At 26.1% G+C, this 72,089-nt stretch overlaps 1 protein-coding gene across 1 annotated transcript; it reads right to left on the bottom strand.

Annotated features, from left to right (window-relative positions):
• Nucleotides 1-37,350: 37,350 nt before the first annotated feature.
• LOC145831231 (FACT complex subunit SSRP1-like) lies at nucleotides 37,351-53,228 on the bottom strand. The gene is made up of 19 exons (XM_082938380.1): nucleotides 53,137-53,228; nucleotides 51,988-52,173; nucleotides 51,669-51,774; nucleotides 47,340-47,533; nucleotides 45,244-45,338; nucleotides 44,674-44,806; nucleotides 44,230-44,267; nucleotides 43,868-43,930; nucleotides 43,389-43,511; nucleotides 42,598-42,775; nucleotides 41,995-42,112; nucleotides 40,991-41,136; nucleotides 40,438-40,695; nucleotides 39,972-40,130; nucleotides 39,418-39,520; nucleotides 39,060-39,241; nucleotides 38,591-38,700; nucleotides 37,894-38,074; nucleotides 37,351-37,657 (listed from the first exon to the last, which is right to left on the bottom strand). The coding sequence occupies exons 1-19, from the start codon at nucleotides 53,197-53,199 to the stop codon at nucleotides 37,577-37,579; spliced, it is 2,517 nt and encodes an 838-aa protein (XP_082794506.1). The 5' UTR covers nucleotides 53,200-53,228; the 3' UTR covers nucleotides 37,351-37,576.
• Nucleotides 53,229-72,089: the final 18,861 nt, after the last annotated feature.

Genomic DNA, 72,089 nt, shown 5'->3' with positions numbered 1-72,089 from the left:
GAATACACTTTTGCACGGAGACATTTTTACACGAGTTGAACTTAATTATTGTATTTAAAATTTTTTTTTTTTCTTTTTGGTTTTTAACTATCACTACTACCCCTAACCCTTACCCTTGGTCGGTATCTTTTTTTAAATTTGTTTTTATTTTCAAAAAATTTTATCAGCTTTTTTTTTAATTTTTACTATCACTGTTACCCCTAACCCTTACCCTTGGTCAGTAACTTTCTTTTTATTTTTTATCAATTTATCTTTTAGTTTTTTTTTCTGTTTTTTTATACTCTCGAGCAAAATTGACCCTTGGTGCAAAATTGTCTTCGTGCAATTTTGTCCCCTCGTGCAATTTTGACCCTTTCCCGTTTTAACTACATTTAAGTTATATACTCTTGTCATTGACTTTTAACACAAGTAAGTTTTAGATGATAAACTATAACAAGTGTAATAATCAGATACAAATATTTTCATATTACAGTCCATTAGCTTTTTTGTAAGTCTAGCGCAAGCGTTGTTTAGTTGTTGGCTTATCTTTATCATTTTATAGTCTTTATTTAAAAACTTAAATCTTAAAAACTTGAACAAGTAGTTTTACAACTTGCGAAGAGTTGTTTTGTTGGATAATAGAATCAAAACAAACAGCAAACAATTTAGAACACTTTTGTTTTATTTAGTGGAATATCTTAGTTTTTAGATATAATTACTTAAACAGATTTGTTTATTAATGTTAAAAGTCAGAGGATTATCAAATTTATGCTAGTTAATCTTCTTTTAAACTTTCAATGAAGTTTATATAATATCAAAAATATTTCAATTACGACTTTAGCTAGTACTTAAGTTGATATATATATTTTTTTTAATTACATTTACTTTATAAAATAGAGTTTCAACGATATTTTGCTCGTAATTGTAACTAATTTAACTACAAGTATTTCTATTTTTTCGTTAAATAAAGTATTTTTTCTGTTGTTATTTCGTTTATGCTTACGCTTCTCTAACTCTTTCAAGATAAGTAAATATAAAATGATAAATGTATCAGCATAAGTTTTAATTTAGTTGTACTAAAAACAAATAAAGACGTTTTAAGGTATCCAAATGGAATACGAGTGGATAACCAAAAGATTTTACGTACACCAGGTACCGGACCAAGCTTTTTGAGCGCTTTTTTTTTTGTCGTTCAATAAACTTTATATATAAAGGTAATCAAATGATTATACTTTTCATGTATTTTGTAAACTTAATTGAAAATTTTAAAGAAGATTAACTAGACGAGATTTGATCATCTTTGCACGTGTTGTATTAACAAACAAGTCTGCTTAAGTGTAATTGATTATTTTCGCTCTAGGTAGACATACTTTAATGAAATAGAAGGTAGACGGTCAGTCAACATTACATGCTTTTTCAGTTTGTTAAATGACACAATAATTTTGTAGGTTTTGTTTAGAAGGTTATATCTCAAAATTGTGATTTTTTGATAAATAAAACAAAAATGTTCAGGTTCACCTAACGTTTGTTTTAATTCTAATATCTAAATAGCTCTGTGTAAGTTGTATAACAATTGTGCAAATTCTCAGCTGAAAATGGAAACTAACTGACTATAATGCAGTATTAGATTACTCAAAAACTGTACAACGTTTGCACTAGATTTACAGCATAGCTTAAAGACTGTAGTATGAATATTCTTGTACCTGACTATCACATTTGTAAAGGTTAACTTTTAAAAATATAGCGTTTAACTTTAAAAATGTTCTAGCTACGTAATTGAGAAAAATATTTAACTTAAACAGAGTTATAACAGCCTATTTTAAAAGCCCTACAAAGCAAAACACTTAAGAGTTTATAAACAGTTTATTAAATACGACAATCATTTTAAAATTAGGAAAAATTTAAGACATTTTCTTGACTTAAAAGTTATAACATACAACAGTTTCTTTCTTTTAAAGTATATTTTTAGAAAAAATTAAAAGCTAAGTGATACAGCTAAAACGAATTACTTTTTTTTTCGATTTCGGGTTTATTTGGTGGGTAATGAGCCCATAGAAAAGTGGGACATTTTGGCTTTTTAATCTGCAGAGAATGTCTCAAAAAATACAAATAGCTTTTTAATAGTTTTGTTTTCAATATTTTTATTTCCTAACTAGAATTAACTACAATAGTCAGTGTTTTCGTTTTTACTTAAACTTAATATTTATTGGAATGTGTGCAAGTTAAATTATAAAAACGATAATTTTGTTAAAAACTAAAAAACGGAAATGCTAAATAAAACTTTTTTTAATGTTACTGAAACTAAAAATATCATTCATAGACCCTTTTGTGATTAATAGTTTGCGTAGCAGTAGCACATAAAAAATAATTATATCAAGATTTTCATTAATGATTAAAAAGACTTTTTTTCCGTCTGTGAATTTAAACTAGTATAAAAATTGTCAAGCAAGAAGACTCTAAATTCTCCTTTTTTAGAATGATTGACGTGTAGTAAATCTTATATGTTCAAAAAAAAAAAGGTTTAAGCAGATTGATATAAAAAAAAAGTCAAAATAAGGTAAACAAATTAAAAGTAAAGTAATTTTATCTAAAATTAATATTAAAAGTATATTTTAAATAGAAAAATACAAACACTAGGTTTTGTTTAAGATAGAAAACTTTAATTAAAAAAAATGAACATTTTTGTAAAATTTAGTTTGTTTTAAAAATAAAGTCTGAATAAAGAAATCAAAAAAAAAAACAAAATGTTTATCGGTTGAATAAGAAATAATCGGGTTAGACGTCATCAGGTTAGAAATGATCGGGTTATAAACGATTGGGTTAGAGGTGATCTGGTTAGAAGTGATCGGGGAAGAAATAACCGGGTAAAAATAAACGAAGGTTAGAAATGATCGGCTCCCGGCATACATAGTCCGGTAAACCATTATATAAGTCTAGATAGCGGTAAAGCAGCATATTATGAAACAAAGCTAAATTAAAAAAATTTTTAAAGACTTTTTTTTGCAAACAGAAAGCTAAGTGGGTTTTTATTGTATATTTCTAATCTAATCTTAATATTTACTCTTACCCTCATTGCGAGTAAACTAAGCTGGAACAAACCTGCTGTTTTCTCCCAGAGAAGATGCACGCAGTAGAGGAAGAGGTAATATAAAATCAGCAACAAGTTAACAATGATTCCGTCCACCAACTTTGATCTTCCATCTTGGCCCCACCCTACAAGCAATTACGTTGTTAAATTAACAAGTTCTATATATATTGTAAACAAGTAAAATTTGTACAGCTAGACAGTGGTTTATAAATAGTCGTCACTAGTTTTTAAAACGTCATTCAAGTTTTATTTGAACTTGGTTTTTAGATACATCTTTTTTACATTTTTAAAGTAATTTAAATCAAAACTTTCGACCAATAAAATATTAATTTTAGCCAATATTGCTTTCATTTAAACTTTACTTCTTTTATAAGCTAGTTAAAACTATCAATTTTAATTTTTCATCTTATGCTTGTGTTACGCCATAAAACACACATTATGGTAACATGGTTTCTACTGATTTGAAAATATATTCATTCTAATTGGTAGACAAATACTACCTTTTAAGAATCAAAAATAAGCTTAGCTCTTTTTCCCCGAAAATTGAAAAGTTTATATTTAAAACGTAATACAAATAAATAAATTTTATTAAACAAAAAGACCAACACAAAATAAAAATAGCTATTTCGATACAATTATATTCTTTTACAACACAACAACTAAATATTAATTAATTGTTTCCAAAATATTTAAACTTCTTTTAAGAATTTTTAAAATAAAGCATATTCAGGTTTTTTACACGACAACTATTCTAAAATTAGTGGAATTTGAGTCTTTTTTCTTAACTTAACAACTAATAAACCACAAAAGGGTCTATAGATGTTTTTTAGTTCTCAGACCTAATTATATATGAAAAAAAGTATTTTAAATTATTCTTAAATATTCAAAAAAAAAATCTTCAGTAAATTTAAACTTTAAAATACTTTTTTTTTGACAAAGCAAGAAGACCTTAATAAAAGTCTAAAGCTGAAAAAAAAGGCCGACATTCAAAAAAATATTAAGATTGTATAAAAACAAAAACATTAAGTAGTTAAGTTAATTCACTGAAAAGTACTTAAAAAAGTATTATTGAAAAAATATTTGTATTTTTCGAGAAAAGCTGCGAAGACTAAAAGAGCAAAAATGTCCCATTTCACCTAATAAATTATGAGTTAATAAATTCAGACTCAAACAAAAAGTATTTCCTTTAGCTGTATCATTTAGCAAAAAAAATATGTAAAAAACATACTTTAAGAACAAAGAAATTGTTGTGTTTCGAAATTTTTTAGTCAAGAAAATTGACACAAATTTCCCCTTATTTTAGAATGATTGTCGTGTTTTTTATATTATACCAGTTATTTAGTGTATAGTTAAATATATATTTTTTCAATTGTGCTTGAATTTTTAGTGCATTTGCATTTAAAATCTAAAAACAATAATCTTGTATTTGACTTAATAACAGTGAACACATGAAGAGTCACCTTCTATGGTGATAGCTATAAAAAATAGAGACAGGTCAGTATTGTACAAAATACTTTTGCACGAACATTTTCTTTTGTAGTATATATTTGAAAAAAGCGGTTGTAGATCTCATTAATAAGGTTAAATTAGAAACTAAATTAAATAAAATTACATTAAAAAATATACTTCAGAAAATTATAAAAGTTAATAAATTTTAAAGCGTTTTTGAGCCATAATTGAAAAAATATTTATAAATTTTCAGTATAAAAAATTGTTTGTAGGTGTTAACTAGACCTACGAGCAGACATGTTAAAAAGCTCTGCTTTGTTTACTCGAGCGTGAAATTACTAACTTAAAACAAACCAAAGTTTATACGCTTCATTGCTGAATTACCATAGTAACTATTAGCATTTTACCAACTCTGCCTACGAGCACTTTTTTAACAAAAATTATATATAAACTTTGAGTTGAGGCTCTTTAAACAGCTTTTAAAGTAATTTAAGCTGTTGGAATCTGAATAGTCCGAATTTATATAGTCGTGTTCCCGGATAAAGCATGATTTTCTCAATTTGTGCACACTTCAATGTAATACGGACATAATTTAGTTGAAAATATGTCCGTATTTGAACTGAAAACTTTTTTATAATTACTTTATAATAAAAAAAACTTTATACAAACTAGTGTACACACATGTGTAACAAGTCATGACTAAGTAGATTTTTTATAACAAATGTTTTCACTTGACAATTTTGAGAGCATAAGAAACCAAATTAAGTTTATAATATACTAATTAATGTGTATAAATATTTAACAGTGAGAAAAACACAGGCTTATTTTTATATTCTTTAATTACAAGTAAAATATTAGTTGAATTAAATATATCTTCATCAAATATTATAAATATACTTCGAAACAGTTTTCATGATAACTTTGTAGTTTCTACAATAAAATAATGAAAAGTGTTTGCTACTGTCAAATCTAAATTAAAGCAAGATAGCATTCAATATAATGGGACGCGACATCATAATCTTAAATTAATTTAGTAATATTTCAGCTTAGAACTGTTAACTATTTTGTAATTAAACTCATAAGCTTGTTATTAGTAACCTTTATCACAACACCAATAAATTGTATCATAAATAAATGTATATATAAAACAACATTAGTCTAAAACTAATATAAAAAGTGCATTGTTTTACATTGTCTTTTATATTTTTTTTTTATTTCTTATAGTATTTTCCTATGTTTTTTATAAAATTGCAACTGCCTAGAGTTTTCCAATTTAATTTGAACCCTTTTTTAGGTTATATATATATTTAAAATAAAGTATGCTTATGGATGAAAAAAAGGAAAAATGGTAAGATTAAAAAATAAAACAAAAACATCTTTAGTAAAAAAAAAACAAAGAATAATCAGAGATTTTCAAACTCAAGGATGATTTAAGACTTTTTTTTTGATTCAAAGGACAATAAAAATGTTTTAAAATGTAGAGGCTATTCTATTTATATAAGGTTTCTCAAACATTTTCTAAAAGGCCCCTTGAAAGCAGTTAAAAAAGTTGTTAACCCCTCCAAAAAATATCTAAAAACGCTATTTCTTATCACAATGATAAAATCTACAAGAGCTATTTATAGAATTTTTTTGACGATATATGAACTAAAACCAAAAAAATATTTAATTACCATTAAAAAATCTTCAAGGAACAAAAGAACTAAAGATATGAATTAATTCAGGGGTCGAAAAACTGTTTAACTAAAGTCCAGTAGAAGTTTGTTATTATGAAAGCATAAAAACAAGCTCTTTTATTGTTTTAAGTAAAATATGCATGTTTTATGTTTTTATCAAAGCATATTTGTTTTTTGTTTGTTTTTAATTTTTACCTATTCTTTATTCTAAAGAATATTTTTAGTAAATCTTTCTTGTTTCTCAGAAAGGCTGCTGACGCCAGGAGAATTTTAAATAAATTTAACCAGTTATAAACAAAAAATGGTATAAGTTTTCAAAAAAGTCTGAGTAAGTATTTTATGTTTAATATTAACAAGTATCACAAGGAATATTAGGTTAAAACTCATCTTATTATATTAAACATTTTTCTTTAATATAAATTTAGTTAATGCTTATTTTTCAGAGAAAACTTCATCTGAATTATAAAACAGGATGTTTTTCTGATCATTCTTAAATTAATAACCATTAATTGTCTTGATCCTACCCATTTGTAGATCTCGTAAAATTTAAATAAAAAAATAGATTTTGTAGAATTTTTAAAGTAATAAATATAACCCTTCAAAATTATAATTTTCAGTAAGTAATGACAAAATAAAAATGATTGTTATATTTATTTATTTACATTTACTAAACTCATATGTGCACTGTGCAGCGAAGTTTTTTGATAAAACTTTCACCTTGGTACCATTCCATTTTCCAAAAACCACCCTAGTGCAAATTGTATGGGATTCAAAAAATACTGCCTTGGAGTTTCGAGCCAGATTGTTTTTACATGTAGCAATTACAAGAATACATGTATACAAGAAAAGAAGAGTTAAAAAAAGTTCTATGGAGAAGCTTCTCGATTTTATGTAATTTCTGTCTTTTTTTCCTCTTGTTTTTAAAATTAATAAGCTCCTACATAAAAAAATGGTTTAAAATAAGTCTTAAGCTGTAAATAATGTGTTTTTGTGATAATTGTCACGTGTAAAAAATTTCAAGCATAAAATTTAGGATCGCATTTTTTGGATCCCAAACAGTTGGCATTGGGGTGGTTTTTAGAAAATCGAATGTTACCAAATTGAAAGTTTAATCAAAATATCCAAAGTTTTTAACAGGGTGGTTTTGTGATAATTCCGAAACGTAGAAATTTTTCCAGATAGAAACCCAAAAGTAGCTGTAAAAATAAGCAGTCTTTGAAATGTATTGTTTATGTGTATTTAAACATGTTCAACATGTCATTAAAATTTTTTCAACATTTCATTAGTCACGGCTTTACAATTTTTACTAATAGTTATAATATTGATTTAAAAAAAAATATTTTAAGCCTTTTTTTTCTGTAAAGAATGAGCTTTATTGTAAAAATTGTAGTACAAAGGTTTTAACTGCTTAAAATTAAGTTTAATTAGTTTCAATTTTTGCAGTATACTGTAATACTGTATACACTGTAATAAAGTTTGTAAGAAACAGAGTACTCTATGTGGGTAACCATTCAGTGGATTTAAAGAATTAAAACATTTGACGTAATTAAAATAAAATACAATTAAAAATTAACCAACTCAATACTATAAGGAAAAATGAAGCACGAAATACTTAAGGTATAAAATAAAAAACAAAAGTTTTTTTTTATCTTTTTTAATTGAAATTAGCAGTTTTAAACAGCTTTCTAAACAATTTGTAATTTGCTTTTCTAAGTAATTTTTATAACTTTGTGTAGTAGATACTGTTAAACCAATATATCTTTGAAATCAAGTTGTGTCATAAACTTTAAAGTTTTATTTAATTATGAAACATTTGAACAACGATATGCAATCAGTTAATAGTTACAGGTTAGAGTCTAACTAACAAACTATTTACTAAATATAAATAATTCTATAAGTTACTTACTTATTAATTGCTTACTAGCACTTACTTATTAATCTAAGCTATCAAAAAGTATTATCTATTTAAAATTACCTTTAAACCAATAACATGGATGATACCAATATAGAACTCCTGAAGTACACATTTTGTCCAGTTAAAAAAATAATCCAGAAATAAAAAATCCCTTCAAAATTTTGCAAAACATCTATTTGTTCAAACATTCAATATTTACAACTAAATTAACTTTGTTTAGCGTGAAACCAACTCTAAAAAGTAAAAAATAAACAATGTTTATTTTTCAACACTAAGTATTTAAACAGGGGCAGGTAGCTTTTTATAACTTTCGGGCCAATTATTTTAGCAAAATTTGCCCGCAGGCCGCGCTGCATAAAAAAGGTCTTGCGCTTCCTGCAGTTATTTTCAAGTATTTGTGGGTAATCAATTCTAAAACACTACATTTGCCCGAAATAGCTATAAAATAAGCAATATAAGAGAACTCACTAATAATAAGTAGTTGTCAAATTAAAGGCCTAATTGTAAGCTTTTATTACTTTCTTTATTACTATTTAAAATCCTGTACAAGAAGTTGAAAGGCATCCGTTGTGTTCGACTCGATAACCGAAAGGTTCTTCGTGCACCAGGTCCTACGACAAAGTATTTTGAGCATATTTTTTGTCGTTCAATATGTTATAAAGATCACATTTGCCTTTAACATTAAGGAGCTTACAACTATCACATCACAGTGATGTGGAGCTACAACTATCACATTACAGTAATGAGGAGCTACAACTATCACATCACAGTAGTGAGGAACTACAACTATAACATCACAGTAGTGAGAAGGTACAACTATCACATCACAGTAGTTAGAAGCCACAACTATTACATTACAGTATTGAGGAGCTACAACTATAACAACACAGTAGTGAGAAGTAACAACTATCAAATCACAGTAGTGAGGAGCTTCAACTATCAAATCATAGTAGTTAGGAGCTTCAATAATCATATCAGGCGCGTATTTTGACTGGTTTATAGTTTGTTGTGCACCCTCTATAAAATTAAAAATAAGCTTTATTATAAATCTATCACATCACGGTAGTTAGCTGCTACAAATATGAAAACGCAGTAGTTAGGGGCTAGTACCACTACTACACAGAAGGTATGAGTTACAACTATCACATCACAGTATTGAGTAGCTACAACTATCACATCACAGTAGTGAGGAGCTACAACTATTGCATCACAATAGTGAGAATTACAACTATCACACCACAGTAGTGAAAAACTACAACTATCACATTACAGTAATGAGGAGCTAAAACTATCACATCATAGTTGTGAGGAGCTATAACTATAGCATCACAGTAGTAAAGAAATACAACTATCACATCACAGTAGTGTGGAGCTACAACTATCATATCACAGTAGTGAGTAGCTACAACTATAACATCACAGTAGTGAGGAGCTACAACTATCACATCACAGTAGTGAGAAGGTACAACTATCACATCACAGTAGTTAGAAGCCACAACTATTACATTACAGTATTGAGGAGCTACAACTATAACAACACAGTAGTGAGAAGTAACAACTATCACATCACAGTAGTGAGGAACTACAACTATTACATTACAGTATTGAGGAGCTACAACTATAACAACACAGTAGTGAGAAGTAACAACTATCAAATCACAGTAGTGTGGAGCTACAACTATCATATCACAGTAGTGAGTAGCTACAACTATAACATCACAGTAGTGAGGAGCTACAACTATCACATCACAGTAATGAGGAGCTACAACTATCACATCACAGTAGTGAGGAACTACAACTATAACATCACAGTAGTGAGGAGCTACAACTATCACATCACAGTAGTAAAGAGCTACAACTATCACATCACAGTAGTTAGGAGCTACAACTATAACATCACAGTAGTGAGAAGTAACAACTATCAAATCACAGTAGTGTGGAGCTACAACTATCATATCACAGTAGTGAGTAGCTACAACTATAACATCACAGTAGTGAGGAGCTACAACTATCACATCACAGTAATGAGGAGCTACAACTATCACATCACAGTAGTGAGGAACTACAACTATAACATCACAGTAGTGAGGAGCTACAACTATCACATCACAGTAGTAAAGAGCTACAACTATCACATCACAGTAGTTAGGAGCTACAACTATAACATCACAGTAGTGAGAAGCCACAACTATCACATCACAGTAGTGAGGAATTACAACTGTCACATCACAGTGATGACAAGCTACAACTATCACATTACAGTAGTGAGTAGTTACAACTATCACATCACAGTAGTGAGAAGCTACAACTGTCACATCACAGTAGTGAGAAGTTACAACTACCACATCACAGTAGTTAGGAGCTACAACTATCACATCGGTATACTAACATTTCCAACCCGCGCTCAATTCCAACCCACACGATTCCAACCCGATCAAATCCCACCCGAATCAATTCCAACCCGATCAAATCCCATCCGAATCAATTCCAACCCGATCAATTCCCACCCGATTAATTTCTACCCAAATCAAATCCCACCCGATCATTTCCCACCTGAATCAAATCCCACCTGAATCAATTCCCACCCGATCAAATCCAACCCGAATCAAATCCAACCCGAATCAATTCCAACCCGATCAAATCCCACCCGAATCAATTCCCACCCGATCATTTCCCACCCGATCATTTCCCACCCGAATCAAATCCAACCCGATCAAATCCAACCCGAATCAATTCCAACCCGATGAAATCCCACCCGAATCAAATCCCACCCGATCAAATCCCACCCAAATCAAATCCAACCCGCACAATTCCAACACGAATAAATACCGGCCAAATCAATTCCCACCCAATCAAATACCATCCAGGTAAATTATCACTCGAATGAACTCTCATTCGACTCAATCCAGTTTATAAATATTTCAAATAAAATAATATTAACCTTTATATATATTATACGGTTAGTTTAGATCAATAGTTCTATGCATAAATTCTAATCCGTTTAAATTTTGTACATGTAAAGTTTAGAAGAAAGATTGATTATATGTTTCAATCAAGTTCCGTTCTTTTTAAGTTTAAAATTTTAATTTACCTCATATATTTCGACCAAAAAAAGTTACTTTTATTAATGTTTAACAATCTAAAAAACGTTTTATAATAACTTTTAATGAGAGAAACTATTACTTTAACAAATTTTTATTATTTTCATTTTCAATAACCTGTACCTAATTGCAGGGGCGTGTTTAGACTGGTTACCTGGAGCCTGTGCGACGATGAAAAAAGACGAAAATGAGAAAAAGAAAGTTTCGTTTATTAACCAAAAAAGCTGTTTATTTATAAACTTTTACTTGTTTCGCTTGTGTCTTCTTTCCAAAATTGTAAATGTTAAAACAACGAGCATTAAAAATGCTTTAACAACCAAATGCAATAATAAAATCCAAACATTTTATTTTATCGTAAAAAAGGTTTGTTTTTGTGATATGCGCTAATAAGAAAAAGTTTTATTTTCTTTTTATTGTGTTATAGACGGCTTATAACTTTTGAAACTTTGTTTTTAAAGAAGACTTTTCATTAACTTATGCGTTATTTACAACTATATATTGCAACTTTATTTCTAACTAACTAGCAATATTAATTTCTATAGTCGTTACAAAGGTAGATTTAATTGGACATAAATCAGTTACCGTAGAATACTTTGTTATAAAAAATATTTCGGATATTAAAAAAACTTGAATTTGCTTTGAACCTGATTTGGACTGAATTGTATCAACTGTAAAAGCATTTTACAAAAAATAGGCCAATTTTCTTTGCCGGCCGTAATTACTTAAAAAAGTTTAGTAATCAACGAACAAAATTAATTTAGGTCTAGAGTTTAATAAGATAAGCATTAATATAATTTTCAAATTCCAAAGCTCTTATTAAAGAAAACTATGTTGTAGAGTACTATATTACTTTGTTGTTTTAATTAATTACAAAAACTAAAATATAATTAAGTGTCAATGTCAATTGTTCCAACTCGTACAAAAAAAATTAATTAGGCATAAATTAGTTAACATGATAGAAAATGGTTACAATACTAAAAACTTAGTTATTATTTAAACCTGATCTTGATTAAATTTTAGTAACAATGATAGCATTTTACAAGTAACAGACCAACTTTCTGTTGCTCGAAAGTCGTAATTATTTGATTATCGTAGTTATCAACAAACAAAAATGACATTAAACTAAAAACATGATAATATAAGCAACAGCAACAATTTTAGCTTAAATAAAAAAATCGTTCTTACCTTACTAACTTCATATTTCAAATGATTTTTAGAAATACAAAAACTAAAGTTTTAATGTGAGTTCCAAACGTTTTAAAATTTTTAATTCGTACAAGAATAAATATAATCGGGTTTGATAATATAGTGGGAATTGACCGGGTAGGAATTATGTCGATGGGAAATGATCAAGTAGGAAATTATCAGGTGGGAAATGATCAGGTGGGATTTGATCGGGTTGGATTTGATTTGGGTGGGAATTGATTCGGGTTGGATTTGATCGGGTGGGAAATAATCGGGTGGGATTTGATTCGGGTTGGATTTGATCGGGTGGGAATTGATTTGGGCTGGAATTGATCGGGTGGGAATTGTGCAAGGGTTGGAACTGAACGGTGCCCATCACATCACAGTAGTGAGGATCTTGATCACTAGTTAGGATCTTGTGGCGTAATAGTTGTAAATTCCTTAATGTTGTAGCCAACTCTGATATGATAGTTTTAAATTCAGTTTTATTCTAGAAGTTATGACAAAGCATTCTTTTTAAGCCTAAATGTCCTTATGGTTAGTGATAGGAGTCAGAATTGGACCTTTTCTCAATTACTGTTATGCATCACAGTTGGTTAACATGCTGTCATAAATAATTAAAGTACACGAATCAGTTTTAAATTTATTACTGTATACAATTTTTATAACATTTATGTTAATTAAAATGCGTTTAGTTTTATCACAGATATTAAAGTTTTTCCTTATCATCTTTTTTTGCTTTTTTTTTACTTTGATGTTGTGTTAAGACTTTAGTAACTTTTATACATATATATAAATACAGTCATAAATACAATCTAATAACTTAAACTTGCTAAAATTGACACATTTTTTAAAGATAGTTAATTATGATTTTAAAAGTTCACTTGGTACTGTTTAACAACATTAAAGTTTTTAAAATACAATGTTAACGTAAGGCAATTTAAGAAAGTCCTAAGTTTTATATAGAGTCTGGCTAATGTTGATTTCTAAAATTTTAACAATTGAACATTTAAAACTAGGTTTTTTCGTTTAAAGATCCTAAGCTTTTAGTACTTTTAGAGCTTATACAAAAAAAAAATAGCAAAGAGCAATTTAAATACCTCATGAATTTAAATCTTATTTTGTACACGATTATAAGTGCTCTAATAAAAACAAAAATCAATATGTTAAATTTACTTGTGAGAGCACTAATTAAAATAGTTTAAGATTATTTAAGAGGAAAAACAGCAGTATCAGACCATATTATTAAATTTAAATATTGTAGAAATAAAATATAACTGTCAACAATTTCAATATTTAAAAGAATGTAGAAATAATCTTGAGATTTTGATTAAATGTTATAGTCCAATTTCAAACTACCAATTAAATAAACCGGGTATTAACAAAATATTAAGAATTCATAACAAAGTATTTTTTTTTACTGTTTATAAATACTTATTTACCTAAATTTTATTACTAATCTTGTAATTCTCTTTACTGTATTATTTCAATATTTTTTTACATATTTTGTATTTATCATTTATCTTATATATCTAGTTTTAGTACTAATGAGTTGTGATGGTTGAAGCTCCTCACTACTGTGATGTGTCAGGGTAAGATCGTGTAAGAAATAACCGAGCTAGATATGATCGAGTTTGAAATGATCAGTTAGAAGTTATCGGTCTAGATCTGGTTGAAAATGATCGGGTTAGAAACGATCGAGTTAGAAGTATTCGGCTTAGAAATTATCGGGTTAGAAAAAATCAGGTTAGAAGCGGTCGGAATAGAAATTATTAGTTTAGATATAATCGGGTTAGAATTGATCGCGGGTTAAAAACAATAGTAAACCTAAAAATGCAGCTAGTTTTTATATTACAAATTTTGCGTTTGTATTATTTGTATATACTAATAAAAGTAATGTTTAGTTTTGCATTTTTGTTGTAAATTCTATTCGACTTTATAACTATTTTTTCAGTTGTTTACCACCTAACTATAATTTGTGGTTTACTATCATACCTAATCCGCGATCATTTCTAGCTCGATCATTTCTAATCCGATCAGTTCTAAATTGTTCATTCGCAACTTAATCACTTTTAACACCATCATTTCAAACCCAATTTTTTCTAACCCTATCACTTTAAACTCAATCTAATCCGATCATATCTAACCCGAACACTTCTAACTTTGTAAGTATAAATTTGTTTATTTAAAAAATAGTTTGATGAAAATATTTTATAGAAACAATAACAAAGTTTTTATTTAATTAAAACTTTATTTACTTTGTCTCAAGGGAAAATTAACAATTATAGTATATTAATTAAAATATATTTTTATATTAAATTTAGTTTTACCCTTTATAGTTTCAATTTATATCATTAATCTTTTTTCATCAGTTTGCATAAAAACAACTTTTTTTTATTTCGATTAAGTAAGATTTACTAAACAGTTTTTTAATGTTTTCAAATAGAGCTTATTCTGAATACGTAAAGTAAACTATTAAAATTGTATTTAAGTTACATATTCTTGTAATTTACGTAGTTTGAATCTTTGTAACCTAAGTAAATAAAAAAAATTTAACCATTAGAAATGTACTTTTAAGATACCAAACCTCTAAGTTATAGTTTATAAGCTACTCTGTAAGTTGTTTCACGCAAACTTTGATAGTTTTTATCTAGTTTCCACCAGGGGCGTGTGTAGACTTTTTTCAGTTGGATTACTTTTTTTTTTTTGATCAAAAACAAAGTATTTTAAGTAAAAGCTTTTAATAATACGCATTAGATTATTAGAACATAAATATCTACCATGCAAAAGTTCTCAGGTATATAAAAGTGTTTGAAGCCCTTCGAGTTGAATAATCTTTAAAAAATACTTTTTTGGTTGGTTTGTTTTTAATAAAAAGTTTAGTTTTTCAAGTTGTGCAACTATTGTAGTTATAGAATTTTCGTATAAATCATACACTTTTTCGAGAAAAAAACTTATGAAACTACATCTTTTTGACTAAATTATTAAAGAAATATGAATTAAACTTTACTTAATAACAAAAATAACTATACTGACATGAAATTTTAATCAAATACTTTAAAAGAAAACCATGCTTAATCGCTTATAAATAAAGTTTTTTTTTTAATTTTATAGAGGGTGCACAACAAACTACAACCCAGTCAAAACACGCCCCTGGTATGATAGTTGAAGCTCCTCACTGCTGTGATGTGATAGTTTTAGCTCCTCACTACTGTGATGTTATAGTTTTAGCTCTTTACTATTGTGATGTGACAGTTGTAGCTCCTCACTACTGTGATGTGATAGTTGTAGCTCCTCACTACTGTGATGTGACAGTTGTAGCTCCTCACTACTGTGATGTAGTTGTAGCTCCTCACTACTGTGATGTTATAGTTGTAGCTCTTTACTACTGTGATGTGATAGTTTTAGCTCCTCACTACTACGATGTGATAATTATAGCTCCTCACTATTGTGTTGTGGTAGCTGATGCTATTCACTACTGTGATAGTTCTAGCTTCTAATTACTGTGATGATAGTTGTAGCTCATCACTACTGTGATGTGATTGTTGTAAGCCCCTTAATGTTATAGGCAACTGTGAGCTTTATTACTTATTGAACGACAAAAATAGTATGCTTAAAATATTTTGTCGTAGGACCTGGTGCACGAAGAACCTTTCGTTTATCGAGTCGAACACAACGGATGCCTTTCAACTTCTTGTCCAGGACTTATCTTTGACAAAAACTTGTCAAGGTCTTGTCTAGTCTTTGATCGTCTTGTCCAAGATCTGATGGTTGCAAACTCCGTAATGTTTGGGAAACTATGATTAAGCATCTCTTTTAAAGCGTCAATGCCCATTGTTCTTGACAGGAATTAGAGTTTGACCTTTGTAAAAATTACTAATTTGCTTTACAGCTGGCTATCAGGTTCTTATAAATAATTAAAGGACATGAATCAATTGTTGTTTTGCTACCGCATACGTTGTTTATAAAATTTATCTTAATTAAAATAAATAATGTCTCTTATGTTTCTTTAGGTCTTTTATTTAAAAAGTTCTGAGCAAGTTGTAGAATAATTTGTAAAAGTTTTAAAGTTTAAATTTGAAAATAACTGACTATAAATTAGTGTATATAAGGGGCGTGTTTAGACTGGTTTTTTGTGCACTTACAATAAAATTTGAAAAAAAAAGCGATAAAATTTGGTTTTGTTTTAAAGTATTTTACTAAAAATTCATATAAATATAGTTGATTTTTTATACTGAGTAAAGTTTAATTCATATTTTTGAAAGAGTTACGTCAAAATTACGTAATTTAATGAGTTCTTGTCAAAAAAAAATTTATAAACTATACAAAAATTTTATAAGGACAAAAATTGCAGAATTTGAGAAATTAAACTTTTATAAAAATTAGCCAATCAAAAATGTTTAAAAAAGTATTTTTTAATGATTTTACAACAAGAAAGGTTTCATATCAACTTTTGACGAAACCACTAGTTGTTTTCATTTTTAGAACACTAAAAAAAACCGTAATTTGATTTTTTTTCTACAAGTTGTAAAATAATGGTTCACGTCTGTTGTTAGTTTGTTTTCAAAAATATAGCTTGTTTTTGAAATCAGTTGAGTTTTTAGCTAAATTACTTTAACTGGAACTGTATAATTAAGTTTTTTTTTTTCATATCATTAAAGATATAAATATATAGAATATTTAAAGACAAGTTAATTACTAATTTTGATTAGTACTTTGTTTTAAGTTTCTTAAGTATAAAATATTTTGCTGTTCATGTTAGCATCTCATTTTAAGAAAAAATTTTAAATTGTCAATAAAAACATGAATTAGGTTTAATTTAATTCTTCATTTAATAAGAATTATAGAACTGGATTACATTTTTAGATTTTAAATTCTGTTTTACTGGTATCTTCTAATTGTTTAAATGTTACACATTATTTTGTACATGAGAAATTTTAGACAGTCACCTAGAAGAAAGCTATATTATATTTTAATGTGTATTACTAAATACTCTATTATTGAACAAAAAAGTTGTGGCACCCCACTGAAAAAAGGCTAGACAAGTCCCTCGTTAATTCTTTAACTACTTTTTCTTAAAACAATTAGTTTTTTAGTTGAAAGGGTCGAGTTAACTTTTACTAATTAGTTTAAAGTAATTGTAAGTAAGGTTAAAAAATTGTTATTTTGTTGAACTTATTTACTAAATTTTTCTGTATTAAGGAATTGAGTAAGTTTACTTAAAATGAAAGTTATTGAGTAGAATTGATGACTATTATGTGGAAGTAAATACCATCAAATTTTTGCAAAGCTTTGAGAATGTTAACTAAAAGTGAGGCTTATTTGGTAAAAAACACTATACAAAATCTAACAAAATGTTTGGTAGTTTTTTACGTTTGTTATTTAGAACGACTAAGCATATTTAATACTTTTTAATATTTTACTAAATTGTACAAAAATAGAGTGTACTAAAATAGCTTGTGGTAAGTTTGTTAGAGTGTGCAAAAAATTTTTAAATATCAAAATATTCTTTAACTTTAAAAATTTGTATTAAGTTGTTTTATTACGTTTTTTCTAAATACTAATACTAAATAACTTTGTATACAAAAGAAACTATTTTTTATTGAATAACTACCTACAATCACCTCTCGCGAATCTACGAACGTGACAGGTCACGCACTGGTTTTAGTTATTTTTGTTTGTATTTTGCTTTTAAGTTTTAATATTAATAATATTTTAATTACTTCTTCAAGTTTTAATAAACTTGTGTGTAAAATTATAACATCTTTATCACACATATGTAACGTGATACTAATTCAAATTCAGTCAAAAGTTTTCTCGTTCGGTAGACACTGATAAAAACTTATTGTTTTACTGTGCGCAGAAATTAAATAAGTTTACTAATTTTTAAAAGAGTTTGTATTTTGTTTCAAGTATTGTTTTATTCTTTTGTTAAAATGCCCTTAATAAATATTATTAAACAGTTTAAAAATGTATAAAATTATAAAAGTGTTTCGTAAAATTTTGTTTGTTTATAAGTAATATGATATTATATAACGTAAAAAAACAACAACTATCATTTAAAGAAGTATAAGAATAGTATAAATTGAAGTTAATATTTAATAGATTAATTTTTAGTTACATAAAACTTAAAAAAAAACATTTTGTCAGATGTAAATTTTGAAAACTGCAAAACAAAAATAAAAAAATGCATTGTAAGCACAGTTTGTTGGATTAAATGTGCTAGTTTAAACAGCAGACTAATTTATAATAACGTTTATTTATAAGTATTATATTATATAGTTATTTGCCTTAACTGAATAAAGAATGCTGAACGTACTGGGATGTATAGAGCTTATTTAAATAGAGTTGTGCAAATTGATTATTTTATTCGCGACCGGTCTCGGTGGCTAAAAATTACGACCTTTTCAAGCAAAAATAAAACATTAAACTGCACATTACAATGTTAGTTATCTATAATGTTATTTAAAAACTTATTCATGCGTGAAAAATTTATGACAATTTTAGACAATTCTTAATTCTATTTAGACAAATTTTAAGGTATGAATATCTTTAAATTTTTTTTTAAAGATGCTCTTAATTCAGCTTTTTTCTTTGACTCGTTATAACAATATTAATTCAGCTCGTTTTAAAAACTAGCACCAGTTTTTACCTAATTATACTCTGACATGCTTGAATTTTCGAATATGCAACATTTAAGTTTTTGTTTATATTTTTCACGCATGAATAAGTTTTTAAATAACATTATAGATAACTAACATTGTTATGTGCAGTTTAAAATTTTATTTTTGCTTGAAAAGGTCGTAATTTTTTGCCACCAAAACCGGTAGCGAATAAAATAATCAATTTGCACAACTCTATTTAAGTATTATATTAAAAATACCTCACTTACTTTTTACTATATAATTTCTTACTACATGCTAATTGAATTTATTTAAGTTCGTATAAATAATAGTACTAACCTGTTTAAAAATAAAGCACTGTTTAATTAATGTTTATATTTCCACATGTTTTGAAGCTTTATTCGCCTATAAAAAATTGAACTCAAATTTTAAAATATACCAAGAATCTATTTATGAAATATTCGTTATTATATAAATCTATCCTTTGAATAATATTACTTTAATTGCCAAATGACTATTTAACGTCATCTGCTAGGCAAATAATAAAACCTTTTATAAAATATTATTAACAAAGTGTTATAAACTTAGCATATGAATTAGTTTTAACGGTTTTTTAAGTTTTAAATTAATATAAACTTATTTGGAAAAACAAGCTATTTACAAATAAAAGCTGCTTTATTTTTAAAAAATTTCGAAGCATTTATTTTAATTAAAACCATAATATAAAAAAGTTGTATTTGTAGTTTAAAAAACTAGCAAGAATACTCTAACATAAACATAAACTAAAATAAACAAGTACTGTTTAGCAAAAAAAGTATTTTAGTTTTTTTACGCAGCTTAGATAATTCAAAAAGCTAAACTTCTAGGTAAACCAAATGCTTATAAGCACTATTTGATAATATTTTGAGCTTTTTATGATTATTTTAACCGTTTAAAACTCTTAAGCCTCAGTTTCTTATCATATTGTGTAACTTTTTGTGATAACATATTCAGCACTAAATAAAGTTGTAATATGCTAATACTGGTTTATTGCATACTTAAAATGTTTAAAAGATAGACTAACTAGCTTATCAAAAACTAAACTAGGTATTTTTTGGTTAAGTTGAAGCTTATTTTTGCTAAGATAATTATATATTACTAAGTTATAGTTTTACTACTGAAGATTATTTTCAACTTAGTTAGTTTTTTTGTTAATTAAGGCTTTAAGTAATTAGTAAAGTTTTGTTTACAAATAAAACTAAGAATTAAATTAGGCAAGTTGTACTAATACTTGTTAGAAAAACTATCTAATTTTAAGGAAAAGTTGTATATTATCAGAATTATGTTTGAAATAATACTGCTTGACTTACTTGAGAAACAGCTTCAATATTTGAGTATTTTTTTAAGTTTCGATAAAAACCGCGAATGTCTAGACGTTTTTCAGTTTATTTTATGGTACAAAAGAACTTGCTTTGCGAGTCATTTTGACGTCACAAACAAAAAGTCAGTGTATTTGAAACGTCATCAACTTAGAAGCGTAATTAGAAGAATAAACTACTTGTTGAAAATGCACAAAATTACTGAAAACAAAAGTTTTGATATAAATTCTCAAATTGTTTTCAACATCAACAGCGTTTATTTCAATTTCGAAAACTGTGAGTTTGTGGAAATTAAGAAAATATTTATTGTTCATAAAATGTTGCAAAGATTCATAAAGCTTCAGAATATACAAGAAAAGTTTAAATTAAACCAGCTAAGAAACAAACATAATATGGACATGCAATCGGAATTTAGTAAACTGTCAACTGATATTAACAACTTAATTGATGATCAAAGTTGCATTTCGTTGTGGTGAATTAATGTAAATCTTTTTTTTTTTTGTATATTGAAGTTTCTGCTTTTAAAACAGAGTTTTTTTTTTGAATGAAAAAACTATTTACATCAAAGTAGATAAATATTTCATTTAAAATTTTATGATTTTAAGAAACACAATTACACTGTTTCACCGAGACAAATAGGCAAAGCGGACAATTGTGTTTCTTAAAAACTAAAATAATAATTTTCAATCTGCTTCTTAGATAAATAACTCGGTCAAACTTATTTCTAACTCAATAGTTAAATATTTTATTTACAATAAAGAAAAAATAAGATAATACTATTATTATATATCTAAAAAGAAACACAATTGAGAGTTAAGTAGAGTAATCAAAACAAAGCAAAGAAAATATAGATTACATTAGAAAATGTTAATTCATTAGAATCTCAGGACTTAAACTATCATTTACCTAGTTTATTATGACACTAACTTTTTCGCTTTGTTTAAACTTTATATGACATATGTGTTTGTTTTGAATATAAAAATACCTAAGTATTTAAGTAGAATCAAAGTAACATTAGAACAAAGTTTATTAAGATAACATGATAATAAGCTGTTCGATAAGTTATTTGTTTTTATCAAAGTATCAAGAAAACAACAAACTTTGTATTTAATTAAGCCATATTATTATATAATAAATATATGTCATTTTGTAATATAGTATACCATAAAATGTTAATTATTTTGTCGAGAACACAGTATGTAAAACTTTGCAAAAAAGTTTTATGATTTGACCAAACTTTACTTAGTATGAACAAACACAAACGATAAGCAATGTATTTTAAATCAAACACATAAATTCACAAAGTAAACAATTTAATTGGGGTATTAGCATTAAAAAAGTAATTTTTTAACAAATAATTTTTTTATATGAAAAAATTTAAATTAATAAAAGCTTATGGTTTAAAAAAATTAATAAATTTAACTAACAATAAATTTTACAGCTTTAAATTTTGTCTAGTTTTATAAATTTAAAAGTTAAAATAAAATATATTTATTTTACTGCAAGATGTTTTAAAAGCTGTAACCTAACAACTTTTAAGTATAACATACTGAGGTTTTGTTTAACGTAAATACACTGAGTAAATTAAATTTTTTCAATAAATCTACATTGCTTTTATACACTTATCTTTGCTTTGCAAAGTTAGTTTTTAAGTTTTTATTTGTGTCAATTTTTTAACAAGTTTAAGAACAACTGTGGTATTAAGAAACAAGGACGGTGATCAAACTAATAAACGCAATTATTTTATTTTAAATTTACTCTATTCTGATTGCAACAAAATATTCTTAATTCCGATTTTATAGTTTCGTTTAATTTCTCTGTTGTTAGTCTTTTCAAGTTTTAGCTTTGTGTCCCTAAAAAATTCTAGTTAAGTAGTTTTATAGCTATAATTTAAATATAGAAGTAGAACATGTTAAGGTTAAAAATTCAATAAGTTTTAATTATCTAATTATTATCAAACAAAATAAAAAGTTATTAAAACCTTTGATAGTGAAACTATGTGAAAAATTTAAATAGTCTATATACTTTTTTAAATAAGATTTTTGAAGATAATTCATTCTACAATTGTTTTTTAGCTTTTTATTTCTTATAAATAAATGATTTACTAATTGTTACAGTTTTGTTTATGTTATGTCACACAACTGTTGTGGTTAAGCTTTAAAATTTTCATATTTTCCATAAAGCAGAACTAATTTCTTATAAACGGAACTGTTTTAAGTTAACAAGTATTGCCTTTTGATTGCAGTTTATCAATAGAAAAACAACACTTGATGCTGCAGATGAAAGAGCGCTGAATGGCTGCGCTTCGACGAAGTACAGAACGGCGGTAAATTCTAACGCAGTCCTGGTACAGTGCGGCGTGATGGTGTCTTCGATCGGTGCCTTGGAACGGTGCCCGCCCTGGCCGCAAGTTCTCCCACGGTCCACACGACCAAGTTTTCTTCCACGAAAGGGAATTCCCCTAAAGTTCAGCTGGTGACGCAGTGCGCGGCGGTTAGGGCGAAATAGGCGATAAACTTTCTTTCCCATTATCACTACGTTGCATACGCTTGGAAATCATGACAGAGACATTTTGTTAAACGAAAAGTTTGAGTTAAGAATTGAACTTTTGACATTTGGCTTAATGTTGCGGAAGAAAAACTGTAACTTCATTCACTTTTTTTTTTTTTGTAAAATATTAAACAAATTTCAAATTTCAAATAACGTAGTGTTTTGATACTATATAAAGACAAATAAACTGTTAAAATCAAGTTATTTAACCTTTTTAAAACTAAGAGTACTTTTTCTTTATAACTAACTACAATCTTTAATTGCTTGTTGATTAGATGTAATTTAAGAAAAAAAGTTAGAATGATGTTTACTAGTACATTAAATTAAACATGTTGGTGAAAACTATATTTGTACATTACAAACAAACAAACAAACAAGCATAAATTCAACGTAACATTCTATTTATTTTTTTAAATTTATTTAGTCAGTTTTTTTTTTAAAACTTTTTTATGAACTAATTGCTACTAGACTAAGCATCGGCAGCCTTATTTATTTGTTGGCTAGCTTTCCTATAAAAAGTTGCTCGTTCCTAGAAAATTGTAAAAAATCAAATAGTTTGAAATATTTTTTAACTAGTTTTAACCAAAGGTGTGAAAAATTATTAAATAATAAAGCACTAGGAGTGATAAGAATAAACTAAGAGCTTAGTTTTAAGCTTTTACCACAATTTTTTTTTTGTTTTTAAAAAGAATGCATTCGGCTGATTTTTTGTTTGTTTGATTTTCTTGACCATTAAAAAAGCTTGTGTTTAGACTTAGTTTATCCTAACGTAAGAAAAAATTGGCTAAACTGAAAACACATAAAGGTTTTGAATATTTGTTGTAACTAAAGTACCTTAAATTTAAGCTTGAAGCTTTTGTTTGACTACTAACACGGAATATGATATTTTCTTTCTTAACTTAGAACCTTTTTTTTATCAAATTGGAAGTACTCCTCAACTAAACACAAAAATTTACTTTCTTCACGTTTGACTCATGTTTTTTTTGTCAAGTAACTTTTCAAATCTTAAAACAAAGCAAGTTTTTAGACCGTTTCACACCGGTGCTAAGTATATGATTACTTCTTTTCTTTATTTCTTTTTTACAAGATTCTTGGTTTTTAGGGGGATAAGTTTACTAAACCAGTTTAGTTTTCAATAAAAATAGTTTTTATTTAGAATATGTTTTACATAGATTCATCAATTATTTTTCAATTGTTTATACTCTACAAAAGCCTATTTATATAGTTATAACACAAATACAACCTTAACGTTAGAAACTTAAACCATAAAACGCGCTTTTAGTAAAATAGATAATTTAATGTTTTAAATATTCAATTAAGATATGTTATTCTATGATTTTTGTTATATTCCTGGACAAGACGTTAAAAGGTATCTGTGGTGTGCGAATCGATAACTCAAAGATTCTATGTGCACCAAGTCCAAGGACCAAATATTTTGTCATTTTTTTGTCGTTCAATAAACTATATAATATAGTTTTTTTTTCTTAAGCAAAACTTTAAAACCGACTTACAATAATAACTATTTTTGTATCTGTTAAAATTTATTTAATAAGCAAACAAAGTATTTTCAGCAATTGACAAGCATAGTATAACAACATAATTTTTACAAATTTACAAAGTAATTTCGAAATACAAATTTATGTTAAAACTTTTGTGCAACAAATTCATATCACAGTAAAAATATTTTTATATACTACTGCTAATAGTTTCTTAAAAATAAACTCAAACTTAATACTTTTATAAACGATAAAACGTAACTTCCATAAATACAACAAAGGAAATTGAAAATAGAAAGTTATGTTACGTCTTTATGACGAATTTATACTTCAGTATAATGCAAACTTTCACATATCTAATGTGAATAATTTTTTATTGAAGAAATCTCTCTTTTAACCACTACTTTCCTACAAAATGTTATTAAAACAATTGAAGTAGTGGATAATTTTTTATTTAAGCTTTATTTAATTTCACACAAAAACTTAAGTAGAGTAACAGTAATTTAGTATAACATAAAAACTGAGTCAGATTATATGCTTATAAAAACTTATCCAATAAAAAGATTGTAAAAAACAATGACGGTTTAGGTTTACGTTTACCGATAAAAAATGTTACATTCATAAAAATTAAAAATATTACCTTTTTTTTTGCTACATAAACAGCAACAAGACTTACTTGACAGCGTCGTAGTAAAACTTCAACCAATTAGGTGTCTTCACAAGATCCTCATATGCTATGGTCAAATCGAGCAAATCCCAATAAGACAAGGGAGTGGTTTTAGTGCTCTTTTCAATTATTTCTTCAACAGTACACGCCACATGAAATGCTTCGAAGCCAACACCAAGACACAACAGTTTGTTTTCCTTCCACAGTTTCGAAAAAGTAAGCTTCGTCTTATACTCAAGATTAAATCTGCAAGTTGATAAATTCAAAATCAACGTTAAGTTTGTTGAAAACAAAAATAATGAAATCATGTATTTTTTACTTGTAAACAATTAAAATTGATTTTTTATAACAAAAGTCAACTTAAAACCAACATTTATATGAACTATTGTTGAATCACTTTACATTAAACATGCGCATAAAAGGAATATTAAAATAAATACTAAACAAAGAGCCTTATTTAAGTTTACCAACTTATACTTTTGTTTACTCACTCCGTTTTGCAGATATTACAAGCATATTGGTTGTCATTCTCCGACATATCAATCCATTTAATCAAGCATTCCTGATGCACAAATTTGGTCCCACCTGTTGTATGTTTATTTTTAGAACTCTAGCTAAAACAACTTATCAGAAGTTTTGTAAACACCTTATTATTTTAATTTTCATTGAGTTAAACAAACTTGAAACAAATAGTTTAATAAAAACTGAATAAAATAAAATAAAATACTTGAAAAGTTTAGCTTATCTTTATACTATGCTTAAGCGTTTAAACTTTCAGATAAAAAGTTGTGTTATCAGTATTCAATGAAATTTTACTATTATAGAAAGTTTTATTTATTACTTTTTACTACTACTAACTACAGTTAAAAAAATCATAGACTAATAAAGAGTGCAAATATATTTTAAAGATATATTTTGATGAAACTTTCAGTAGATGTTTTGCAACAACAAGCAATTAAAATAACAAAAGTATATCTATAAAATAGTAAAAAAAAAACTTTCACCTTTGCATTTACATGGAGATATAAAATTATCTTCATTCTCCAACATGCAGATATAGCAAACTGTTAATTTAATTATTTATTTCATTTATTAGTTTAATGAAAACTAAAAAGTCTTTGCTTAGAAACGTAGTTTTAAACTAAAAGTAAATTTTATCATGTCTAATACAAGTACAAAAGAACAAAAAATTTAACATCTTTAAATAGACTATTATATTTTAAACATTACCTTTTGCTGGCTTTGACATATCCTAGCTTTAACTGCAACAACACTTTAAATCAAATTTTAACTAAAAAATAATTTATTGTATTATACATTTATGATACATTGGTTTGCAGGTAAGTGTTTAATAATTCTTTCTTAAATACTTAAAAGCTTTTGTTCTTTTATTCTGAATACAATTTTACTATACTCTTTTTTATCAAAAAAATCTTTTTTGTAAGTAAAGTTAAACATTTGCATACAACAAAAACAACTTAAAATAGAAAAATTAAATCTTTTAAATCATAACATAACTGCTTAGTTCTTATAATATGTAATGTGTATCTAAGATAAAATAATTCAATTCTATTGTGCTAATAAATTAAATTTGTATGTATAAGTGAAGAAGTGCTTTACGTGTGAAAATAAACATTTACTTCAATTAAACCAAGTTTTGTTTGGATTACTACAGTATGTAAGTATCGATAAACCTCGTTTGATTATTAAGTGTGTTTATTAAGTTAATCTTTAGTGATGCACAAAATGCATTTTCTGTCTTGTGTTGAACAGTTTGTTACAAAGAATGTATTTTAAATACTGTTGAGGGTACTTACAAAAATATAAAAAAGCACGTCAAAATGCGTACTACAAATACATAATAATTAAGCTAAAGGTATTAACTAGACGTTCTAACAAAAGATACGATCGAAAGAGTTCATTAGAATATTATGACAACCACTTTCAAAGTACTTAAAGCATCAAAGCTTACAACGTTTTTTTGCGGCATTCTAAGAATAGAGTTTGAAAAATCTAAAAAGAATAAGTACTTCAATAAGTATTTATAACAAGTACGAAGCGGTTTTGTATACATGTGTGTTTTATAAGTACATTGAAATTTACATGAAGAAATTTAACGAACAATGAAAAGTATTAAAGTAGTACTCTTAAAATGTACGTTGATAAAAGTTGTATTGCTTTCGACTGATAGTTTTGTATTGTACTTTTTGTTATAAAACTTAACACATAGTTATTTTATAAACTTTTATGATTTGTCTACTTTCTTTCTCCTTTTCTTAGTGGTCAACTTTTATTTTGGAAATATGTGTTCCAACCACAGAAAACCTTGGTTTTCATGCATATAAAATTGGCAGAGAAGTTATTGTTTTTTAATAAAAAAACTCGGCGTTTTTATCTTTATTTTGTTGGTATCATATTATGCTTAGCACTTTTAGGCCTTTTTAGTTGTTTTAGTAAAAATTATCACAAACATAAACGTATTTAAAAACAATTTCAACTCGTTTAACTTGTTTGGTCAAACATTAGTTTTACGGTAAATGTTATTCAACATTTAAATATCAAACATAAATGTATTACTGTAATAGTACATATACTACTTAAAAGTAGTTATTATTTGTTTTAGAAATCAAACCAAAAAATTAAGTTTTCTCTCAAAGACCTTAATTATTCAGCATATAAAGCAGTTTAGTTTCGTTTTCTTGCGATTTTTTTTGTTTTATTGGTGTAAGTTTTACAGTGTCAGATTTTACAACTAACTGTTCCAATAAAAAGCTAAAATAATCGAAAAACAGAGCTTTATTTATAAACATTTAGTTTAACAGCTTTTTAAGACAGAATAATTTTTTTACAAATTTTGTTATGAATTGAACAGTTAATTTCCCTAAATATAAGTTTTAAAAGTTTTCAATTAATTTTTTAAATGTAAAATTATAAAACAGCATATTATAAACTAAATAAACGTATATTACAACTGAAAAAACACGCAAAATTATTTTTTAAAGAACGAAAACTTTAAAGAAATATGGTTTTTTTAACTATTTAAGACTAAAAACGTTGTCAAGATTTTTTTTGAATTTTTACCAAAAGTATTTAGGTAAAAGTTTAAAAACAAGCCACGCATGGAAGCACAGTTTGCACTTCTCAAAACTTCTAAAACAAACTTTCACATTTCAGCTGTGTTTTCTCTTGCATCGGTATTTAGTGCTTAAATGAAAAACTAAATGTACTCTGTTCAAATATGTTTTCTATTATTTGTAAGCTTCGATAGTTATAGAAGTAAAAACTTTTTTTGAGCTTGTATTTGTTTTTAAGTAATGTTTTTCGTTTTTCAACAAGTTTGTAAATTGCTAAAAATTTTTTGCTTGTTTTTTTTTTTGGTCAACTATTAAATGTTTTTTTTTCAAGCATTTAAGAAAACTTTAAATAAAAAAGTAAAATTAAGTATAAAAATAACGTATAAAAAAGTGTAACAATTCATTTATAAGAAACTAAAAGACTGAAGATAAAAGTGTAAAAGTACAACTGTATAACTGAAGTAAAGTCTAAAGTTAACATTGTTTGAACAAATTTCAGTTTTTATAAGCTGCTATTAGTTTTTAAGCTCTAAGTTTTAAATACTACAATATGGTTATAAAATTAAATAATTTTTAACAATAATCTAAAACAATTTATACTTAGCTAGCATTGAATACTAGTAAACTAGTTTAAAGTAGTGGTTTTATACAAATAAAAAAATTAAGGTTTGCAAAAGTTTATCATATCACAAGATTTTTTTACAACTTACGTTTTATTGATAATATATCACATGTTTTAAAAACAGAGACATATAAGTAATAACTGAATTTTACTTGTTAACACTTTTGTTGTAATAAATACTTACTTCCTTTTTTAATAACTTTAAAAATAGTCTATAAAAGCATTTTGTATGAAGTTAAACCAATATCGTTTATTTAACTTGTATGAATCTAATAAAAATAGCTTTTGATTTTTTTAATTTTAAACTTTTATTAGTGACACTTCTCTGTTTTTAAAATATGTCATATGTTATCAAACTTGTTATAAAACGAAACATGTAAATAGTTCTTATGGTATGTTAGTCTCTATCAAACTTTTGTGGTTTATTTCTTAAGCATCTTTGTAGCGTTTTTAGAACTAAATAATAACGAATAAAAGAAAAATAACAAGTATTAAAATGAAAAAAAATAGTTATTTTAGTTACATTTTAAACTTAACAACTATATATAAAGAAATTTTGCAAACAAAATTATTTGAAAATAAAAAAAATCCAAGTTGTAAAATAAACATTTAATCACTTTTTTATTTCTATGTCATTTTTGTAAATTTTTTGTAACTTTTTAATTTTCAAATACTTATAATGTATTTTTTATTTTTGATGTTGTTGTTTATATGTTAACAAGAAAAAAACTTCAGATATAAACTAAAATTTTAATTACTTTTTGTTTTCAATTGGATTAAAAATTAAAAAAGATGCTGAATGCGATAAAATCCAACAAAACAACACTTCAGAGTATTTTAAATGTTACCTCATACATAGGAAACAAACAAGAAAACAGTGAAAGCAACAATTTACAATCAAGTAATAGTTGGTCAAACAATCAGCCTCTTATTGTTCTTGGTGGTTGCTTGAGTTTTGTAATCATCTGCGTTCTATCTAGTTGGATTATAAACATATATCTGCCAAAACAAAGAAATAAGCACGAAATTTTAACTGATGAAGTAAATTTGTAAGGGAGCAAATTATTTTAATTTTACTTAAAAAAAGTTAAACTTAAAGCATTTATGTATATGACTTTTTCTTTACCTTTTTTTATTTATTTATATTCTAATTACAGCAATTAAAATACTGTTTAATTATAAAAAAAAACCTTCATAATATATAATGATAACTTATGAAACTTTGTGATCTATTTATTATGCATCGTTTTTCTTAAAAACACATTATCAAGTAGTTTAAAGTTTACAAAACTTTACTGATTTACACTTGAGTAATTCTTTTAAAACAAGTTTGAGTATTTATACAGTTTGCAATTGTAAAAATATATTTTTACTTTAAAAGTATCTTAGTAAAATTTTTTAAAATAACAAAATCTGAGAACAATTTAAAGCTTTTTTAATGAGTTATTTTTATATCAGCAAATAAATACAAAACGTACTACCTTAGTACTATAAAAGATTGTAATTTTGTGAACAAGATTATAATTATAAACAATACTGAATACTATTTTTTATTTTTTTAAAAACATTATAACTTTATAGACGTTCAGCTTTAAAACAACAAACTTGCATTTAAAAATAAAAAATAATAAAAGAACATCACTTATACTTGTATTCTAGCTGTTTTATGTGCCTTTTAAACAGTACAATTAAATTTACGAATAATTACAGGACGTTAAACTGTATCCAATTGGTTTACGACTCGATAAACGTAGTGTTTTTTCGTACATCAGTTCCTAGCGACCATACTTTTTGCGATTTTTTTTTGCTTAATAAACAATAAATAAAACTTTTTTTTAATTCATTTGGTACTTTAACAAGTTTGTACTTTAAAGTTTGGAAAGGGTGTATTTAGCAATTAAGTTTTATAAAATTGTACATAAAAAAAAATTCAATTGAAATATGAACTATACTTATGTGTTATATTAATGGTATTACAAAATTTGTTTTATAAAATAAAGTTTCAGTATGAATAATTTTAAGCTTTATGTTATAAAAAATTAGAGCTATAGAAATACAAAACTAAGTTTAAAGATTGTAACTTACCTTTTATTTTTAATTCTGAAAAAAACATATTACTTATTATTATTTTAGAAATAAGTTTACAATATATTGTTTTATATTTATTCATACATAAAATAAAAATATAGAGTGGTTGTTTGCAAACAGCTTATAAAAACATAATTGCTTCCAGTACTTTTTATAGATATCGAAAAACATATGTTAATTAAAGTCTATTTTGCTTTGTTTAATAACCTAAAGTCTTTTATGAAATAGGCGAAAAAAATTAACAACAGTAAAATGGCTGAATATTTATCTAGGAGTGTGTATGCAGTTATGTAATAAAATTTTAAACTCCTTTTTTATCACATTATTAATCTGTTTGTTTAGGTCATAAACTTATAGCTTCATTAACTTATATAATTTTTACTTAGATCACAATAAGAAAATAAAATACAGTTACACCACCTTTGTATGGTTAGTTGCGTCACTAAAAAATAAAATAGTTGTTACTTTTACACAACGGACTGACAACCGATTAATAACTTTTTTAAACTAGAATATTAAATCAAGTTTTTTTACATACTTGTGAGAGCTTCTAGTATTCGAAACTTTTTTATGCATCAAGTATAAAGAAATTAAGTAAGTAATCGTTTATTATATGGAAGTAAATTAAGGTAACATGCGGCCAACTCTTTTTTATAACTTCCACAAAAATTAAGTATCGTTCTACAAATTCGTCAAAATAATGCTACAACTGGTGGTGATTTAAAAACGTAAGTTTTAATTTGGTTGTAGTATAGTTGCTACAACTTTAAATTGATAAACTTTTTACAGCATCAAAGTTATGAAATTCTTCTGTGTTTTTTATACCCGTTAATTGAGACTCAGATGTAACAAAAAGATGTTTAAATGAAAATAATTCAAAGTCTTTCGACACCTAAATTATTCTTTTTTTTAATGTAGATCGTTTGACTTTTGCATACTTTTAAGAGATGTTTTGCCTACAATTCATACATTTTTTCATATATTTAGTACAAGGACCTCTTAACTGCAATACTGAGTTCATAGTTTCCAGACTTCTGGTAAGATAGAATTCTTAATATAAAACAAAAGTCTGTTTGTTTTAAAAAATATCTTTTCAAAGTAAAAATTTGGCGACGTTCTCATATAAATCTGGCAGTTATGCTATGAAGACTTAAATTTTTAGATTTTATAGATTTTTATGTCATAGGTTTTGGAAAATTTCGAATATTAATAAAAGCTTTTTGAATCTATGATAAAGTTTTGTTCTTAACAAACTCAATGACATAAGCTCACCCATAACAAATTGATAAACTTTTTTTTAATTGGTCTTTTATGACTAATAATATGTCTTATAATTGTACGTATAGATCAGGGTTTCCCAAACTCATTTACTAAATCGCCCCCTTTTCAGAAATTTAAAACATAACCCCCCACGATTTTAAAAAGTAGTTTTTCTCTTGAGTACAAACTTTTGAGCTAAAAAAACTGTGTTCGAAATGTAATTTAGTCTGGTATTTCTTATACACGCACTTTTGGGCTGTGTTCAAAGTAGTTTACAGGGCTTGAGAAAATAAGGTACTGTTGTTTTCTTATAAGCCCAGTAAAGTGTATTAAAATACTTAAATATTAAAAAGCCTTGTGTAATCAGTAATCAATCCTGTTTAAATATGAATTGTTTTGAAACTAATGAAACTTTTGTAGTCAGCAATTCATATTTACTAAAAAATCTTTTCTTAATTCAACTCGTTAAAAAAATGTAATTGCGGGTTGCATAATTTAAAAAAATAACATGTAGAAAACTAAAAAACTCGAGCATAATTGTAATAAAATGATTTACTATTATTGTGATCTAGGAAATACTAAAGTAACTGAAAACCAAATTGAAAGTGTATTTCAAAATCATAAGCATCAAAAAAATAAATTTTGTTTATTTTGCACAAGTAGATTCAAGTTACTTGGCGGGTCGAAATTTGATTGGATCTGGACCGTAAGTTACCCATCTGAAATCTTTACTGAAACCTGACATTATAACTATCTCTCATTTAACGATTTTCGGACATTTAGAGTGAATACTAAGTAACTTATTTAAGCCGCACAAAATACTTAAAATATTTTATAAATAGGCATATTCTAAAACTAAATACCAGAGATTAAAAACTATAAAAGAATGAACAGATTTTTTTAAACATAATGAAATAGATATTAAAACATTATTGCTGATCCAGTTTTAGGAAGTTTGAGCGACTAGTTGATTATCTCACATGAAAAGTGATTTCATCAATAGCTTCTGTTAATGCAGTAAAATTATTAATTTCAATGCTGAGATATGTTATATTCAAGTTAGTTGTAAAATTAAAAAAATAATTCTAAACTTTTTAAACTATATGTTTTGTAGTAGAATACCATTAAATAGTATTTGACATAAAATAACCTTTAGGAAACTAAACCTTAACTTTAACATTTTTTTTCTTCATTTAAATTAAAAAAAAAAATCAAATGTTTTACAGTTAATTCTGTGAACAGAAAGTAATCAATTAAAAAATTCTTTTAACTGTGTTAAAACTTTCTTTTGTAACTGTAGCAGTTTTTGTGATTGCTTATTTAATACTGTTTAATTTTATTTCTTCTCTAGTTATTAGCCTATAACAATTTACCAGAAAAAAATAGTGAAAAACTAAAAGCTAGTGTTGAACTATTAAAATAAACAACATATTCTAATTGCTAATGTATCAAAAAATAAGATAAAACAAAAAACAGTTGTATTAATAGTTTAAAATAATTTAAAATATAGATTTTCTAACAGTAATAAATCAAGTTAGAAAATAAATTTGAGTTTAAAAATCTTTTAAATGAAAAATTTGATGTCATTTCAAATAGAGACATCAAATATATACTCTTTTAAAACCAAAAATAATTTTTGAAATAAAAACTTTAATAGTTATCAAGGTTTTTTTGTTTTTACAGACTAAACAAGTAATAACAAAAATATGTCAAATAAATTTCTTTCAAACAAATACTTTAACCACTATGCTGTAAAAACGTTTAGTGTAATGTAAATCGACAAATATAAACTACAAAATTAACCAGGTCAAAACGAAGTTATTAACATATTTAAAACATAAAACATTTTATAAATACAGTAGACTTCCTCTTCAATTCGCACTTTGAACAAAATAAAAAAGTTTAAACTCAAAAATTATTACCATTTTTTTTACAAAATGATAAATTTCAATATGTTATATGCAATAACGTTATGAATAAACATGAAATCAACTAAAACATAAAACAAACATTCATAAAAAAAGATCTAAAAGCTTAAATATTGTGTATTTTTTGTTTTATTAATACTTAGTTAGTAATAGACTTTATTTAAGTTAAATTTAAGAAAGTATAAATTTGCACTTTTTTTGGGTAAAAAGTGCGAACTCAAGAGGAAGTCTACCGTAATTAATATTTATTAGGCATTATGCAAACCTGTTATAGAATAAATAACTTAAAAGAATTTTTTATATAAAAAGACTACTTAAATACAATACAAACCAGGTTAAACAAGAAGTATTTTAAAAGATCAAATAAACAAATAAAACTTTCATAAAATAATGTCTGCTACTGAATTCTAATATAGTACGAAAGATGAGGTTCATGAATGCTTGCAAGTTTTTCTAAACTGATTCTAAATCAGTCAAATAAAGCCTCAAGTCACCTCCTTTACAAATATTTTGCTCAAGATGTTGATAACTAAACTGAAAGCTTTCTCAACAACATAGCTAGAAGGAAAAACTATACACAACAATCTAAATTCCTCTCAAATGATTGGATACTTTTGCCTTAGTTTTTGTTGAGTCCAAAAGCTTTCATTTCGTTCTTTGGAAAAAACTACTTTAAGTTCAAGGTCAGTTTGTAAATCGGAGAAGGTTTCCTGTGAGTCATTTACTTCAAAAAAATCTGCCACGAAGGGATCCATATTTTTATCTATATGATAGCTTTTTTGTGTCAAATCGAAATTTTACTACTTAATAATTGTTAAAAATTCCAGATTAGAAAAAAAAAATTGTCTAAATTGTCAAATTCCAGGTTTTTCTAGGTAAATTGGCAACCCTGTATAGTTTTATATCTTAGTCTAACTTAATGACTTTTCAAAAAACAATTGGAAATATCATGAGGTGTTAGTTAATATAGAAAACATAGATTTTTACAAACCTTTTATGATCCTAAATAACATATATGTAAGGTTAAAAAATAGTGAAAAGAATTCCGATCGTCTATGATCTATGTAAGTGTTAAATAAGAAAATATATAATTGAAAATATGTAATTAACTTGAAAGTAGGAGTCATAAGTACTTGATTTTTTCTCTATATTTTACATAAACACAATAAACTTTTTTGTCAAAGTTTTACCTCAAGGTCAAATATTTAATAGCAAGCTAAAATTAGTAAAATAGCAAAAAAAAAAAGTAAAAATTTTATGACAACCCAAAATTTTAAAATCGCCCCCTTTTCGCCCCTTACTAGTTATCGCCCCCTTACTAATTATCGCCCCCCGAAATACTAAAATCGCCCCCAGGAGGGCGATATCGCCCACTTTGGGAAACCCTGGTATAGATCTTGTTTGATCGTCAACAAGTATTTCATTCTCTTAGATTATTTGAATAATAAAAAAAATATGTAAAACTGTTTCTGCACCTTGCATTATCCTGAAGAGTCTTTTAAAAAAATTATTTGACTATAGTTAATTATAATACGACCATTTCAAAGTTAATTGTATTTCTTCTGCTAAAACAGTTATTGATGCATTTACATACTAAATTCCTTTTAAAATAGTAAATATATCACTATCTTATACTACATAAAACTAGTTTGATTTTACATTTTCTGTCTATTTTTACAGTGTTGTAATTTTGTTGTTGCTATTTTATTCATCTTACTTGTATGTGTTCAAATTTAATTAACTTTTACAAAACACTTAAGATAGACTTCAAGATAACGTTTTAAAATTAAATTTATGCTAGTTTATTAAATTTTCTTGTTTGTCTAGTCAGCACTAATATGAAAATAAAAAATTAATTTTAATATTACCTTTAATATTACTGCTGAAACTAATTAAATTTAGTTTATGAAACCATTTATATTAACAGGATTGCAAATAGTTTTTGGCAAGTTTTCTCAAGGTTTTCAAAATTTCCTCCAGGTTTTTAAAAGTACACGTTTTAGGGTCTACTTGTAGTTTAAAGTTAAGCTTAAGGTAAAAAATTGTGTTCAATAGTATAACAACATCGAAATACTGTAAAGCTACAGTTAACATGTAAAAATTGTTCAAAATTCCAGGTTTTTCAGAATTTATTATTTTTTAAAATTTTCTCAAATTCCAGGTTTTTTAGCCTAAATTGTCCAGTTCCGGGTTTTGAGTCAACCCTGTATTAAGATATAAAATTCTTTAAAGAATATATATTAAGACTAGTAAATGAAATAACTAAATATAGAATCAGATTATTTTGACATACGAATTTTCCAAACGTACAAGTCAGCTTTTTAAACGTACGGAAATGTTATAGTTTACAGTTCAATATCGTGACAGCTGAATATGGTGATTGTAATCATTTTTAAGACAACATCTTAGTATTAAGCTATTCAACACTTAATTAGCTATCAATTTAAGCTGTTAAATTATAAGCAGTTAGTTTTCAAATGGTTTAATACAACCAAACATTTTGTCTATTATAAAAAACGTTTTTTTTTAATAACGTGAAGATTTGTATAGAAGCGTATAACATAAGAAAACTTAAATAAATGTTGTATAAAAAGAGACGTAATGAAAAATCCCAAAAAAACTGCAAGTTTCAAGATAAAAAAGACTTTAATTTTCTTAAACTACTGCCTCTTAACATTTTTTGTTTGAAAATCAACACAATCAAACTTTATTTTCTACTAAAATTACATTTTAATTTGGTTGAGTTTATGACAAAGTTAGTGAAAAAAAGCTAATACGGGCCAAATTCATAAAAAAAACCATTTGGAAAACTTAAATACCTAAACTAAGAAAAACAACTTATTAAAAGTACAATTTGAAAAAAAATTCAAAAATCAAAAAAACTTGTCTGAGATTTATGAAAAAAAATTCAACGAGCCTGTGTTTTTCTTACTAGACTAAGTGAGTGGCAAACCAGTACTTGGCAAATAATTTTTCACTGATTTTTGCTTTTAAATAAGACAAGAAACCATAATACATTCAGCTGCGGTTTTTAACAGATATAAGTTTTTGAATTGTATAAAGAATTCTAAAATTTGGGTTATTAGCTTAACGGATACAAAACCATATGAATCTATAACTAAAACATAATAAGAAAATCATTAAACATATAATAAATAATTGTTAGAACATTTTTATTCAGGGTAACACCTAAAATCTTCTATATTTTCACTGCATACAAATTGCAGTTTTTGTAAACTTATCTTTTACAAGACTTAATACATAATAACGGAAATATTTTATCAACTAGAACACAAAGTTTATTACGATACATAAATACAAAGTATAAAAACAGAAAAAAGATAGTAAAGGGAATTTCTATTAAAAACAATTACTTGAACTTAACTTTATAACCTAATTCATCAGTTCACAAACTAAAAAATGTTTATTTTAACTCAAAGTTTTCTATTCAAACATTTCAGACTAAACTCAATTTATAACATTTTTCTAGGTTCAATAATTTACTAACAATAAAAATTTAATCAGAATCTTCTGCGGAAGAAGACGTTGCTTCTGCTTCGGACTCCGTCGCCATTTCTTCGTCGTCGGGAACTTCCACCTATTATAACGTAATAACAAAGCGTTAAACAATAACAATAATCGATGAAAAACAAATAATGATATAAAAATTCAGCAATATAAACAAACAATTTCATTTTTACTCACTGTCGAATTTTTCAATAACGATTGAAAACAATTTATTAGGTGTTTAAATCTTTAATTAAAAAAAACTTCTATTTGGTTTAAGAACGACAACTTTAGACAATTTAAACACATATTTATTAAAATACGAACTTTTTCCCTATTTCTTCCGGAATGGTCCATCTTCTCCCCACCCGCGTCACTATCCAACGACGAATCCGAGTCCTCGATGATCTCCTTGCTCTTGTACACCTGAGACGAGGACTTTGAAATTTGGGAGGAGGACATTTTGGAAGATGAGGGTTTTGACTTCTTCACCGGTTTCGCGGATTTCCTGTTTGAAATTTGAAAATGTATCTTTTCAGGTGGCACTTGAGGAACTCGTGCGATTTTAATACGGTGGACTGTTTTTTTTTTACTTTCTCAAGTAGGTGCTTTTAATAAAGTAGGTCCGTTCTGCTTTGTTAATTAAATTTTCCTGTTTGAAATTATTTAGAGTTTACACTTTTGCTAGAAATTTTGTTCCAGAGTTTGTACAAATGTTTTGTTCTTTGATTTTCCTTTAAAAATTTTTGATCATTCGTTTAATCTTTATACTAATATTTTTGGCAAATTTTTTCCAGGTTTTCAAAATTGCTTCCAGGTTTTTAAAATTACACGTTTTAGGGTCTATTTTTAGTTTAAAATTAAGTTTAAATCGTCAAATCGAAATTTTACTGCTTAACATGTAAAAATTGCTTAAAACTCAAGGTTTTTTTTAGAATTTCTCAAATTCCAGGTTTTTTCATGCTTTTTTAGCCTAAACTGTCAAATTACAGGTTTTTTATACATGCAAATTTGTTCAACAAACTTTGCGTTCTTTTTGTTCTGCTGATGCTGCCTGTACTCGTCAGTCTGCTGGTAATCCGCCAACTTCTCCTTGTACTCCTCCTGGTCTCCCCTGAACTTTTGCTCGTAAACCTGCAATTTGAAAAATTATTGTCACATGTTTTTTAGATGAGATTTAACCACTGACGAGGTCTTTGAGCGAAACTTAGCTTGCATAATAAAATCTTGAAAGAATAAATACATTAAGATGAATTCTGAAACAGCGATTCTAAACCTTAATTAATTTAAAGGTAAATTCCTTTGTTTTAGGGGTGAATCTCATTATGAAACACGTGTGCAGACCAGGTGCACAAAAACTAGTTTGGTATAACGAAATTAAGAAAGGCTCAATGAATATTTCAAACTTTTACAACGAATTTTAAACTTTAAATTTATACAGTAGTTACAAAGTTTGTAAGTTTACTGTTTATAACTCGAAAAAAAGCACAAACAGATTTTTCTTCCTTGTCGAGAGCTTGCCACTCCTGCCCTGCTATCTTCAGCAGCTCCTTGTTCGCCACATCGGGGTTTTCCCCCTTTATCCTCGACCTGTTGTCGCTGAGCCAGAGGAAGTAGGCGGTCTGGGGCCGCTTGGGGGCGTTCGGGTCCTTGACGACCTGCTTCTTTCCCCCACCTGCGGTTAATTAACAACTTGCTAAATCGTCGAAATGTTCATACATTGAAATTATTTGTATTAGTATAACTATTCAAGCAAAAAACAAAGTAAAAAATAACTATTTGTGGTGATGAGTATAGTAATAGACCAAGTGTGTTTACTTATTTGAATTTTTCTTAATTATAACCCCCCACCTTGTGAATTAGACGAGAACTGCATGGCCGAATCGCTCTTCAAGTATTCTTCGTTTTTCACTTTCCAAGCTTTCAGCGCCTCCTTGTACTGCGCTTCGTACTCCTGTGCAAAATTTGTATTATATTTTTTAATATTTCTGTGGTTGGAAAATTATGTACCATTTTTAAAGGGTTCCATTTTTTCTGACAGCGCTCACCAAGCTTTGCTTTAAAAAAATTATGCTAAAGAAATAGATGAACAACAGCTGTGTGTATTTTAGGTCCCATAAGTAGCATCAAAAACACTTACACGAGTCATTACTTTCTATAAAATAATTCAGTTTATAACAATTAACAATTTAATATTGTTATACTTTTAATACCTCTTTAATTATTAGTGTTTAAGAGTCTGATTAACAAACTAATAAACTGTTATTTAGACAAATTAACTAACGGATTTGTTAATAAGAAACATATTATAAATAATCGAGTACATTTTAGCTCCTGTAATATTTGAGTCATAATATTTTTTATACTTCTCTTAATTCTAACTAAAACTTAAAACAACAACTGACGGATTTCTTGCCGGCGTCCAACGCCTGCCACTCTTGTCCGGCCAGCTTCAGCAGGTCCTTGTGGTTGACGCTCGGGTTGTCCGCCTTCAACTGCTCCCTGTTCTCGCTCAACCAGATGAAGTACGGGGTGTTGGGCCGCTTCGGGGCGTTCGGGTCTTTCTGTGAGTGTTTGGTTGTTTCAAAACAACTTATTTTTTTAACAACAACTAAACATATTCACGAGACAATTTTTTTTTTTTTAACTGCTTAATTAAACACAGTTTATAAACTATTATTTGTACGTAAAGTACTTAATCATAAAAAACATTCCAACTTTTTTTTTAGCATTTGTTCGTTTTAAACAATTTTTTAATTTAACTTATATTAAATTTTAACAACAAATATGCATATTCACGTGTTGAATACAATAAGAAGCCAAAAACCTTTTTTTCTTATTTTCAAAAAAACATCTAATCAAAAATCATACTTTCTTCTTTCCCTCCTTTTCCACCTTCTCCTTCTTCACCCTCGCCTCCTTCTTCACCTTCTTCTTCGGCCGCTCCTCCTCTTCTTCCTCCTCGTCGACTTCCTCCTCCTCGCTCTTCTCCTTCTCCCTCTCCGCCAGCTTCTTCTTCCGCTTCTCCTTCTTCCTCCTCTCCTTCTCCCGCCTCCTCACCTGCTCCTCGTCGTTTGAGTCGATCTCCGACTCGGAAGTCGACGCCTCCGAGTCGAACTCTTCCTTCACCTGGAAGGTTTTTTTGGAAAACATGATTTTTAAATATTATATCTTGGCATTAAATTTCCAATAGAACTTGAAAACTTCGTTTTTCCTTTGATTTTAAATTTTTTAATATAAATTCATTTTGTTTATTGTTTATCATTGAACCTTCAAAACATTTTAAACATTGTTTTCCTCTTGATCGGGTGCAATTGTTGCAAAGTAATTTACTTGGAAAATGAAGATCTTTGTTTTGCCAACTATGAGCCATAAAAGTAAAAAAACAATAAACTAAACCAAAACAAATGCAAACAACACTCACGTCGTCTTCCTCCTGATCCGGGGCGAAATCTTCGTCGTCCGACTCGGAGTCGTCCCCTCCCATCTGCGCCTGCCCCTCCTGCTTCATCCTCTCCAGGTAGTGATCGTGCTCCTCGTCGCTGTCCAGCCCGTCTTCGAACGTTTCCTCTGTAATTTATGTTTTTGATAAAAAAAACTGTTTCAAAGATGGATTCTACGTTTTTGCCGTTGGAGGACTTTAACCTAAGAACTTCTACTTAAATTTAATTAAGACTTATTTAATTATTTATTATCTTAAATTTTTTCTAAATAAATAAATAAGTCTTTATTAAATTTGACTAGAAGTTGCTGACTCATTTAAAACTGGATCTAAATTTTGTCACCGTTTAATTCGTCGTCTAAGTTTTTTTTTCTGTTGGTCAAACTGAATGTTGAGTTAACACTTGATGACTTCACTAATTATGTGTTCGATTTGTATACATACATTTAAATGTACATTTAAAAATTATAGGACATATGGTGAGCATACGACGGATTCAATGTTTTTGTTGAATGTATTTTGGTGAGTGAAAATAATTGCTTAGGTCAAAACTTGACATATTTGGTCTATGTCTACATAGAGTGTTTGAGTTGTTAAACTTTAAGATTGAGACAAAATGGGATCAATTTATAAGCTTTTGCTTTTTATGATAAAATTCATTTTAAAAATAATAAATTTTTAAAATATTCGTTTGTACATACAGTTATATATGTTTTGATTTGTAATAAAAGTAAAATTAATTTGAGGTTTATGTCATAAATTAGGGAAAACTTCAGTACAAAGGTATGCTAAAGTTTACTTTTTAAAGCCGAACACACAAACTCGAACAGTTTTTTTGGAAATTAACTCAGTTCAGTCCATAAAAGCACTCAAGCAACACGTTGTTGTTTTTTTGCCACTTTTTAAAACTTTGTCTTGCCGTTTTAGAGTAAAATATGCATTATTAATTACAAGAACTAAAACTATCATGAAAAACTGAAACCGACCAACTTTACCGGCTCCCTTGATTCTCAGCCCCTTCTCCTTGCAAAATCTGAACAGCGAATCGTACTGGCTCTTCTCAATAGTGCTGAACGTGTACAGCTGCTTGTTCTTTGTTTCGACCTTTTGAATTATGTTTAAATAAAAATGCATGTTAAGCAGTACTTACTAACATCACTGTGTTAAATATTTTTTTCAAGTTTGTTTTGTATGAATAATTTGGTGTTTTCATGTGAGCTTTTAAATTGCAATCTGTGCCATCACATTTCAATTTTTCTTGTTACATTAATTTTATTTATTTAAGCTATTAAAGCGTTAAACTTTAATGACATTCAAAAAAAATAAATATTGCTTTTCGTCCTATACAGACAAACAAAACTTTCAAGCAAAAACTAACTAATTACCACTTAAATATTTTCTTTTATTCATTGGTCTGCAGTACCATATATTGAAAATAATTTGAAAACCAGACCAACATTTTTAAGCACTTTTTATTTTAAAAAACAACGAAGTAAAAACACCTTGAAAAAATCAAACCTATTGTTTATTAAAAATCACATAAAAACTATCAATTTTAAGTATTTTCCGAAAACCACGTGAAATCTCACCTCGAAATCGAAGTTCTTGTTGACCGACACGGAGCCCCTGGCGAAGTTGACGTAGGCTATCTCGTCGAACCTGATGTGGATGGGGGGCTTGACCACGTACATGAAAGCGCGGGGCAGGGGGTACAGTATGCCGCTGTTGGCCTTGTACGAGCACGTTATCGAGCTGTTCTGTCCCGCACTGTGTTCAATTTTGTATTGTTTAAAAATGAAAACTTTAACATTATAATTTTGAAAAATATAAAACATGTACATTGAACTTGTATGCCCAGCAGCTATGTTTGTTTAAAACTTGACTTCACAATTTTTAAGCAACAGTTTCAAATTTCATATTTTAATTGGTTATTATTTTTTTTAGACTTGAAAGTGTTGATGGCTTTCAAAGTTTAACGTAAACGTTTTTTTTAGATAAAATAGTGTGGTAGAGGAATAAGCATTATATAAAATTGCTACATTAGTAAAACCTGTATATTAATCTTTTAAAGCTAATCTAAAAAAATAAAACTGAAATCACATATAAGGACATTTTTCAAAAAAACAAAAAAAAAATCTTTCACAAACAAAAACTCGCCCCGAACATAATAAAAAAGATATATTTTACTTAATTTTTAAAATAAGTGAACTTATATTAAACAACTAATAAAAATACCCCTTAATTTGTCAGTTGTGGTGAAAAACGTAATTTACAATTAAATGTGTAAAACAAAACAAACAAACAAAAACTCACCCCTGAACACAATATATACTTAATATATAACACAAATTTACATAAAAAAAAACAAACAAGCTCTCACCCCCTGAACTTGCCGGTGGTGGTGATCTTCTTGCCGCACATGGCCTTCACCACCCTGCTGATCACCTCGTAGCTGTGCCCCTCCGCCTCCACGTCCTCCAGCTTCTCGCGCATCTTGTCGTCGCTGGAATACAGTCTGGTTGTGTGAAAAGAAACAACAGAGAAAAAAAAATATTCAAGCTTGAAGATGTGAATGTTGCAACTTGAAAAGCCAGTCAGTTAAAATTTCTTAAAAACATACCAAAATTTTTGTTTTAAATTAAGGTAAACTGAAAACCTGAAAACCATTTTGAACTTTATCTAAATCCAAGTGAAATTTAATCACAAAAACATTGTTAAGGTTTTTATTTGCGGTAAACTAAAAAATTGCTTAATTTTTCAAGTGCAATTTGGCTACAAAAAATAGCTAAAACATGTTTGTTTGTTAGCTTGCAGTACGCAGTTTGTTAAATTAATATAAAAAGTTTTTTTGCAACAAACTCTAATTGTAGATCGACGGATAGTTCGTCATCCCTGTTGAATCCCATTATGAGGTAGTGGTACCTGGTTTGAAATTAAAATTAAATAAATTAAATATAAATACCGAAGTTGTACCTGGTTTAAAATAAAAACAAAAACTAAATAAATTAAATATAAATAGTAAAAAGGTATCCGGTTTGATGAAAATTATAAAAATTTAATAATCTAAGCATTATGAGGTAGTAGTATCTGGTTTGAATATAAAAACAAAAAACAAAAAAAACTAAATTATATAATATAAATCGTAAAGTGATATTGGTTTGAATATAATAAATATAATAAAAACTTTATATATAAACTAAATATACATAGTAAAGTGTTACCTTGTCTGTCCTTGTTTCAATGGAGGATCCACACTCACCTAATGAAATATTAATTTCATTTTTATAATAACATTAAAAAGATTATTTTTATTTATAAATTATGAATACTTTCGATGGAGGGTAAACACTCACCTTTGGTTTATTATTAAGTTTTTTTATTAACATTAAGAAGAGTTTATAGAAATCTATATACTGTTAATCTTGAATTTTTTCAAATGGTTAATATTAAATGTTATTTGTCTTTTATTAACATTAAGAAGAATATATGAATCTATAAACTTGAAAGCAGTTAAAATAATTTTAACTGTTAGTAAAATGGTATAATACTTTTGTTTCTATTAGAAAATAATTTTAAACAATTTCCTTTTAGTGCTTTTTTATTTAAAATATGTAAAATATTTAAAAAATATTTTAACTTGCCTACAAAAAAAATAATCAACTAACAACAAAGAACAACTGCCTGTCGTCTTTTGGAAGCAGGAACAACCTCAGTATGGAGGAATAAGTAATTTTGTAATCGTAAGTTTTTCCGTGAAGCTGAATGAATTTCGGGTACATTCGAATGTCGTATAAACCTCTGAAATAATTAATATTTATTTTTACCATGAAAGCTTTTTTGTTACATTTTGTTTCAACAAATCTTATATGTATATATTGTTATTGACTTTATTGAAGTTCTCAGCGGGATAATGTTAAAACCAATAATAACTTTTGCTACCAAAAACCTTGCATTTGCTTAATAAACTAAAAACTTTAAAATTTTACTTGAAAAATTGCGTTTTCTTTTATGTTTATCTACTTTGTACTATTTAAGTCAGACGAAAAACTTTTAAGATAAGTTGCAAAAAAATTAAGGCAGATAGAAGTTTCAGAATTACACTGTTTTAAATACATAAACTGCAAATAAAAACACAAAATCAAGTAAAAATATTACAAAAATTTTAAAACTTACTAAGTTGAACTTACTAAGTATAACTTTTAACTCTTATTCTAATAATATTGCATAAAAGTAACCTTGGAGTGAGGAATTTGATATCTTGAAATTGGCAGATTGCATTTCCTTTTACTTGCAGAACATCTGCCTTTTCCATTACTTTTTTATAGAAATCCTGAAAATTAAAGTTATAATAAGCAAACTAACTCTTTGTTTTAATTTTGTTATTTGACTTGAACAAAATAGTTTATAAAACAGTTAATTCTATTTGAGACCAACTAAAGTTTTAAATGATTAATAAGAAACAAGTTGTTAATTTTTAGAATCTTTTTTGAATAACTTCTTAATAATTTTTATTGTAGTTAATTGTTAATTCAAGTAACTTAATAACTTTTTTTATTATGTAGCAAACAACCGCATAACTTACTTGCAAGAAGAACACATTTTTATGAAAATACCTTTATGTTAGACTTTATGAGAGGAAAGTTAGAAAAAATTACTACTCAGTTTCACTGCTAAATGATATATATATATATATATCAGGAATGCCACTCTTTAAGTCAAAAAATCTTCCCTGAGTGACCAGAAACTTGCCTGAGTTTTTTTCAAATCCTTAAAAATGTTATTACTTATTAAAAATTACAATGTTAATTCCAAGTTTATTGAAGAACTAGCCGCAAGGCTAAAAAATTTCTAAATAAGCACTTAAAATAAACAAAATTACTTTTTTGAACAAAATATTGAAACTTGACTAACTAAATCTCATTCTAGATCTAGAAAAAAAAACTCCCCAAGACTTTTAAAAAAATCTTAAAACTTCCCTGAAATTTTTAGAAAAAAACAAAACTGCCCTGAATTTTTCTGAGTTAAAAAAAAGAATCAAAATTCCTTAAGTTTCTCTAAGATTTTCTATAAATTGAAACTTCCCTGACTTTCCATGAACAAACCACAATACTTATTGGGATTTTAGAAATAAGCTTCTATAATTTAAACTTTGAAACAAGGTGTACTAAGCTTACGAAGAAAATATTATAATAACATGTCACCTAATACTCTACTTAAAAATTTTTTGCAATGTTGAAGCTAGTTGGTAAACGCTAAACTTGGTTTGAAAAAAACTTCAAGTTATAAATCTATATCTACTGCAAATATTTAATCTAAAAATAATCTTATGCTCATTGAGCTGATTAATTAGCTGAACTGCTGTTATTTACACCAAATACTTTTAAAAATTTGTTTATATCTTTATCTAACATACACAGATATTTAAAAACAAGAATAGTTCTTTATTTTACATAAATACTAGTAAAAGATTTTGAGAGGAAAAACTTAAGGTTAGAAAAGACCCACATGTTAACTTGATCTGATAAAACTTTAACAATGTTTCTCAACTTTGTACTATAAATCTTTATGGATCAAGGTAAACTAGTCTGTGGAACAATCTATTAGCTATAATATGCACAACATTTAAAAAACGTTTAAACATACATTTTTTTTTCGAAAAATCGACTTAATTATTAAACATAAAAACATTAAATAAGGTTGTAGAGATTACTGGATTAAATTTTACGTTTGTGAATTTCCAATAATACTTTATTGGAGAAAATAGGTTTTGGTGATCGTTATAAATTTCGTTGTAAAATATGATCAAAACAAGACATCCTTAACTGGCAAGAAAAATTATAAACCAATAAAATTGATAAAATAAACTTTAAATTTTATCTGGAAACTACATTTCGCAGAGATAAATAAAGCTGATTTGTTAAAAAGAAACCATGCGAATTTTTTTATTTATAGCAAAAAATAAGAAAAAACTGACTAAGTATGATACCTAAACAATTCTTCGTTTGGTAGTGGTAAAAAAAATATTGTTTTTCATATACAAGTCGCAAGTGTTTTACAAAATCCTTTAAATAATTAGTGTTTATTAAATCAAATACGGTCAGTACTAATATACACGTTATAACAGTAATTGAGCAAAACATACCAAAAAACTTGTCTTATAAAATATACATTATCTTACTTAACTTCTTTTAAAAAGATCTGCAATTTTTGCATCTAAACAAAAGTTTACTTAATGCAAAAATAAAATAAAAACAATTTAGTTTCAAAGTCACAATAAAAAACTCTAATACTATACTACTAAATATTGAATTTATAAAAACTAAATTCAGACCTGAACCCTGTCGGTCTCGTCTTCCTGGTTGGGCGGCACGTAGAACCTCATCTCCATCAGCGCCACGTGCTCCTGATCGTCGTTCTGGTGGAACTCCAGCGTGACCTCGTCCTTCTGCTGCGTGCACTGCGACACGTTGATCAGCGGGATCTCGAAAGCCGTCTTGTCCGCCACGTCGAACGACAGCTCGTCTCCTGCGTTGAAAAAATAACGATTTTATTAGACAAAATTTGAGAGGTTTTCACAATGTAATGCAATTGGCATTTCCTCCTTTTCGAGAGAGCATATTTGTGAAATTAGTTCTTCAACTAAATGTTGAAAACCTTAAAAAAGTATGACTGATCCTGAACTTTCGTATACCTAAGCTCAAGTTAACGTAAAGGTTTGATCGGAGTGGTAATTGAATTTTATTTAATTTATTGAATTTAATAAAATTAATAAAATTTTAATTAAAATTAAAATTTAAATTAAAATTAATTTATTGAATTTAATGAATTAAATGAATTTATTAAATAAAATTTGAAGTTACATTTTAATATGTGCCTCTCAAAAAATATTTAATAAGTAAATTGTAATACAATTGGGGAACAAAACTATATTAGTATACTTAAGTTAAGAAATATATTTTTCTTTAATTCTTTAAAAAAGCTGCTTAAATGTTTAACATGGCAAAAGTATTTAACATAATTTCTTATTACAAAAATAAATTAACGATGGTTTAAAAATCTACCAGTTTATTGCACGTTTTTTTCAAATTAATTTCGGACAACCGTCCTTCATCAGTGAAACTTTAAAACTAGTAGAACTAAACACATTCATGCAACAAAAAAATAAATAAAAGTTAAAAAATATATTATGACGTAGTAGTTCAAAACTGTGTATAAAACTAAAATTTTTAAAGCTAGACGATTTTTACATTGTAATAATATTTTTGTAAGTAAAAGTAAATCCAAATGAAATGAATATAAAAACAAACACTTTACCAATATAAACTTTAAATTAAAACTATCTTAGTAAGGAACTGTTTGATGTTAGTTATTGTTAATAAATAGTTACTGCTATCGGCGAAATATAAATAAAAATAAAAACTTTTCCCAAACAATACTTAAAGTAATTATAAAAACTTTTATTAATAACAAGCTGTATCTTACAAACTTTTTATCTTAAAGAAATAGTTTAATCCCTGAATAAAAATAACTATTTTGAAACGAAACTTAAATCTAAATAAGAAAGTAATACAAAAATTATATAAAGAATTAAATTAACTTGTTTCAGCAGCAAATTATTTTTTCTAATATATTGTTTTTTAAGGTAAACATTTTATCAAATAAACAAACGGTTAAAAACTATTGTGAAACAAAAATATTCTTTGTGAAACTATCTTATTAAAAACCGATTACTGTAAAATTATTGATTTTATAAGTTTGCTATTATCTATAAAAAGGCAGTATTGTTTTATTTATGTTTATACTTGCTTGTAATAAATTAACCCATTTATCAAACCATCTATCAAACTTATTACAAACATATACACATGGTTGCCACTGATCAAGCTGAGAAAAATTTCCTGACTTTTCCTGACTTTTTACCAAAACTTTCCTGACTTTTCAAATTAAAGTTCTTAAATTAAACTTATTCTAATATACATAATCTAACACTTGAAACTATATAAAGCTTTCAATCTAATTTTAATACAGGTTAAAAACAACAGTTTTTCGCAAAATTCTATCATCAAACTTCAAGTACATCACTTAAACCATCTGTGTATGATTGATGTTTGTAATAAACAGCTCTATCAGCAAAATACTTGTATTATTACCTTGTAAACACAGCTTGTCTGAAAAAAGACACAATTTTTTAGCATTTCCTAGAATAAATGTATCTAGATAAACAAACGACATATAAGGAACTTTTAAAAAGTTTTATCAAAGATATTCTACTAATTTATACCAGGTGAAGGCATTGGAAACAAAAATAAATATTTTTGTAAATTTATAGGGAAATTTTGGAATTTTTTTCTGACTTTAAAGGACTTTTAATTAATTTTTACCATTTGAAGGCTTTGGAAAACAAGGAATTTTGTAAATTTAAACTGACAAAATCTAATTTTTTTTTTTTTTTTATCAAATTTCCTGACTTTTCCTGACTTTTGTCAATTTTTTAATTTTCTTCTGACTTTTCCTGATTTCCTGACCGAGTGGCAACCCTGTATAGAGTAAAAATTAATAAATTAATATAAAACCAAGATCATGGTTGCCACTGATCAAGCTGAGAAAAATTTCCTGACTTTTCCTGACTTTTTACCAAAATTTTCCTGACTTTTCTAAATCAAACTCTTAAATTAAACTTAATCTAAAACACATAATCTAACACTTGAAACTATATAAAGCTTTCAATCTAATTTTAATACAGGTTAAAAACAACAGTTTTTTGCAAAATTCTATCATCAAACTTCAAGTACATCACTTAAACCATTTGTGTATGATTGATGTTTGTAATAAACAGCTCTATCAGAAAGATACTTGTATTATTACATTATAAACACAGCTTGTCTGAAAAAATACACAATTTTTTAGCATTTCCTAGCATAAATGTATCGAGATAAACAAACGACATATAAGGAACTTTTACAATTAAAACCTTAAATTAATAACAAACTTTCACAACTAAAATCTTAAAACAATAACAAACTTTTACAGTTGAAACCTTAAAATAATAAAGAACACAGTTTTTTAGAATTTCCTAGCATAAATGTATCTAAATAAACGAAACGACATATAAGGAACATTTACAATTAAAATCTTAAATCAGTAACGAACTTTCACAACTCAAACCTTAATATAAATAACGAACTTTTACATTTTAAAAATTAAAACAATAAAGAATTTAATCAAATACTGTTTATTTTAAATGTATGTACTAAAATTTATTTTCTCCATTTTTTTTTAGCACTTCAACCTCTTCATCTAATGAAGATATGGTTTCCTTCATCTGAACTGCATTCCGCTTCATTTTCTTGGAAATTAAAATAATTTGCCTCATTTTATTTAAATCGCTCTCATCTGCTTCCCCTACACTTGTTGAAGAGAATCTTTTCTCTAAATCATGCTACAATTTGTGGGCTTCATTGCTTTTCTTTTGGCACTCATTTATTTTTACTTTCATTTATAAAATATTTCCTCTTATCATTTAGTATAAAATTTCTAACAAACAACTATACTTTTATTTACTTTAAAAACTTAAGTTAATCTACAAAAAATACAAATAATAAGTAAACTTAATCTTGGCATATACCGCTCTTATAACTTATTTTATAAATTGAAACAACTCTGAAAAAATTATAAAGAGGTAAAGTATACACATTAGCTTGTTACATAAAATACTAAACTAACTGCTTAGTTATAAAGAACTCAATTATTTGCTTAAACACAAAAAACACTTTGATTCTTAAATTATGCTAGATAAACTTTTGTGTATATAATCACAGTTTCACTATGGAAGTGTCCTTGCTACAGATCATCAATACTAAAAAGCTTACAAAATCTGCTTGTTCAAGTAGGGTACTTTTTCAATTTGTTAATAGAAAAATTTTGCAGTTTTGTAGAGGATATTTTACTAATTTATATTAGATGAAGGCATTGGAAATAAAACTAAATATTTATGTAAATCTATAGGAAAATTTTGGAATCTTTTTCTGACTTTAAAGGACTTTTAATTAATTTTTACCATTTGAAGGCTTTGGAAAACAAGAAATTTTGTAAATTTAAACTGACAAAATCTGACTTTTTTTTTAATTTTATCGACTTTTTCCTGACTTTTTTCAAAACCCCCCATTTTTTCCTGATTTTTGTCATTTTTTTAAACTTCCCCTGACTTTTCCTGACCGAGTGGCAACCCTGCAAGATTATTACAAACCATAACAGCTTACAAGTTAGAACTTTTTCTGCATTAAATATTAAATACAGTAAAACCAAACTAAGTAAAATAAAAGTAGATTTTTAATAATGATTATCCAAAGCACTTGAAACTTTTAAAACTTAACCAAAGTTCTAAAATATATTAAAATTAACTTCCTGATATTCTCAAAAAGTTTTGAAAAGTTGCATTTATTATTTTTTTTTAATTTAGTCTCATAAACATGGACACTGTTATGACTATAAAACTTTAGTTTACAAAACGTTAATTAGAAGGCTCACTTCTAAAATCTTCTTCAAAAAATGATTATTAGTAATAAAAATATAAAGGCTAAAACAAAAAACATCGTAACCTTAATTAGTCCAGCAAAACTAGCCATACTTATAGAAAACATTAAAAAAATGAAAATTAAACCTTTGAAATCAGATTTTCCCCAGTTCCAGCCGTAAGTGCTAAACTGTTGGTCTTCCAACTCTACATCGTAGCGTTCTTGCAGAAATTTTTTCAGATTGTGGTATTCCTAATTAAAGTTACATTAGTCACAATAACTTAGCTACAACTTCAGTTTCACAGTGTTTAAAAAATATGAGTTAAAAACTAGAACATCATTATCTCTTAAACTTTGCTACTGACTATATTTGACTTATTGTCATTTATAAGTTCTAATGAACTTTTTTTAGTTAAATAGCGTTAACTTTGTAACACATTGTTGAATAAGTTTTAAATTTCCTACATTTTCTTTGAATCCAGAGAATCTGAGCACGTTGCCGCCTGACGATACAAATTTAATCTGGTAGTCTCTCGCCACTCTCCTCCAGTAAGCTCCCACAACCTCATCGTGTGCCATCGTGTCTGTCTTCCCTGTCTTGCTGTTCTTGAACACCACCTTCTCATTGAACAGCTTCAAGCTGCCCTCGCACTGTGAGAAAATATGAGTCTCTTTCATGCCATTTCAGAATTCAAGATTTTTTACTTAACTAGTTTTTCCTTAATTTTAGAGGTTATGATACTTATATATTAGATTGAAACAGTTTGCAGAGTTATTTTTAATTTTATAAAGTATCAACTAAAATACTTAAGTTTTGTTTAAATATTGGTCTGTTACATGCTTCTTATAACTCAAAATATAAGTTAGAATTTATGGTAACTGTATAAGAGCTTGGAATAGCTAATAAAAGAATTTTATAAATGCATTATTAATTATTATACATAATTTATATAATTTTACATGCTTCTCAATACAATAAGTTTTAAAAATATCATACTTAAATCTTGTTACTAACGGTATAGTATGTATAATATTTGAATAACTGCTTGAAGTAGGTTACTACAACTTGCAAAATTTATCTTTATATATTATTTTTTATTGTTAGCTATATACTTTCAAGAAACTTGTGGAACTTACTTTATCAATAGGAAACTTTTTTCAAAAGATTTTATAAAAGTTTATGACTCTATAACCTTAGTTTTGTTTAATTTTAGTTATAGCAGTTGAAACTGTTGACTAGTGCGTTAACCCAATAATGTCAAAAAGCTTTTTTTTTAGTTTTAATTTACTTTTATAACTGTCATCAAGTATCTTTAAAAAACATAAAGATTATATTCTAACTAAAACAAACACAATTTTTTTAATGTTTGAGCTGATGTTTATTTTAAAACTACTGTAAGTATAAGTATAAACTTTAAAAATAAACACTTACTCAATTTTTTTTAATTAAAAACTTTTCAAATAATCTATTAGCAATTCTTGATGAGGTATATTATAATAGATATATCAATCAAAATTTGTTATTAATAAATAAAAAAACATGTAAACCAAGTAAATACAACAACTTCATTTGCTTGTAAACAAGTCCAGAAAAATAAAAAAATAAAAACTTACAAGAGCACCTCTGTATTCCTGGAAAATTCTCCTGTAATCCAATGTTTCATTGTTCATTGCCATGGTACAGAAAAATTTTATTTAAAAAAGCTAAAATGTGTTAATTAAATGTTTAATTCAAAATTCTACAAACTTTATAATAAAATACAAACCAAATGTCCAAAAAAATAATTATTAATAAGGGATTTTCAGTAATCAAATTATATTGTAATAATATCATAAATATAAAACATTTTTGTCTATCATCAAAACTAGAGTGATCTAAACTTAAAAACTTGATATCTTTCTTTGTGTCAAGTAAACATAGTTGAAAAACATAAGTATATATACTACATATTTTGGGGCTATTTTTAGTTTAAAGTTAAATTTAAGGCAAAAAACTGAGTTAAATAGTATAAAATAATTGAAAAGATACTGTAAAGCTAGTAAAAATGTGTTTTTTACAAAAAAAAAATGATGAAAACAAAAAATTTTTATCTGTATGATATATTTTTGGTGTTAAATCGAAATTTCTCTACCTTACAGGTAAAAATTATTTATAATTCCAGGTTTTTCCAAGTTTTTCTTTTTTTAATTAAAATTCAAGGTTTTTCCAGGATTACAGTTTTTTTTTGCAACCCTGTGTGATACCAAACTTTATTGTTGTTTTGGTGAAAAATTATTTATATAAGAATCTAAAAGATAAATTTAATTTTGTAAAAAAAAAATTGCTGCCAAAAAAACTGATTTCAACCTCAAAAATCACATATTTTTTGATTTTTGGGCAGTAATTTTTTCTATTGTAAAATTTTAATTTCATCTTTAGATTCTTTTAACTAAGCAAAAACACATTCGAATCATATTTACTTATTTGAATTTTACAATATGACCAAAAAAATGTGCTGTACTCCCTGCCCCTACATTTTACCAACAAATTTTGCACATTTAGGGTGTTTATGACGTCATAATACATCAAAAGCAGTTAATATGTTTTTAAATATATGTTAATAAGTAAAAGCTTTTATTTAAGACATAAATTATAAGTCTAAGACATGTATAAGTTATTTTATTACTGTTAAAGTTAAAAAATTGAAAAGTATGTGATTTTTGGGGTTGAAATTAGTTTTTTGGGCTGCAAGCATCCTTTTTTTTGAATTTTTTTTTTCTGATTCTTCTTAATGAAGCAAAAACACATCCAAATCATATGGACTAATAAGTCAAGCAAACTTCACCCAAATACTCCCTACCCCTAATGTATTTAGAACCTACAAAGTTGGTTCCAAAAAAGCAAAAAAAAACAGCCTAAGTATTCAAAAATTAGTCTTAGCCAGCCTGAGTTTATAAATAAATTAAAATATTCAAGTAGTAAGAGTCAAAATTTATAAAAAAATACTGTTTTATGAAACTTGAATACTTAAAATTATCTGAACAACAATAATGAAAGGAATTAATATCTATAAGAGCAGAAAATATTTTTTTAGAAATTAGTAGATTGTTCTGTCAAAGAAATACTAGCCTGAGATATAAGAGACATACCCTAACTTAGCCTGAGTATTGCAAAAAAAATCAAACTAGCCTATGTCAGCCTAAATGGCAACCCTGTTTTGACCTCGCATGGTTAAACTCTTACAGTTTAGATTGCAGCTATTAAGATATTGTGCCAAACAAATTGTAGAAATAAAACTAGTAATATTTTAGATCTGTTTTAAAACTTAATTTGATGAGAAATAAAAACTTAATTATATGAAATGTATTTTTAAAATACACTTAATTGATATTGAAGAAAAATTTAAAGAATCTAGATATTAAAGGCTAGCAAAAAACTAAATTTAGAATGCCTAAAAACTTAATAAGACATTTTTTTATAAATAAGAACTTAATTTGTGTAGTACAATTTATAAATTAAGAGAAACACCTTGCCGTAGATAAAAGGTCAAAAGACTGAACAATAAAAAAAAATATTTTCACTCTTTTTTTAATTAAAATAACTAACTAAAAGAAAACATAAGTAATCATTTAGCATTATGTCCTGCCAATATCAAGCAGAAATATATTGTTATACTATTGAAGTCTATTTTAACTATAATTTGAGGCTAAAATTAGATGTTTTATAAATACATAAATAGATTAAACTTATTTGTCATAAACTAATATAACTTAAATATTTCATTGATTTGTTTTACAATATAAAGCAAACAAATCAATACAGTACTCTATATCGATTACACTATTGTTAAATAAAAGCAATTAAATATTTAAGTTTTATTAGTTTATTTAATGATAAATAAACTTAATTGTGATTATGAATTTTATAGCTTTTTTAAAATAAATTATCTTATGAGACTGAAATTTATTATTAAACATTGATTAGAATATAATTTCAACTTGATATTGGTGCGACATCATCTTAGGTAATTATCTAAATATCTAGGTAGCTTCAGATATAGGGCATAAAACTGTTTTTAATATTTAAAGATTTCGCAGTACATTTTTTAGTTCTAGATTTAATTTTGATTTTCAATCACTATCATTATTTCAAATAATAACTTATTACTAAATAATCTGGAATATGTGTTCTGACAGTGTAGGGGTCCTAATGGCAGAGTTAAAAGTTGCAAGACATAAACCAAGTGGTCAAAAAATTTACACCTGGTTAAAAATATTTTTTTAAATATTGTAATTAGATATGAAAAAAATTGTTCAACAATCAGCTTTAATATTACCTTCACTGTTTTAATGTTCAAAATTATTTAATACAAACACTTTTATTTTTCAGAAAGAAATGGCAATAATAGTAGTGACATTACATCAGACTAATTTTGTGTACTGTAAGCTCATTGACAATAGTTAAGAGTATTTTTACTTTTTCAGTTCAACAAAAAGTTTTTAAATGTAACTTAAAGTGATTTATGTCTATTGTTTAACTAACCAATTGATTGATTGAAAGAAAAATGTAAACCCTTAGAACTGTGATCAATGGACTGGTGTGAGAATAGATCTTTTAGTTGTTAAACTACACACCAATTGTATATCATGGACAACTGCTTTAAACGTCAATGTTTTTTATACTATCTAAATAACTTGTATAAATAAATATACAATTATCAAAAATATTTTTATATATTAATTTATATTTGTAAATTTGTTCCATTATCACATTTAATTTAAAATTATGAACATAAGCACAAATTTGGCTATTTACTATCTAGTTTCCCGCTAAAAACCCCTTAAGTACATCATAATTTAGTGTATGTCTTGGACAAGACATTAAAAGGTATCCGTGGTGTGCGACTTAATAAACGTAAGGTTCTTCGTCCTAAAACCAAATATTTTAAGCGTTATATCTTTCAATTAACTATAGTATGTACAGCTTTCTGAGTAAATAAGTTCATAATAAAGTAAGTATTCCGAGTTGTAAAAAATTTATTAAAACTAAAAAAATTTTAAACAGACCAACTACTTTTTTTTTAAATTAAATTAGCTACTAGAATATCGGCTATTTACCATTAAATGTGTATAATAGTTGCCAGATTGACTTTAAACATATCGCAAACTTAACTGATTAGGCAAGAATTCAGGATATGAAGATGAAGAACAAAAAAGGGTTTTTTCAGAGGTATTTTTTTGAGAATTCTGCTAGGAGGGGGCCATAGCATTTTTAGTTTCTGTTTAGGGGGCCTTTTGTATAAAAATTTGGGAAAACCTAAACTAGAGGAAATCATTCAAGAAATAACCATTAAGTTTATGTTATCTAAAACTGTTTTGTTGAAAACCCTAGTATTTCAAAAATATTAAAAGTAGTTTAAAAGTTATTATCAGTTGTAAGTTTTTAAATGAGCAAAATACCAACACTGTTTATCTTATCAATTAAAAAACTACATATTTATATTTTTTTTAAACTTGAAAAATTTGCTTATTAATAAAAAATTCTATATCAACAATAAAAAACAACATGTGTTTAAAAAACAATGGACTTTAAAAAAGTGAACATAAAAAAGTTAGCTTTACAAAATACAAAAAAAAAGTAATAAAAAAAAATATATATTTTATAGTGAAAATCCTTCAATATCTTTAAACACAGAGTTTTTATTAGTAGTATTAATGTTTACTAACTGATACTAATCAGAGCAACTAATTTTAGGTGCTACTAAAAGAAATAGTTAATCACGGAAAATACATTTTAAACTGAATAAATGATTTAGTAATCTTCTACTTTATGGGTACGCATTACGCACTTTATATTGAGTATGCACTTTTGTGCAAAAAATATAAACTTTAAAAACTCACAGCTTAGATTATTTTTAAGGTACACTACAACTTTCATGTTTAATAAGTATTTTTGGGCTTTGTTCAAAGTGATCAAGAAAAAATACTGTTATGAAGTTCTGAAGTTATGAAGTAATGAAAGGAAGCTGTTATACTAATACAATACAAAAAACAATAAAGATTTAGGAAACTAAAGAAAATTTATAAATTCTAAAATGTTTTACTTTATTTTCGTTTATTTTTATAGTAGTTCAACAAGCTAAACTGAATACCAAACCGTTGTAGTTAAAATACATGAAGTATGTATGAAACTACTATTTATACAAAAAAAAAACAAAAATAATTTTGAATTTGTAAACCTTTTTTTATATTATTTCACGTACTTTTTAACTATTGTTTATTTCGTACTTTAATAGGTTTAAGTTTTCTGTATACATCAACTTATACTTTTTAAAGACTCAGAAGACATCAACTGTTTTTCTTACTCGAGTAGTAAACAAAACAAACATTTTATTTGAATTTAATTTAGGAAAATTACTAAACTTTTCATACTCTGAACACAGTAACTGCTTATCATAATGTTCTATACAATGAGATGAAATAGTAATTTACAAGTAGTTTAGTATATACTAAAATTAGTTTATTTTTATTTTTCCTGTATTTACATTTCAAAACTTTAAACAGTATCATAGAAATTTGTTTTACACTGACTAAGTTTAAATTAGCTTTTACAGTACAAAAATATTGATTAACAATATTTCTATGGCCAAGAGTACAGTTACTGTTTTCGAAACTTTAAAAATGTGCAACTTAACTTTATTTATGTTGATTTTTCAAGCTATTAACAGACAACAACATAGTTTTTTGCACAAAAAGTTGTACTTCTTGTATTTGTTGCGAATAAAAATATAGGAGCTGATCTACATAAATAGTGAAATAGGTACAAAGTTTAACTGAACAGTAAACACACAGAAAAAATAATTTAACACTCGGCTTAACATGCATATAATTGAAAACCAAAGAATAAAATTTGGATAAAAACTGTTTAACAAGAAAAAAAAAACCATTGCAAAGATTAAGAACAGTAAATTTATTTTTTTCGGGTAATTGTAAAAACAAAACATGAGCGTGAAAAAAGAACGTTGAAATTAACTATCATACAACAATTTATTGTTGAATCCTTCGATAAATGTGAAGAGTAAGAGTATGTTTGTGCAAAGCTAAATCTTTAGAATACTTACATAAACTAAAATCTGTTTTATTTTTATCTTTTCCGTAAATGTTGTACAACAAAAATATTCTAGCATCATTCAAATTCATAGTTTAAAAAAGAACTAATAGTTTTGTTACTACTATAACTTTTTTTAATTTAAGTAAGTACTTACTGTAATTACTTACATATTCAAAATAATTTAATTTTGATGTAATTTACATAATTAAGAGCAGGACTAAATCATAAACATTCTTTTGCAAATTTTTATATACGGTGTTCACGATATAAAAATTTAATGTTTTGTTTTCATTTTAAAGGTAATCTTATTAATAAAAAATATTTTATAGAGTATAAAATAGCTTAATTAAAACACAAAGTTTGTTGTTTTCTTGATACTTCGATCAAAACAAAGCTTTTATTCAATTATTTATTATAAATTAATTCTGAATAAAATTTGTTTTGCAACGTAAAAAATTTTTATTTAAAAAATACTTAAGTCTTTTCCTATTCAAAAAAAAAAGACGTGTGTTTCAAAAATTTTGAATAAAGCTAAATTAAAAAGTTTGATAATTAGTTAGGTAAACGACAAATTTTTTTTTTGAGATGACGTTACTTAGTGAATTCTAAAGAATTTCATATTTTCTTAGGTTTGATTCTATAACTCTACTTACTTCCTATTGTGTTTGTTTTTAGAGGATTAATCATATCACTGTCTTACTATTTTTACTATTGTAATAAAAGATTAAATTACTTTAATGTAATTACCGTTTTCAAGGGAGTCATAAAAAATAACAATACAAGCTTAAATAAAATTAAAACTATAAAAACATTAAAAAAAAGCGATTAATAATATTTAACCATAGCGAAATGCAACATTGATCATTTATTAAGCTGCTTACATCAGTTGACAGTTTACTAAATTCCGATTGCATGTCCATATTATGTTTGTTTCTCAGCTGGTTAAATTTAGACTTTTCGTGTATATTCTGAAGCTTTATGAATCTTTGCAAGATTTTATGAACAGTAAACATTTTCTTGATTTCTACAAACTCACACTTTTCGAAATTGAAATACACACTGTTGATTTTGAAAACAATTTGATAATCTACATTGAAACTTTTGTTTTCGGTTTTCTTGTGCTTATTAAACAAATAACTTAGTTTTTTCTAATTACGCTTTTAAGTTGATGACGTTTTAAATGCACTGAATTTTTGTTTGTGACGTCAAAATGACTCGCAAAGCAAGTTCTTTTGTACCACAAAATAAACTGAAGGACATCAAGACATTCTTGGTTTTTATCTAAACTTAAAAAATTACTCAAATATTGAAGGTGTTTCTCAAGTAAGCCGAGCAGTATTCTTTCAAACATAGTTCTGACAATATACAACTTTTCCTTAAAAATTAGATAGTTTTTCTAACCAGTATTAGTATAACTTGCCTAATCTAGTTGTTAGTTTTATTTATTAACAAAACTATACTTGTTACCAAAAACCTTATTTAAGTAAGAAACTTCGCTAAAGATTTTAATTTGAGATTATCTTCAGTAGTAAAACTATAACTTAGTAATCCTTAACTATCTTATAAAGTTTCATCTTTCTTATAGAAAATGACAGTACTAAATTAGGATATTCTAGTTAGTTTACGTTTAAAATATTCTAAGTAAAAAATAAACCAGCATTACTATATCTGAATATGTAATTATTAAAAAAAATACAAAATATGATAAGAAATTAAGACTTAAGAGATTTAAACGATTAAATTAGTCAGAAATAGCTCAAACATTATTTTTAAGTGCTTATAAGCATTTACCTAGAAGTTTACCTTTTTGAATAATATAAACTCTGAAAAAATTAATACATCTTTTTTTAAGGTTGCTAAACAGTACTTTTTTATTTTAATTTCTTTTTACAATAGAATTTTCTTGTTTGTCTTTTTAATTATACACACAACACTTTTCATAACATGGTTTTATGTAAATTAAATGCTACAAAGTCTTATAAAAACTAAATAATTTTTAAATGTATAATAGCTTGCCTTTACAAACTAGATTATAGTAATTTTATTCAGTTATTCTTTTATTTCTATAAATTAAAGTGGTATTAATCAGAAGATAAATTTATACAAGAACAAATACTTTATATTCAAATTCTCGGTATATCTAAAAGAATATTTACTCAATCATTGGTATGCAAAAAAGCTTTAAAAATGTGATGGAAAATAAAATATTAATTAAAAACTGGTTAATTTCAAACAGTTTACTACTACTTTTACGAACTTAAATAAATTCAATCGTTTTAAAATAGTAACAAATTATATAGTAGAATATTTTTAATCTCTAATTTAAAAATAAACATTGTATTTCATACAACTGTTTGTGAAGTATAGTTTGCCGTCAGCATATTTAATTCAACAAAAGTGCTTACATTGCATTTTTATTTCTGTTTTACAGATTTGAAAGTTTTTGTCTGACAAGAACTTTTTATACGTTTAAATAACTAGAATACTTATTAATTATGATTTTCAACCACTACTATTGTCATTCTTCTTTAATTAATAATTCTTGTTTTTATGCTGTACAAAATTATGTTACTCTTAAAGAAACAAAGTTTTTACTAAATACTTTTACAAATTTAAATATTATTACACTGTTTCATAGTGCTTACTAACGTCTATCTTAACAAAAGAATGAAACAATACTTTTACCGAATACAAACTTATTTAAGAAATAGTAAACTTATTTCATTTCAACGCACAGTATTTAAATAAATTTTTATTAGTCTCTACCAAACGAGAAAACTTTTGACTGAATTTGAATTAGTATCACGTCACATATATGTGATAAAGATGTTATAATTTTACACACAGGTTTATTAAAATTTTAACAACTAACTCAAATATTTTGTATGAGTTATCAAAAGTAAAAGTTTAAATCACAATAAAACAGAGAAACTTAAACTAGTTTAGAACTAACATAAAAGTAGATATGGTTTACATTTTTCAGAAAATGTTATTGATTACCTTAAAATGCAAGCGTTTAAATTTGGCTTCATACAGAGTTTTGTTTAAATTTTTTGTAATCATTTGTGTAAATCCTCCATTTCCGTAATTTCTTGAAAACAGAAATTATATGAATCTTCGTCCATAAGGTTTAAGGCTTTGTCATGGCATATTACATTTCTCACGTTTAGTAACCTCGTGGCATTTTCTTCACTTAATATTTCCTTTGCGTATTTGTTGTGTTTCGCATAACTTAAAATGCACTGGTAGTCTAAATCCTCAATTTTCCCTTTTACTTTGTTTTTGATATAATGATACCTTCTATCCCTAAATTCAATTACCGAAACTTTTTTGCTGTAGTTGTGGTTCAAGAAAGATTGAATTAGTTCAAACCGTTTTCTACAATCATCAAAATTATTGATTATAGACTGTATATTCTTAACTATTTTTGTTTTGATTTTTTTAGACTTTATAGGTTGGTACCTCAAATCCTGGAATATACTTATAAAGTCTTTTTTAACGTTTTCTTGAACAGGTTGACTGCAATTTTCCAAGTTTAGTAAGTTTTCTTTTAATACTTTATTTTCCTCAAGACTGCTTTGGATTGAATGGGACAATAATTCTATAAGGTCAGACATGTTTTTTAAAAGTAACGGCGTAAGCCGGTTCATAATATGTGAGTGCCTATCACTGATTTCATTGATTCTTCTCCTATGTGTCTGAAAATCTTCTTTATTCATATTTATTTTTATACAGCTAGAAGTTTAAGTCAACAATATAAAATTACCGTTTGAATATTAAAAAAAATCGCGGAGCTTTGACAAATTTGAAAAATCTTCGGATAATAAATGGAATGGAAATTTTTAAAAGTGTAATAATAACTTATTAAATGTTTAAGGTTTAACGAGCGCTAATAACTAGTATTAACGACCCGTAGTTTTGCTAAAAAACACCTAGTACTATTTTTAGAAGTTTCAAACTTTTAGTTAGTTTACCATTAAAATTTTAAGTATAAACTATTTTAACATTACTTAAGTTAAAGCTATTTTACTAAATAGATAATGACACATCAGTATAGTGTATATACTAAGACAATTTAACCAATAACTTAACGTTTTTTTTTGTATTTTTACTAAGCTATTCAAATTATAAATAACTTATACTTACCATTTTTTACAGCAATAAAAAAGTTCAATGTAAATGAAATGTATCAAAAAATAAAGTTCTGTAAAACTAAGACAAAGTTTAAAAAAAAATCTTACTTTACAGTTTTAAAGTTTAGCTTAAGCAGCAATATATTTATTTATACGTGTTAAACAAATAGTATGAATATTAAAGTACAAAAAAAATATTTAACTAAAATATGGTTTAAAATAAATCTTTTTTACATTATTATTATTATAAAAATAAATCAGCAAATATAAAATATCTGTTCAAATTTCATTACTCAAATAACTTGAACATTAAAGTAGAAATGATAGTTAATTATCTAAGTATAATAAACTATATCTTTAATTAAGATTGAATAAACTAATGATAATAAGTTTAAAACTTGAACTTACTAAAAACTTGAGCAAATAACAATCATGTAAAAAGTTGAGTTATCATAATGAAAAAATGTTGTATTTGTTTTTTTTTGGTTTTTTTTAAAGTAAATCTAATCAGAACTTTGTGTCATCGTGCACAAAAAATTTGTTCCCCAGAGTTGCTACTAAGTGAAATTAAACAGATCACGTTACTATTAAACAAAAACGATTACCAACAAGAGTTAGTTAACAAAACAGTTCATTTACATTTAAAATTTGGATAAAATAAAGACAATATGACCGGAAAAGTGTGTAGTTACTTTAAAATTTCCATTCATAAATAAAAGCTCATAAATGTTAGAAAATAAAATTAGGCAATCAATAAGAAATACTTATTATGCAGCAACCCCTAGAATTGTCTTTACCTCTAAGCCAATAATAACACCAGATGGTAAGGATCCAAAATCAAACTTAAATAAAAGTATGGTAATCTACTAACACAGCTGCTGTTGTTAAGCAAGCTATATTGAATTAACAGCAAGACATCTAAGGAAAAAAATAAAAGAGTATGTACCAAAGAGCGTAGAGAACTTTTGCTTTTCAGATAAGAAAGATAATATACCGATCAAGGTTTTAAATGCATCTAAACGTTCATCTATTGCAGAACATTTGGTTAATAAAACAACTTGTGCTAACAATTATAATCTAAATATATTCAAGATTATTAAAACTTGTAGTAATGTATATGACTTGATTAAACTAGAAGCCATTTTTATTTTGTTACGGAAACTTGTTTTATATAAGCAAAGCGATTTTGACTATACTGCCACTTTATTTTCGTAATATTTTATTAGGATTGTTTTCATTTTATCTATGTTTAGTTTTACTGTAGACCAATTATAACGTAAGTAAACTTAAGTGATTTTAAGTGTTACTAGTTGCTTTTGTCTTTTATTAATTTTTTGATTACTCTAGGATTACTTGTTTACTTAGTTACTATATAAGTTTGTAAAATCTTATTACTTGTTAGCTTTGTACTTTACTGATAAGAATCGCTCGAAATATATTTAGTTATATTGAAATTGTGTGTCTTGTATATCTTATTGTATATTATATTACTGTTTACTTATGTTCCAATATTTGAAAAAGAATTTAAATTGTCGGAACTTTAATTGTCCGAATTTGAGTAGTTCTAGACCAGGGGTCGGCAAACTGCGGCCCGCGAAGGGTAAATCTGCGGCCCACGAGCACGTTATTTTTTTGAATGGAATGCGGCCCGCGAAAGAAAATTTTGCGGCCCGCGAGCATGTAAATGTGGCCCGCTGAGCAAAAATATCTTGTGAGTTAATTTTGTCTGATAAATTTTGTTTTAAGTTTCTGTATAACATTTCAAAACAATTAAAAGACTTTATTGATTTAGCTTAAAAATGTGAAAAAAACAGGTTACCATTCTACCAGGTTTTTTTTTCTCATTTTAATAATAACTTTTTTCTTGCAACAGCAAATTATTTTCTGAAAAAAGAGTGTAAAAAGTGCTTTGAATTAGGAAAATAGTTATATAATACCTATTTGGTAAAAGCTAAATGCAAATGTTTTCCGTTCTGTCCAAAAGTAGTGTACAGCAATTAACTAAAATGTCATTTCTTTAGTTTAGTTTTTTTTTACACGGTTTTTATACCTAAGTTTCTATTACAGATGTTTTATTTCTAAATGTTATATTCTAGTTTACACAAAGACATTTAAAATAACATAGTATTAATAAAAAACAAAAAGGTTAATTTTGTTTTGGTTTTGATACCTATGATTTTTTAGAAGTTTCCTTTGCATTTTTAACAATTCCTGTGCACAACAATGAACAAAGATGCTAATATTTTAAACCACTTTTTATTCAATACTTAACGAGATAAAATTTAGTTTATGCATAATTTTTTAACATTATTGTTTCTGCATGTGATATCTAAGTGTGTACAGAAACAATTAAAACAATATATATGATTTAAAATAAAATAGACTTTGTTAGATATACTTTTTGATTTTTCATACCATATTTTTTGACAAAATAAGTTAATTTTTATGCGCTGCATACTAATATAAACAGTTGCTGTTTTTTTGAACTACCTAACTAACACAAACTAGATTGAGAAATGGTAATTTATTAAGTTTGTACATTTTTAATCAAAATAGTTCAAATTCGATCAAATAAACAATAAAAATTGCTACACAATCAGACTATGACTATTTGAAGACTTCAAATCTCAGGCCAATTTAGTAATTTTCAGTTTTTGGCTTGGATTGCTTTTTATATGCTAAAATATCAGGCTAGTTTTGGTCACTCAGACTGACTTTTTTGCTTTAAAGAGTGGTAAACTAAATTTATGATGTATGTTTTGTTCAATGCACAGTGTTGGTTTGAATAAGAATATATTTCAATTTTAAGTCTTTCAGCTGATATAATTTGAATTATTTTTTATATTAATTGTATACATATAAATGTGAACAGTAAGTGTTGTTAAAAATTCCCGGAAAATCTTGGAATTTGACAATTCGTACTTAAAAATCTGAAAAAACCCGGAGTTTTAAACAATTTTTACTTGTAAAGTAATGAAATTTCGATTTGACACAAAAAATCTATCATATAAATATTTTTTATTAAAAAACACATTTAAAGTATCTTAACAGTATCTTTTAATTTTTTTAATGTTATTTAAGACAGTTTTTTTTACCTTCAACTTAATTATATACTAAAAATAGAAGCAAAAAGTTGTACTTTAAAAAACTTTTTATTGGTGCATTGCAAAATGTTTTTACTTATTGTTGTGCTTTGTATTGGAACTAAACCTAGAAATTCTTCTAAATTGTGAAAATTCGTAAAACCACCTGTAATAAAAAATCTCAAAATACAATATCTGTTGTATCAGTTCTCGCATCTTAACAGATTGATTCAAGTCCTAATTTGGTTTATGCGGCTTTATAATTTTCAGACATTTCCTAAACACGACTTCTTGTTGATATTGAAGAAAAAAACAAAAATATTTTACTAACGCAAACACAAATTGTTTAAATAAGTTGTCAACTATCAACGGCATCTTTTTTTAGTAAATACTTTTGCTACTTTCTAACTTTCCTAAACAGTTTTTTCTGATCAGTCCGTACTTACTGAAAATAATTATGTCAGTTGTTGAAACTGACTTAAGCAATTCGGTTTTTTTTTCGTTTCTCGCAATAACTCCAAACTAATGTATTATAGTTCTTATAGTTCATCTTATAATTCACATTAGCTCTTTTTAAATTCAATATTTTTACTGCAGATAAAAATTTGCTATAATGCTCAATAAAAAATAGCTTAAATTTTTTTTATACATTTGTTTAAAATGTTTAAAAACTTAATTGTCCATTCAAGCTGAACTACAATATTTTAATTATATAATTAATTCACTGTTTATAAACTTTGGTATATCTTTATTTTGTGAATTTTATTTTAAACAAGGTTGCCAAACAAACAGGCTAGTTAATTTTTTTTTTAATTCAGTGTAAGTTAAAGCTGTTTAATTGATTTTTATAAAACTCAGGTGTATCTGAAACTTTTATTTCAAACACTTTAAACAAATCTTCGAATTCTCAGAAAAGTTTTTATGACTGTAATGAAGTTTACTAATTGTCATTTTTTGTCTATTTACATGTTGTGCTTTTTGGGTGGCTTCGCGTTTAGCCACCAAATCCTTCGCTCTACTAAGCACGAAAAATAACTTTTTTAAAGAGAAAGTTCAACGTTTAAAAAAAGCTAACTGTTATCTAATATGAAAGTTCATTATTGTAAATAATTAAATAACGATGAACCCAATGCAAATAAGATAAATTAAATTTGAATATCAGTTTTAAACGGGCATATTTTTAAGTGTTTTCTCCTGTATACTTTCACTATATTTTCTCTAACTTTTACTATTTATACAAATAAATTATGTTGTTTTTTAGGTCAAAATATATAACTAAATATTATTTTATTTTAAAAATTACATGTAAAAACCACCATTATCTACTCAAAAAATAATTTGTATATAAATAAAATATCAGGACAAAATGAATGTTGTCAAATAAAACTTATAATAAAAATTAAAAGTTTTAAACAAGAAACTTTTATAAATTTTGTACATTTAACGTAAAATAAAGTTACACGATTTAAAAATATATTTTAATAAAAGCATAAACTAAAGTATTAAATTAAAAATAAATCTACTTACACAAAGGGATATTTTAACATAAGTTAATTTATTAACTGTATCTATTTTAAATATAAACTCATAAAAAGTAGTATTTACTGACTTATATTATAATTATATATTGTAAGACTTTAAGATACAAGTTTGATTAAAACTGGTAAAGGAATATACTTTTACTCTTAAAACTAAAAATAAACTGTTGAAACGTAATAAAACAAGTTTATAGATTAAAAGGTTGGAATTTGATTAGTTTTAATTAAAAAATTATATTAATAAAGTTTGTATTTAAAAATAAACAAAAAATATGTTTAAACGTAATAACTAAAACTTAATTTTAGTAGTTATAAGTAATAACTTTAAAAGTTTCAATTAAATGTTTTCAATAATTAGTCTTTCAGTTAAAATAAACACGAAAAACCGTTTAAACGTCCTTAGTAGAACCCTTTTGTACATAATTAACATTAGTAATTTGTCGAGGCATGGCTTTATAGGAAATTTAAACAGAAAACATGAGAATAAGTGTACTTTTAAGGTTTAATAGACACGAAAACAAAGTTATAGCATCCAAAACTCTAGAATATTGTTTTTGTACATAAATTAGACAGACAGTTTTAATGGTAAGTTAACTATTTTTATAAAAATAAATAAATTTACTTTTTAGAAACAAAAAACATAAAAACGATTAAAAAAAATTTTTTATGTAGAGGTTTTTAGTATAAAAAATACATAAAATAGTATAAGTGTAGTTAAAGCAGGTATAGTATAAAAACTTAAAATAAATAATCTTTTTAACAGAAAAAATAACAAAATTAAAGCGTCCTTAAAGTTATTAAAAAAAAATTTAATGAAAAAAAATTAGTTGCTGTATTTAATAAAGAAAATAACTTTTCACAAAAATTTCTATCTACAATCCTTATTGACAACATATTTAACAATTCAAATAGTTTCATAATCGTTCGGCAGTTAAACTTCGTAACAATTTGTATAGGTAATATAAATTTCCTATGACAATAAACAATTTAAAACGGTTTGGTAAGCAGTCATAAAAAAGATCATCTTACAAAGTACAAACTTTTTGGTAAAAAGAAATACAAAAAATAAGTTTTAAAACGCCCTAAGTAGAGGTTTTTATCACATAAATTAGAAAAATACTTAAATAATGTAAGTTGAACATGTTTAATAAAACAATTTACAACAAATCAACTTTTAGGCTTAAACAACCACAAAAGAACATTTAAAACGACTTTAGTTGATGTAAAAAAATCATTTAAATAATAAATAAGTCTGTATCTTATGTTTGTTTTATGAATTCCTTTTTTTTTCGTTTGTCTGTAATATTAGCAAAATGGAAATATAGTTAATTGCTTTATCATATATTTCTTGAACTTACATTTTAGAATATAATTGCAGTGCAGAAATTTGTGAAAAATTTCTAAAGTTATGAAATATATTAAAGCTAAATATTATATTAACCATGGTCAATCTTTTCATTAATAATGGTGGTCTGTTAGGCCTATTATTTAGGATTCGAACCGATCCGGATGATTTTTAATTTAAGATCCGGCCGGAACCGGATCCAGATTTTGTTTATAAATTGAGATCTGACCGGATCCTAAATATTTTATTTTTCTTGTAACTTTGATTGAGAAAAAGAAAATATGAAAATTAATTATAATAATTATGTTATATAAATATTATCTTATAGTATATACTCTGAACTTTCAAAGAAAAGTCAATGTTATATTTTGTAAAAAAAAATCCTATTTAACTAATAACTATCAATAAGTTAAGTATTTTACAATAAAAAAATTTTTTATGGTGTATACATCAACCTTTTAAAATGAGATATATATTAAATATCTTTTATAAATAATGAGAACTTCAACTAAACAAGTGTACTTAAAATATTATAATATTCACATTATTATCACATGCTTAGATTAGGCTAACATTAATTTTATTTATCTATGTGCTGTTAACTGTGACACCATTACTACTGTTTATAACTTCAAATATTATGAAATTTTATTGTTTTAATCAAAAAACATTTAAATTGTGTTTTACTGTTTAGCTGTTAGCATCAATTTATAAGGTTGAATGATTTTACTTCATTGAAAAAAGCTATCTTTCGTGCTCAGTAGAGCGAAGGATTTGGTGGCTAAACGCGAAGCCACCCTGCTTTTTTATAATAATCATGTTTTAGTTATGTATTTAAGCTAGATTAACAGAAAGTTTTTAGCTACTTTAACTTTTAGTAAACTTTAAATATAATTCAGACATTTTTGCTTTTAAAGTGGCAACCGTGTAAAAGAATAATTAATTATTAATAAGGTATTTTATTATAGTATTTAAGCATTAATTATGCTAAAAAATTTGATTTAGCTTATCTTCAGTATAAATAGGTATTAATTTTATTTAATTAACTAATAATTTAATTTCCTCAAGAGTGCAAACTATTTAAGACGCAAAAACTATTTTCTAAAGCAAAAACTAAACAATGTATAAAAGTGACTCATAAATTTTCTTCAAGCTCTGCTTTTATAGAGAGTTAGGTGGTAAGTAAAATAATAAAAGTATTATATTAAGTTTATCTTATTAAGTACTTATGAAAGTACACATTTTATTAAGACTTAAACATAATAAACAATTTAAATTCTATTACGACAGATATTTATATATTAAATAGGCATTCTATGTGTAGCTAAAAGTCATTAAAAGTAATTAAGTGAGTAAAAGTAAAGCTATCTCTTGTGTGACCAAAACTAAGGCCAACATTATACAAATATCACTAAAACTAAAACTGTGGCCCGCGAAGAATTTGAAAACTTGAAATTTGGCCCGCGAGCACTAACTGCCTGCCGACCCCTGTTCTAGACCCATCATTTACAGTTTATCTTACTTGACGTATATGGTTTGTTAACCTTATATGTTGCACGATAACCTCTTCAAGCGGACCTTTATTTTTGCCAAAAAAAAATCTAAAAATTTAAACTGTTTTTTATTTCTTCATTGAAGTAAAAATTTCTTATTATTTAATTATCGTGTAAAAATTTTGAAGTAATTGTGCAAAACAGTAGAAATAAAATAGTTTTTTTTAAGTGAGAATGGCTTGCTTTAGCACAAAAATTTTAGCATTCATTAATAACATTTCAAAAAAAGCATACGTTTAAATTGTACATTCAGCTAAACTTTTTCTAAATTTTAACTTGCACTTTTTACAAAAAAAAAAACTTTTTAACTTTAAATCTAGTAATCTTAATTAAAAAAATACTTTACATATGAAAAACTTAGAATTGTTTTTGAAGTTGGTTACGTTTGAAAAATTAATCTTATAACAGTAAGCTTGTTTATAGTAGAAATAACTTTAAATACCTTACTTCTAAATTACGTTTTATAAATTAGTTTTTAACTAAAAACTTGTAAATATTCAAACAAATAAAGTTATTTATAAGTTGTGAGCTTAAAACTGTGAAAATTGTAACACATTTTATATGATTATTTTTAAAGATAAGTGATGTAAACTTAAACATAAGTTGTAAAGGCTAGTACTACTGTGCCGCTTTCGCGGTAATTGTCTCTTATTTATTTTCTTCTTTTCTCTCAAGCTGAGTATAAGTTGAAAAATCGCACGTAAAATCGGCTTTCAAGTTTTGGCTTCGTAGCAGCCAATTTTAAGTCATTGCGGCTTTTCGCTGCTCTTAGTTGTGAATGGTTTCAATCTTTTCGTCGAATTTAGTTCGCTTTTAGATAACTTTATGAGATTGTTTAAACGAACACTTAGTTCACAGCTTCTTTGATTCATGTATTTTAGTCTTTTAAAAGAATTAATAACTAGATTCATTGGCTTTATATTGTATAGTATTTTATCACCTTTTTGTTTCGCAATTTCATTGTAAATATAATCATCACCACAGACTCGAATTACGTTTCACAATAGTATAAGTAACTTATTTATTAAACCTTCAGTAAAAAGTAAGTACGTAAGTCATATTAGTCTATTTATAAACTTATCAACTATAGTTTAAGCGTTAGCTTGGGGACATCTATTATACAAGTTAAAGCGCACGTTTTGTTATAAACCAGGCCTCTAACATTGTATAAGTAGAACACCACTAAAAAATCAAAATGTTCAAACAAGTGATAATTAGATAAATATCCGTTTTTTTATAAACAGTTCTTAACTTAAATGTGAAAATAAATTATAATTTAAACTTAAAAACCAATAGCTTAGTACTAAAGATTTTTTTAATCTTTATATAAATAAATGCTTTTATACTTTGTGCGAAAATGTATCTTTATTTAAATGTTAAACGTATTTGTATTTTGTTTTAAGTTTAGTTATACTCTAACGTTAATATGCACCTCATTTGGTTGTAAAACAACTAAATACAAAACATTAAAATAATTAAAAAGTTTTGTGAAATTTTTTTTTATGTTTGTTTCTGCAAAAGTAGCATGATTTTGTAGGGAGTAGAATAGCATTATCATTTATAGAAAAATTATTTTTTACAAAATAAATCTTGAAATCAAAAAATTATTTAAGTCAAGTTTTTAACTGTCAGTAAAAATTGCATAGCTGTGAATAATGACATGATAACAAAATGTATTGATAGATATACAATATACCTTCACATATGAAATAAGAACTCTAAAATATATACACTAATAATTTTTTTTCGTTAATACAAAGTGTACAATAATAATTTTCAGTGAAGTATTTTAAACTATAAAAATTAATTTTTAAACAATTTTTTA

This window comes from Thalia democratica, chromosome 3, assembly GCF_965202585.1.
Source record: "Thalia democratica chromosome 3, ktThaDemo2.hap1.1, whole genome shotgun sequence".
Taxonomy (NCBI): Eukaryota; Metazoa; Chordata; class Thaliacea; order Salpida; family Salpidae; genus Thalia; species Thalia democratica.
The sequence above is the reverse complement of the archived record's forward strand: the minus strand, read 5'-3'. Positions and strand labels throughout refer to the sequence as shown.

Coding starts and splice junctions, on each gene's coding strand:
- LOC145831231 (XM_082938380.1), bottom strand. CDS start 53,199: ATGGCAATGAACAATGAAACATTGGATTACAGGAGAATTTTCCAGGAA. Junction 44,807..45,243: donor ATCAAATTCCTCACTCCAAG/GTTACTTTTATG, acceptor TAATTATTTCAG/AGGTTTATACGACATTCGAA. Junction 39,521..39,971: donor TGGACGCCGGCAAGAAATCC/GTCAGTTGTTGT, acceptor AATTTTGCACAG/GAGTACGAAGCGCAGTACAA.